General features: G+C 46.5%; 4 protein-coding genes across 5 annotated transcripts; 2 read left to right on the plus strand and 2 right to left on the minus strand.

The window, feature by feature from the left end:
• Positions 1-2,097: 2,097 nt before the first annotated feature.
• Positions 2,098-27,933, plus strand: PMFBP1 (polyamine modulated factor 1 binding protein 1). Its single transcript, XM_036897568.2, has 17 exons — positions 2,098-2,340; positions 5,367-5,588; positions 7,395-7,565; positions 8,379-8,489; positions 10,859-10,985; positions 11,066-11,223; positions 12,646-12,886; positions 15,185-15,374; positions 15,812-15,965; positions 16,555-16,722; positions 16,968-17,105; positions 21,003-21,167; positions 21,694-21,861; positions 22,143-22,310; positions 23,206-23,309; positions 23,907-23,981; positions 26,135-27,933. The coding sequence occupies exons 1-17, from the start codon at positions 2,134-2,136 to the stop codon at positions 26,460-26,462; spliced, it is 2,895 nt and encodes a 964-aa protein (XP_036753463.2). The 5' UTR covers positions 2,098-2,133; the 3' UTR covers positions 26,463-27,933.
• Positions 27,934-30,727: 2,794 nt separating this feature from the next.
• DHX38 (DEAH-box helicase 38) lies at positions 30,728-47,556 on the minus strand. Its single transcript, XM_036897678.2, has 27 exons — positions 47,254-47,556; positions 44,851-45,192; positions 44,315-44,499; positions 43,533-43,634; positions 42,834-42,981; positions 42,560-42,678; positions 42,329-42,405; positions 41,678-41,833; positions 40,974-41,135; positions 40,675-40,782; positions 40,196-40,308; positions 38,618-38,755; positions 38,059-38,245; positions 37,742-37,927; positions 37,259-37,399; positions 36,808-36,918; positions 36,598-36,714; positions 36,306-36,413; positions 35,780-35,892; positions 34,819-35,027; positions 34,586-34,740; positions 33,993-34,148; positions 33,762-33,896; positions 33,452-33,577; positions 32,870-32,965; positions 32,478-32,599; positions 30,728-31,176 (listed from the first exon to the last, which is right to left on the minus strand). The coding sequence occupies exons 2-27, from the start codon at positions 45,171-45,173 to the stop codon at positions 31,092-31,094; spliced, it is 3,678 nt and encodes a 1,225-aa protein (XP_036753573.1). The 5' UTR covers positions 45,174-45,192; positions 47,254-47,556; the 3' UTR covers positions 30,728-31,091.
• A 210-nt stretch (positions 47,557-47,766) lies between these two features.
• On the plus strand, positions 47,767-54,991 carry TXNL4B (thioredoxin like 4B). 2 transcript variants are annotated; one of them, XM_036897653.2, is made up of 5 exons: positions 47,767-47,944; positions 49,600-49,787; positions 50,298-50,463; positions 51,611-51,762; positions 53,429-54,991. In XM_036897653.2, the coding sequence occupies exons 3-5, from the start codon at positions 50,332-50,334 to the stop codon at positions 53,592-53,594; spliced, it is 450 nt and encodes a 149-aa protein (XP_036753548.2). In that variant the 5' UTR covers positions 47,767-47,944; positions 49,600-49,787; positions 50,298-50,331; the 3' UTR covers positions 53,595-54,991. The 2 variants fall into 2 exon arrangements, with proteins under 2 accessions (XP_036753548.2, XP_036753549.2); XM_036897654.2 differs by lacking the exon at positions 49,600-49,787.
• A 1,617-nt stretch (positions 54,992-56,608) lies between these two features.
• Positions 56,609-61,185, minus strand: LOC118918667 (haptoglobin). The gene is made up of 5 exons (XM_036897652.2): positions 61,033-61,185; positions 59,615-59,697; positions 59,240-59,341; positions 58,470-58,544; positions 56,609-57,523 (listed from the first exon to the last, which is right to left on the minus strand). The coding sequence occupies exons 1-5, from the start codon at positions 61,035-61,037 to the stop codon at positions 56,745-56,747; spliced, it is 1,044 nt and encodes a 347-aa protein (XP_036753547.2). The 5' UTR covers positions 61,038-61,185; the 3' UTR covers positions 56,609-56,744.
• Positions 61,186-69,953: the final 8,768 nt, after the last annotated feature.

Below are 69,953 nucleotides of genomic sequence, written 5' to 3' on the forward strand. Positions count from 1 at the left end.
ACAAAATACTTGTATTCATACTATTAAGCATTAAAAAAGAACAATGCTGATTCTTGCCATAACCTGGATGAACCTCAAAAACATTATGCTAAGAGAAGAAAGCCAGACACAATAGATGACACGTACAATTCCATTTATATGAAATGTCTGGGAAGGGCAAGTCCCTAGGGCCAGAAAGCAGCTTAGTGGCTGCCTGGGGCTGGGGTGGGAACGGGCATGACAAATGGGCACGAGAGAATATTTTGAGGTGATGGAAATGTTCTAAAACTAGATTGTAATAATGGTTGCACAACTCTATAAATTTGCTACAAATCATTAAACTGTATGCTTACAATGGTTGAAGTTTATGAAATCTAAAGTATACCTCAATAAAACTAAAAAAAGAGTTAATTTTTAAATGTTTGAAAGTACTCTGTTAATAAGGCCAAAGCCACAAACTCAAATTCTTGGGAACTCATTTTATATTTTATTTCCTTCTTTCCCTTAATACCTAGCCATGTATGAATCTCTAATTTAGGCCCTCTAGGGACAGACACAGCCTCTGCCCACCAGGAGTTTATAATCTAAGTAGGAGATAAGATGCACAGCAATCGTGACCATGCAAAGCAGAATGTGAAATGCCATATTAAGAACATGCCAGCAATCTGTGGTGTTGGTGCAAAAAACAGCTTTCCTGGGAAAACAGAAAGGAAAGCAGGATTTGGGCAGGGTTTTAAAGAATGAGGTAGGGGGATAATAAGCAGAGAGGGAGTTACAGAATGCCCACAGGCCATCCTCTTCATCCACCTCTCTTTCAGGGGTCATCAGGGATGTCCGGTATGAACACATAGAAGCATCAGTGCAAAGACCTCAGTTGTACTAGAATCAACAACACTGGTCTGAGCAGCAGAATACCTAATGCAAAGTGGTGTTCAACATAATTTTATTGAATGAATGACTGAAAACTTCCCAGACATTTCATATAAATGGAATTGTACGTGTCATCTATTGGTCTGGCTTTCTTCTCTTAGCATAATGTTTTTGAGGTTCATCCAGGTTATGGCAAGAACCAGCATTGTTCTTTTTTAATGCTTAATAGTATGAATATACACATTTTGTTTATCATTCAGCAGTTGATGGATATTTGCATTGTTTTGATTTTTGGCTAGTAATGAATAATGCTGCTATGAACATTAACATAGTAGCCATTGTGTGGGCATGATAGTTTCATTCAATGAATTTGTTCAGGAAAATTATGGTGTACCTATTGTTAAGCCCTGTACTAGGTAATGGGAATACAGAAGTAGATAAAACAGACAGAATCCCTGCCCTCATGGAGTTTGCATCCAAGGGTGAGGGGGGAGGGGAACAAATTAAATAGATAAATTATGTAGTGTATTAAAAGGAAAAAGTGCTAGGGAGGATGTTCTAGCAGCATTTCAGGTTGACTGTGGATTGGCAGAAAGAAGTCTCTCTCTCACACCCACACGCACACACACACGAACATGCACACACCCTCAGCTTCCGCAAGATCACCTTTTCTTTTGAGAAGCGGTGCTGAAACACGCTCTCTGCCTGCAGTTTCCCAGCACTCCTGAAAGCTGTTTCCACAAGCGCCTACCCAAGACTTTGCCCTTTCTTCTGGGCATTTTTAATAACCAAGTGTAGTCCAAGAACCATAACCAAAAGCCTCTCACCTTCCAGGTGAAGTGTGTTAATCCTTGTACGTGAAGGTAAACCAGCAGATCGTCTCATTTATCTTTATACTATTCACTAGGTCCTTTGTGTGTATGTTTTCCTTCTGACCTAAATAATAGGAATGATAAAACTAATAGTAGGAAAGAATTGTTGTTGTTTCCCTTCTTTTAAATCCTTCTTACAGAGTGAGATACAACGGGATATTTCCTTGTGAATACAGTGAAATGTTTCCTAAGTGTCCTGTAGGTGAAAAGATAAAAGAATGTGGATAATAAATAAATAAATAAATAAATATGTGTATATATATGAAAGTAATAAATAAATGGATGTGAATGGTCGAACAAATGAAAAAAATCAAAGGACGAAGGCACGCTTGGTGACCATCTAAAACCTTTCCTGTATATCCCACCTCAAATGCAGAACAAGAAAGAAGTGTCAGCATTCGAAGAGTCGCCGATGGAGCTTGAGCCCAGTAGACAGTGTCACCTGAGACAACTCCAACAGCTCAAGAAAAAATTGCTGGCCCTTCAGCAAGAGCTGGAGCTCCACACGGAGGAGCTGCAGACGTCTTACCGCTCTCTCCTGCAGTATCAGTCCGTCCTAGAGAAGCAGGCTTCCGGCCTGGACCTTCTCCACTGTCACTGCAAACTGAAACAAGATGAGGTATAGACAGAAAAACTATGGACATGTCCCATATGCCTATGTACCTACAGAAATCAGGCCAACCCTACCAGAAAGCAAACTTAAACCTATAGGGAGGAGAGTTTTGCAACATCTTGAGTGGGTTTTTATCAACTTTCCTGCTTTAATTCTTGATCTTTTTGAAGCTGAGTAGAGGGAACTAAGCAGAATGGCCTAATTGAGTGAGAACTCCAGTATTAATGTGGGGTATGTGGTACATGTGTGAAGTGGGGTGGGGGTGTAGGTCCATCATCTCATTACAATTGCAATTTAAATGCAAAAGACTCTAAGTCTCTGAGGGTTATACAAAAGCTCTAAGGGCCATTAAAAGAACCATTTTTAGAAAAATCAGGTTTTGATAATATATAAATTTCTGGCACTTGCACAGTTGATAAGATAACCAGACATTTAGTCTGAGCCAGTCATTGAAAACACAGGATTGGTCACCTTTTTTGGACTGGAGTTGTTTAGATCCTGTAGATTTAGTTTTAACTATATTCTGGACATTCATTTCTATGCCTATCCCAGGGTCGTATTTTTTAAACCAAAGAGTAGCATCTTTGTGGAATCCCAAGTAAACTCCAAGACCAAAGCTGTAGAACTTAAACCCGTTGAGCAGTGGAGGTCCTGGCAGCAGTGAAACTGTGGTTTCTAACTGATGGAACAGGCAGACTTCCCTGGCATGTTCTTCCTTTGTCTTTAAAGATAAAACTCCAAGGATTGTCTTGGAAGGGGGTGGTGTTTAAAGACTAACTCCAGGGCGTTTATGAGGGGCCTTAAAGAACGTAGAATTTTTCTTAAGGGAATATTATGGTCAATGAGAATTTGCTGAAAAGGATTGAAAGGGAAAGGAATAAAGAAAGGTTATTGTACAAAATATAATCTGGAACAAAGCCTGTGAGCATAAACCATGATTTAATAAACTAATGCAGGGCTACATTAAAACTGGCTGGTTCATTATGACTTAAACAAGTGTCCAGCCTAAATGAGTTGGCGTTCTGTTCAGCTGAATATAATAGAAAACCTCGAAGTAATAGTGGCTTAAATAAGATAGTTTATTTCTATGATATATGAAAGGTCAGAGATAGGTGGCCTTGGACTGTTATGGTAAATGTATGTGTCATCAGGTACCTGGGATCCTACCTTTGATTCTGCCCTCATCAGCTCAAGGCTTCCTTTTCTAGGTGACCTAAGGTGGTTGCCAGAGCTCCAACCATCACATTCTTGTTCCAAATAGTCACGATGGGGGCAGGGAGCAGGTGGGGAAAGAAGGGCACACTCCTCCCTCTTAAGGACACTTTCCAGAAGTCCACACACTTTCACTTACATATCATTAGCCAGAGTTAGTCACATGGCCACAGGTAGTTCCTAAGAAGCCTAAGAAAAGTAGTGTCTTAGTGAAGTGCACACTGTCCCAAATAAAGTCAAGGTTCTCTTATTAAGGAAGAAGAGGAAAATTGATGTGGGTTTTAGCAAGAAGCAGTCACTGACACACATTCCAAACAGGAAAGCATTGGAAAAATCACTTTGGGCCTTCTACCAAGCTACCCCTATACTTTGTTTTACAGAAGCATAGAACTTTGGTCTGAGGTTGGGTTTCCTAACAGCAGGCCCTAAGACAAGAGATGATAAGTAGTTAATTCAGAAGGTGATCCTAGGAAGCGTGGTGAGAGAGTGAGGAAGTGAATCCAAGAAGGGCAGGAAGCCCACAGAGAAAATCACTATTAATATCACTACTGTGGGCACTGGGGTTCAGTCCCTCCGGAGAACTCTGGGAGACAGCGTAGAACATGCTCCGTGATCCGGCCAACCACCCCAGTCACTGGCGAGGGCTGCACCTGAAGGCATTAACTCCCAGGACTTGTAACCTGTCTTACTCTTCTGCTTGAGTGGGCTCCTGGGGCCCGTGCATCCCTCAGGCAGAGTTAAAGATGCCTGTGGTTGGGATGGGTTTAGCCTGCAAAGGAATGGTGAGGGCCAAGGGGATATGAGTGGGCTGCTGACAGCTTCTGTTATAAACAATTGAATATGAAATATCCCTTTCCTCTTCTGCTTACCTACTAAATACCTCAAACTAAAGGAGCCTTTCTTAGAAGAATCTCAAATGCCAGGCAGCAAGTATAATTAGCTTGAACCAATACAAGGTGTTCTATCCGAATTCTACACTGAACTGTTCAAACCAAAATGAATCCTTCCTCAACCACCCTCCCACTAACTCCGTCAATACATGTAATTCAAGCCATACGATTTAGTACACGCAACAATATATAGTTGTTTGCTAATTTTAAATCGTATCTTCCCAAAAAGGTAGAAGTTTGTAAACTCTTTGAGGGAGACCCCATGCGTTCTAGGTATACATATCCCCTCAGCACCCAAGGCATTGCTCACGAGCGTTCAATTAATATCTGTCAGTCGGTTGACTAATTGGTTAGGAAAAAAAGGAATGTAAAAGGCTCATGCAACTCCTAAAGGAACTGTGGTCATGCTCCCCCACTCTCTCCAGGGAACTTTGCTAACATGTACCTGTGGCCACGAGGGGCTCTACCTTTTCTAAATTAGACCTCTAGAGGATACCTAGAGAAGAAAGAATACTGGCATTGCAAGCCTTTTAAAAAATGGAGCTATACGAACAAATTCATTCCTATTAATCAACTAACAAGTCTTTGTCGAGTTCCTCATACATGCTGGACAGACCCCTTCCGCACTCACTTGAATAATGTGTTGGGAATCTTCCCCAGCCTTTTCCTATACAGTTACATATATAAACAGGTAATGGTCTGTGCCTTTAAGAAGTTTACCATTGGAAGAGGACAATCTTCTTTTTTTTATTTCTAATCATTAATATTCTGATATATATTGTCTCTTTTTAGATCTGTGTTGGGTCTATTCTGTGCATCTGGGTTTCTAGTTAAGATACAAGACTCTTCGGCCGGGGGGTCCTAAAGCCACATCCTTTCCTCATCAGATGCTTCCACGGGTTCAATGCGGTTTCATTCCCCCATCAACAGGTGATTCTCTATGAGGAGGAAATGGGAAATCACAATGAGAACGCAGGGGAGAAGCTCCGTTTGGCACAGGAGCAACTTGCCTTGGCGGGGGACAAGATCATCTCCCTAGAAAGGAGCTTAAACCTCTACAGAGGCAAATACCAGACTTCTCTGAGCAACACTGAGTTACTGGAGTGCCAGGTGAAGATGCTGGAGGGGGAGCTCAACGTGATCATCAGTCAGGTAGGACTTGAACCCGGCCACTCAGGCCCGGAGCACCAGCAGGTGGGCCCCCAGGTGGGAGTCGCTGTGCTGTAAACAAGAGCCCACAGTGCTCCAGGTGGTCCCCGTGACAGTCACAGCCCCCTCCAGCCCAGCCCAGCCCTGCAGCCACATGTCATTCCTTCCCTGGGATTTTGGAGCCTCAGCTTTGAGCTTCCAGCCTTCGCATCTCCATTAATATAGCTCCTTAGGAATTTTGAGGTCCTTAATATAAAGAGCCAGCATTTCAAATAAGGCAGAAAGTGAATTACCAGGTGAGCTCTCAAATTTTCTGCGTTCTCATGGGGTTTGGCAGGTGGCTCTTTTAGGTCATGAGACTCATGCAAACCATAACTTCAGGATCAAACAGAAGGAAGACATGAAACATAGCAAAAAAGAGCCAAAATGCCTGAATTTGTTTTTCGTTTAATTGCTTTTTTAAATTACATTGGTAATACAACGATGCAGGCTCTCTAGACAGAATTATGGGGATTGAATATGGAAGTCCACCTTCAGCCTCCTCCATCCCAACCTCCTCCCCTTATGCCCTCACTTGAATAATGTATTGCAAATCTTCCCCAACCTTTTCCTATACAGTTACATATATAAATGGTTAGCGTTTTCCTTTTAGAAAAATGATCCATTTTATAAATGTCATTCTACACCTTGCTTTTTAAATCTTGACAGTTCCTTTTAGTTACTACCTTGTACTCTGCAGTATGGCTGAACCGTCTACTGACCTGTTTGTCTATTACAAACAAGCTGTAATGAACATTCTTACTTTTATGGAGTGTTTTCCTGAAGTGGGATTGCTGGGTCAAAGGGTGTGTTTATCTTTAATGTTTAAAGATACTTCTAAACAGAATATCAAAAACTTCTACCAGTCTACACTTTTATCAATAATAATAACTTCTATGAACTCAAGCTACACATATACCAGAATGGGTACTCAAAGATTAAAGTGCAAAAATATTTATTTCAGCTTCATCTTAGAACAACAACCTTGGAAACAGCCTATATTCCCATCAGTAGGAGACTGGATAAACACACTTAAAAGAACAAAATATAAGCACATGTAACATGGGCAAATTTCTAAGACATCTTGTTGAGTGAAGAAAATTAATTTTTATGTCTTAAAAAGACAACATAATATTACCTTCCTTCTATGGATTAATTTATATATATGTAAGTGTGTAGATAAAGTTCTAGAAGGATATGTACTAATTGCCATTCCTGCAAGTATGGGCTTGGAGGTGGAGGTCAAAGAGAAATTTGACTTGCCTATAACATTACAATGGTTTAGAAAGATAATACATATATATACATGTATTACTTGTGTGATTTGAATAAGAGAAGAGTTAGATAAATCTACAAAAAAATATGAAAAACATCCTAAATTGTCCAGTGAAAATGCAATGTACAGAAAAATGTGTAGAAGACTTTTATTTGCATAGGTATATACATATGTATATATGCATATACAAATATGCATAAAATATCCCTGGAAGGATACCAAAAAACTGGTAGCACATACTGTCACAGAGGAGGGGACTGCAGTCATGGGACATCAAAATGAAGATGCATCAGTATATTCTCTTGTGAGCTGTTTGAACTTTCTATCACGTGTTTGCAGTTGTCAATTTTTTTCTTTTGTTCAAGAAGCTATGATTTACATAAATGAACATAAACTTTTAGAAAACAGGTCTAGAGATTTTCCATGCTCATGGCATTCTGAAGTTAACTCAACAATTATGAACAAAATCAACCCATTATTTTTAAATATCCCAGGAGCCCAAGAACAAGGGAGATCACTCAAAGGTGCATATATACACTTCTCCCTGCATGACTCAAGAGCACCAGGTGACCCTGAAACGACTGACTGAAGTCTGGCAAAAGGTCTCTGAGCAGGATGATCTAATCCAGGAACTTCGAAACAAGCTAGCCTGCAGTAACGCTTTGGTAAGTATCTTCTTCTAGGACATTTTCCTGAGAGACGGAAAATAAAGCCAGAGGGAAAGAAAGGAGGGAAAAACTAAGAGTCGCCTATAGATATCCATATTGTGGAACAATATGCAGCCAAGAAAAGGATCAAGCAAATCTGTAACGGCTGTATGGAAGGATGTTTGTGGCGTATTCTCGAGAAAAGGTTGCAGAATCTTATATATAGTTTGTTTTTGCTTTTTAAAGTCTTTGATCATACCATAGAAGTATATGCTATAAATTGCAAACAGTGCCTCCCACCCCTTAGTAAAATGAGGGGGCGGGGAATAAGTGGAGAGGAGATTCCACTTTTCATTTTTGATGCTTGGATTTTATTTGAATTATTTTCAACAACCAAGAACAAATATGTCATATTTTTTTCATTTTCAAAAAAAAGTACACACACATTAACCACTTCATAAAAAACTTGCTTCTTTAATTCTTGAACTTTGAATCCCATCCTCTGACAGAGTAGGTACATCTTTCCATCACAGCCCCCAAAGAACCTTCTTCTGACTCATAAACTGGATCGCACAGAGACAGAGGGAGGGAGGGAGTCCAAAATGAGGACACTGACTGACTCCAGACAAACCACCGTCTGTGCCTTCCTGAACCGTGACATGAGATTGAGAATATAATTTCTTCTCGGTACTAACCCCACAGGAAGTGTGCGGTGAAGTATATAATACTGCAACAGGCTTAGGCTGAGAAAGGAGTGCCCCACAGAAATAGTGCTCGGTATGAGCACATTACGCTGATCCGCCAGCATAACTGGGCTGGGCTCGTTTGCAGGTTCTGGAGCGGGAAGAGGCTTTGATAAAATTACAAGCCGACTTCACTTCCTACACAGTGACCCACAGACATCCTCCTACCTCCTCAGAAGATTGTGAAGACATCAAAAAGGTGTGAGAACTCTTGCTTATTAGTGCCTGGTGGGGACTGGCCAAGTTGGGTTTGATTCTGGGTTTTCTTGCTTATTTTTTATTTTTATACTTTCCTATATATTTTATTCCAGTTGGCCCTGTCACAAGGATAATATATAATGTATGCTGAGCCCCACTGAGTGTGTCTGATGACATTTGGTTTTGGCATTGAATTTTGGAATTGGACCTGCCTCTAATCCACTTCCGACAGTTGGCTTACTAGATTCAAAAGGAATCCTCCTGCTTAGGCTTTCTAGTTTCTAGTTGGAGTTGAGAAGTAACAAATGCATGAAGATTATTAGTTCAAATTCACTCCCTTTTTTGAAAACTCAATGTTTTCAAAATGCAAAGCCATCTCAAAAGTTGATTCAATAGTGAATGAGCATTTAAACCATGGAAACAAATAAGCAGGATTTGACCTACTAGGTTAGGTCCCCTCCTAAGTGAGTCATGCCTGAACTTGAAGTCCAAGGCAAAGCCAGCCAGATGAGGCCCCACTGAGGGCAGGCCACCAATTCTGAAGTAGCAAAGGCAGGAGGCAGAGAGAGTAGCAACACATACAAGCTCTCCAGTGCGCCCTCTAGTTGGGGAGCAGAGACTCTTTAGGAACTTTAGAGACTAAAGAACAGACGCTCGCCAGGAATTTCTGATGCCAGAAAGTTTGAATGAATGAAGGATCAATATTGAACTGTGGTGTTCCTCCTTGGACATCTGTATAGGATACATAAAATGGCAGGGAAAGGTGTGTTCTGTGTTTTGGGGAAGTCTATGTCATTTAAAGGCCAGTTCCTGTCATTCACATCCTGACCTACAGCAGGGTCTCATGACACTCCATTTTTTGTGGGGTGGTGAGGCACCTGAAAAACGTCCTTATTTCTCCCTTACTCTTAATTTCTTTTATAGTGGTTAAAAAAACACATAAAATTAAATTTACCATCTTAACCACTTTGAAGTGTATTGTTCGGTCATGTTCAGTATATTCACATTGTTGTGCAACATCTTCATCTTGCAAAACTGAAACTTTATATCCATAGAACACTAATTCCTCTTTTTTTTTTAAATGACACAGACTTCCCCCAAAAAACAGAACACACCTTTCCCTGCCATTTTATGTATCCTACATGATGCCTTTATTGTGACCTGGATAGTCTATTGGGAATGGAACTACCCCCATCACAGTCCATGCCAGCAGTCCTCTGCCCCCTCAGCTGGCCTGACATAGAGGGGCCTTTGAGTCCCTGCAGGGCCCACTCCTGGGTCACAGGGTGAATGCCTGCCTATCTCCAGCTGTCCCACTGTCCTCACGCCACCGCCCCCTTCCCTGGCAGCTCTCAGGGCGCATGACTGTCTCTCCCCAGCATCCCTGGAAGCCCTGACGACTAACTGCTCCTCCTTGGCCACATGCCCCTGCCTTCTCTCAGCCGTGGCCCGTTCTCTCCTTCAGGGGAGAGGCCAAAGCTGTGGCCCAGGGACCACAAGCCCACACGATGTGGTCACCCACTGCCTTTCTCAGCTCTTCTCCTCCTCCTCTCTCCACCCCTCGCTGCCCTCTCGCCATACGGCTCTCTCCCAGAGCCTGGTCACTGGCGAGACCCCCGTCTGCAGATACCCACAGCATGGCTCACTCCCACACCTCCAGCGGGTGGCTGCTTAGAGGCACCTTCCCAGGGAGGCCACCACTCCATCCTATTCAAAACTGCAACATCCACCCCCACCCCCACCCCCTGTGCCTCCATCCCCTTTGTGCTGTGCTGTTCTTCCATAGCACTTACCAAGTCTGAACCTTTCCTCTAAGTCACCACTTATTATGCTCTTGGTCTATCTCGTCCCACTAGCAGGTCAGCTCCAACACAAGGGGGCAAGGATTTGTATCTCTGCTTTTTGATCCACTGTCCCCAGCACCTAGGACCATGCCTGGCACACAGTAGGTCCTCCATCCATGACCAGGGACTATTTCAGGGAGAAACGGAGTGGCTCCTTTTGTGCTCATTCTGTGTGAGCGTGATAAGGCTGACATATCCTTTTTTTAAATTATTCTCTTCTAAATAATTTTAATTGAGATATAATTGACATACCATAAATTTCACCATTTAAAGTGTACAATTCAGTGGTTTTAATGCATGCACAAAGCTGAGCAACCATGACCACTGATTTCAGAACATTTTCATCACTCCAAAAAGAGCACCTGGATGTGTGGGCAGTCACACCCCCTCCTCCCTCTCCCAGCCCTTGGCAACCACCCCTCTACTTTCTGTCTCAGGGATCTGCCAATCCTGGGCATTGGGCGTCTGGAAAAGCATTTTCCCCCCACCGTCCTCATTCCGCCCCGCTCTCCTTCCGTCTGCCCAGATACTGAAGCACTTGCAGGAGCAGAAAGACAGCCAGTGCCTGCACGTGGAGGAGTACCAGCACCTGGTGAAGGACTTGCGCCTGGAGCTGGAAGCTGTGTCCGAACAGAAGAAGAGCATCATGAAGGGTAGACCGCAGGCTGGGGTGCAGCGGAGCGGAGGGGCGGCAGGAAGCCTGAGCTCTTCACTCTGTCTCATTCTGCTGCAGACGTGATGAAGCTGGAGCTGGACCTGCACGGGCTGCGGGAGGAGACATCTGCCTACGTGGAGAGGAAGGATAAGGAGGCGGCCATCCTGCAGCAGCGGCTGCAGGAGCTGCAGATGGAGTTCACAGAGACCCAGAAGCTTGGTTTGAAGAAAGACAAGGTAGGGTGAGCTCCCTGGCTGGAACTGCCAACAGGGCGGGCGTGAGGCCAGAGCGTGGCGGGAGGGGCTTCTGCCGTTCTGCACTATGATTGCTTGGGGAGCAGCAACATAGATGCAATGAGACTACGCGTTCTTCAGGCCCAGAGGCGATTCTGAGCACTTCCTTGGTATTTCTCTTAGTGCATAATAAATAAACTGTCATCGACCAGGGACCTTCATAGAGATGCTGACTGCAGAAGAAAGAGGTTCTTCCCCAACCCCACAAGATAGTTCAGGACACACACACACACCTTACATTGTTCTCTGATGCTCTTGTTTACGCTTGAGAGTGGAAGGAAATGTTATGAAATAATGTGAATTTCAATTTTTTTTTTATTACAAACATCTTAGGAATATGTAAATCAGGCAGTTTGAAAATATTAACGGAGCTGTGCTCTAGAGGATTTGTAGTTGCCAACATAAATCAAGGTCCTAGAAAAGCCTAGAAATAGAACCAAGGATAGAAAGATTGTGAAAGCAGGGCAAGCTTGTGTAGTCTGTACTGTCCAAGTCTCAGCTTTTATCAGAGATTGATCGACTGGCTGATCACATTCAAACCTCCCATTTCAAGGGCCAGAAGTGACCCACCAGTCAAAATGGAAGTATTTGGAGAGATGGTGACAAGAAGCAAGGAGTCTATATAAACAATTTCAAGTCGTTCATGTATTCACTCAACAGATCTTTTTGAGCTCCTATGAAATGCCAAGCACCATTCTTGGCATTAAGAATATAATAACATGCAATATACTCTACTTTCATGGAGCTTACGTTCTAGTGGTGGAGACAGACAATAAACAAATAGCAAAACTAATGTATAATATAATGTCAAGAACTGATAAATTCCTAAAACAACTTGGTGGCTGTTTTACACAGGTTGGTCAGGGAAGGCCCCTTTGATAAAGAGACTTCTGGACAGAGATTTGAATGGAGTGAGCGAACTACCCAGGCAGAGGTCTTGAGGAGGAATATTCCAGGCAGAGGGAGTAGCAAGTGCAAGAGCCCTCAGGTGTGACTCTGCTTAGAGCGCTCCAGGAGGCCAGCTGGAGCAGAGGGCAGAGGGTGGGAGTGGCAAGAGGTGAGGTGAGACCAGATCACAGGCATCGCAGGAGGTCTTGTGAGGACTTTGGCCTTTTTCTAAGTGAGACAGAGCCAGTGAAGACTTTCAAGCAGATGCATAACAAGATCTGAATCGCACATTTGCAGGCCCCCCCTCTGACTGCTGCCTTGAGAATAGCCTGAGGGGAGGCAGGGAGAAAAAGTAGGAGGCTATTGCAATATCCCGGCAAGAGGATGGGCTGGAAGAGGCCTCAAGACAACCTCTGACTCGACTCCACCTGGCAACTGCTCAGGCCTTTACCAGCATTAATGCTTTGTTCTCCTCAGCGCCTCCAAGAGAAGGCTGAAATGCTGCATGAGCTAGAGAAGGAACTGGCACAGGTTCAGGACACCCTCATGAAAAAAGAGGTAGAGCTGGATAAGCAGCAACGCGTGGCAACGGAACTGGAACTCACCATTCAGGAGGCGAAGCAGAATGACTGCAGGGCAGAGTGTGGAGCCATGCGAACTGAGCTCCAGCTGCTGCAGGACTGTCTCCGAGATGCCAGACAGCAGCAGAGACTGGCTGGTGAGCCCCTAGCAAGCGCTGTGCCCACCACACTTCTGACCCATGGGACAAGAGCAGCCCCCTTCTTTCTCCAAAGGGCCACTTCCCTCCCCTTTCTCCAACTTCTCGCTCCAAACCATCTCAGGATCCCACGCTGCAGAGCAGTTAGGACTGCCCTTCACTCCTCCCCAGCCTCACCTTCTCTCTGCAGGCTCCACCACATGGCAGGAGCTCAGCTGGGAAAGTGAACCGTGAACTCCCATGCCCACTGCTTTCTCAGATGAAGACCCTTCCCTCGCCGTGGCGAGGACAGGGCTCCACACTCTGCTGTTTGGCACCACATTCCTCTCCATCTTCTCTAGGACCTTCATCACAGCATTCACCTCTTCCTTCCCTGGTTTTTAACACTCTCTCTCTGTTTTGATTTTTTTTTTTCCCTTTGCCTCCAAATACAAATCTCTTCTGTGCAGCTGGCCCCTCTGCTGAAATGGCTTTCTCAGAGGTCACAAGGACTTCTTGCCCTTGGATGTGGGGTTTCTTTGAAGGGGTAATAAAAATGTTCTGGAATTAGATATTGGTGATGGTTGCACACCTTTGTGAGTATGCCAGAAGCCACTGAACTGTACACTTTCAAAGGGTAAATTTTATGTTATGTGGGTGATACATCAATTTGGGAAAATTCCTTCCTTCCTGACTGTCTTGCCTGAGGCTTTCAGCCCCTGGCAAGTTCACCATGGATTTGGTGAGACCTAGAAATGACCATGGAACATTCTTAGGGTAAAAAAGGGTTTATACCCATTTTATTCTCATAGCAGTAGGCCAAGCCCTAGAATCACGCCTGCATCCAGCAGTTTGCAGGTCTATCACCCACCTCTGTCTCTGCCTCCAGCCAAAGCCATGGGCAGAGCCCTTCATATAGTGACTCAGTCAATAATAGCTCATTGCCTAGGGTGTGGAAGCAGTAGCCTAGCAGCAGGCCAGTTACATCATCAAGTAGTTTAGGGTCAGGTGGGGATCCTGGCCACAGGAACTTCCATTACCCACACTGACCCTCCTTTAACCCTCTGTGTGTCTCTCTGCCTTTGGCCTCTCACACCTCAACTGTTGTTTCTTAGCTTTGGAGACAAAAGAGGTCCCTTGTTCTTCCACAGATCTCACCCATGTTGCCTCTTTGCCCTCCTGCCCTGACAGTGGCTGTCCATCCCCAAACCTTTGCCCTCCCCCTTCTCCCCTCCCTCCACACTCATTCTTCAGTGAGTGATTTGCTTCCTTGTAGCTGCATTTCTCTGCAGATGACCCCACACCTAGAGGCTGGCCTGACTCTTCTCACCTGTGGCATAATCTTTAGAGACTAGCTCCATCTGGGCGCCTCTCCTTCCCCTTGCATTCAACATTCCCAAAGCTGAGCCTCTTCCCTTCCCTATCTAAAAAAAAAAAATCCCCCTCTCTTCCTCCAAAGTGCATCATTATTTAGATAGTGACACCATCTTTCTTCCAGTTTCCCAGGCAGAAAAAATGGACAGGAGCAAGACTGAAAGTAGAAGCAATGCACTCTGGGGCCGTATTTGGCCTAAAGAAGCTCCAGGAAGCAACTTATTTGGGTGTTTTTCCCTTCACACCCAGGAGAGGCAAGGCAATGAAAAGATGCTGCAGGAAGTCTTCCTCCGTTCCGATCCATTCCAGCTTTCCTAAAGCACTCTTTCTTTTATGTCAGGCACCTACTCAGGAACCCACTAAATTAAGTCTAAACATTTCTCTCGGGCTTTCAGAGTCCTGCAGAGCCTCTTCTCATCCATGCACCCACTCATGATCTCCGGGAGCTTCTCCCCATGCTCCTTTCCAAGGACACCGGTCTCTTCCCGTCCTCTTCCCACACACCGTGTCCCTCCATAAGCCCTTCTCCAGCTGTTCTTACCCACACTGACCTTCCTTGCTGAGTTCAGTCAGCCCAGGTTTAACATTCCCATGTTCTCTAGGCAGGTGGGCTGGCGATGTTCCCTGTGCTAGACTCTGAACTCCGTGAGGGTCAGGATTTGTCTCTAATGATGGGATGAGTCACACAAGAGATACTGAGCAATTTCTACCAATTTGCTTAATTTTAGTCAAGAAGAAATCCATGGCTGGGGCAGGAAAGCAGTTGAAGACAGATCATTTAACAGAGCTCCTAATGAAATGGAGAGAAATGAGGATAGATTGGACATGGAAATAGGTCACAAAAGGAAGGAACTGACTTTTTAACTGGTCTTGCTTGAGAGTCTGATCCTCACACATAATCCCTCCTCACGTGGACATGCCCCTGGCTTGTCCTGTCTTTTGCAGCTCATCAACTAGCTCAATATAAAGAAGAGGCCATCCTGGCCCAGAGGAACCTGGAGAATTCCCAGAGGAAACTGCAAAGCTGCCTCTTCCTGGAGAAGCAGAAGACAGACACCATCCAGGAGCTACAGAGAGACCTTCGGAAGCTGCAGAAGGATTCCCTGATGGCCAAAGAGGAACTCGCACCCAGCAGGTACCAGAGCTTCCTCTACAGACATAGGCTCTGCCCCCGGGGAGCCCAGGACAGCAAGCCCCAGGTGGCCGGCTCCCTCCGCCAACACCCACGGAAGTCCACTGCGGGGAAGTTGGGGCTCCTATGGCCAGGATCCTCACTGAACTTAAACCACCTGATGATGTAACTGGCCTGTCGCCAGGCTACTGCTTCCACACCTTTAGGCAAATAAGCTATTATTGCGCTATATAGAGAGCTCGGCCCAGTGCCCTGGGCGGAGGCAGAGACGCTAGTGCTCCACCTACCACCGGGAGAACAAGCCGGGTAATAAACCCTTTCACCCCTAAGAACGTTTTATTGTCATTTACTTTGGTCACACTGAATCCATAGTGAACTTGCTGGGGGCTGAAACCCACTGGCAAGACATCCACTCTCCTGTGGTTCCCCTTTTGCTTTAGGAAACGGATAGAGGAACTGACATCAGAACTCTCTGAGGCCCTCAGGAAGCTTGAAAATTCTGACAAAGAAAAGAGGCAGCTTCAGAAGACAGTGGCTGAGCAGGATATAAAACTGAATGACCTGCTAGATCATTTAAAACTCATTCAGCACCAGGTAAAGAGGGCAAAGGCACCAGCTCAAGCATTTGCTCTACGTAAGATTAAACATATCAGGCTTTATTTGGGAAGACAACACCACCGATCCATTGCAGACTAATTGTCCAGAATTTGGGTTAGAATGCTAAGCCAACAGTCAGCTCCAGCTCCCCCAGTAAACATTTCCAAGGGCTATGCTTAAAAGCGAAAGACTGTGTCGTTTTTTCCTAGGATTCAAAAGCTATCCTTGTCAGTCAATTTAAAGTCTTTGATCACTGAGCTATTCCTTTTGTGCTTTTCTAAGATTTTTTAAAACTTTACTCAAAGAGGTTTTTATGTGGAAAGATTTGGTGAGCAGCGGGAGAGAAGCTTGCCGCTTTGGGAACTGGATCTATGAATAAAATAAGTTGGGTTCTCTAACTGAACAAAGGAAAAAATGTTGCTGAACATCAGAAGAAATTTTTTCATAATCTATGCTAAGCAAAAACAGAGTTGCCCCCTATTTGTTTCAGCAATTCCCTGTGTAAAATTATCTGGATGATTCCCCCAACACTCACAAAAAATATACAGTCTGAGCCTGCCTTTCAGGCCAGTTTTTATTTTCTCAGAACAGGGAGCAAGCCTGCACCAAAAGCCATCTGGAAGATGAACTTAAGGACGTAACAAGGTTACTGGAGGAGAAACGGGAGCAGGTGAAAAAGTGCAAAGAACAGGAGAAGTTGCTGGAGGAAAAGCTTGAAGTGCTCCGGCAGGAAGGAAAAAGGAAAGAAAAGCTGGTGAGAAGGAGAGTATGGGAAGGGTCAGGGGCGTGAGCCCAGAGCCGGGCATGAGCCCAGCGGGGAGGCCGTGGGTGCGCAGCTCAGGGGTAGAGGGAGGCAGGGCAAAAAAGGGACGAGAAGAAGAGAGAAAAGCCTGAGGTGACCCAGTGGGCTAGACAGGGGGGTTAGGGGGCAGGGGCAGGCTTCTGCAGGTGCCAGAGGTCATGCCTCTTCTCTGGGCTTTGTTCTTTAATGGAGGGCAGTCAAAGGAGAATTTGAGAAATCTGGAAGAGGAAAACAAGAAGCTGAAAGTACAGTTAAAGCAATATTCTACACAACTGGATTCCTCTCTCACCAGACAAAACACCTCCCAGCAAGTCATTCAAGAACTAAATAATAAGGTGAGTAGACAGAAACCCCAAGGGGGTGAGAATCTTAAGCCCTGTGGCCCCTGACCTGAAGTTGGCACCTGTTTCAGAACTGCAGCCAACTGCCCAGCCCACGTTTATCCTCTGGCGACTGCAGCTCCACTTCTCTCCTCCAAGTGGGGTAACCCATTGCTCAGCCAAAGAAATGTTTCTTCACATGTGGAAGGTCATATTTAATACCTGGTGGAGTTTCCAAAATATCTGGGTTTTGGTATCAAGTCTTCCAGTGTTGCATTTTAGATCACATTGAGTGAGTGCATTATCTGGGGCAATTTGCTAAAGAATACTTCTGAAAGTCATCCTAAAGCACCAAAAGGGGATGGGAAGGGAGACTGGTATTTTTTATTACACAAAGATGACAAAAAGGAGTAAATGGCATCTAGCATAAGTTCACTGTGCTTAAATTCAATCATTTATTGACTATCTACTTATGTCCTTTACATGCTTCACTCCCAACAAAAAGTACATTGCTAGGATCCTCAGTTTACAGAGCTAAGGCTCAAAGTGACTAATGGGTAAGTGATGAGATGGACCAGTGTTTGAATCTGGATCATCTGACTCTAACACCTAGCCTCTTTCCTCTTCATCATGAATGGTAATACTCTCCCCAGCGGAATACATTCCATCTATCTGGGCAAGAAACAAATACAGTGTCTCAATAGGTGGTCTCTTGGGTTACAAGTGAGACAGTAAATAGTCTGGATTCCTTCATAATTTAAAAAGAAACAAAAGCTAACCTTAAAATATTATGACTCATCTAAGAACAGCACTGCCCAATAGAACTTTCTGCAATGATGGAAAAGTTCTATATTAGAGCTATCTAATATTATATCCACTAGCCCCATGCAGCTGTTGAGCACTTGGAACATGGTTTAGTATGACTAAGGAGTTGAACTTTTAATTTTAATATTAACTAATTTTAGCCTGATTTAAATGTAAATAGCTTCATGTGTTTAGTGGCTACCATATTAGCCTCAAAACGGACATTTCTGGAGTTTTGTCCTCCAGAGATATAAATCTCCCTTTTGGTATGATTCAGAGTTAAGGTCTGAGTCACTCAGATCCCTAAGGAACCTCTCTGAATATAAAGGATACTACCTAAGTATTTAATATAGGCCCTGTTATTGCATTTGCAAAAAAAAAAAAAAAAAAAAAAAGATAGCCATATAACTATAGAAGTAAAAGCACTAATTTCAGAATTCCTTTGATGGGACTCAGGAAGCTAGATGGTTCTGTGTTTGTGTAAAGCATGTTCAACCTTTTAAAAGCATACCCCACATATAGTAGACTTGTTGAATCAATTGAAACAGCCATTAGAAAGAAGCTTAGTTTTGCATCCTAAAATGGATTTCCTTTTATCAATACTCCACAGCTCAATTTTGAAAGTTCCCACCTGTAGTCAAGGCAATATATATTGAGATCCTTTCTATTTCTTTGATTCTAGGACATTTTTCCACTATATTTTATAATTAATAACTTAATAATAAGAAAGCTGATTTATTTTTATTTATTTACACTATATTTGGATATCTTATTGAACTCACAAACAATAATAGTTTTTCAGATACTTCTCATGGATTGTCTAGGTAGATGGTTATATTGTTACTAAGAAATAATTTTCTAAACCTTTGTAATATTTATTATTTCATTTTTCTTGCCTTATTGCATTGGACAGTACCTACAGTATAGCATACAACAGTAGCATTCTTTTCTTGCTTTTAGCATTAATGGAATCCATCTGTTTCAGTATGATGTTCCCTATAATGGGGTAAATAAAATTAATTAATTGATCCTCATTTTGACTCACCTTTGCATTCCTAGTATGAGGACTGACTGTATTCTTTTAATAAAATACTTGGAATGTGCTAAGAAGTGAGATGTGGCCTGTATGACTGAAGGATAGTAATGAAGGAGGATATTGGTATAGGATGAGAGTAGAAAAATAGGTAAGGGAAGACATTGTGGCCTCCTTTAAGAAATTTGGTTTTTATTCTAAGATCAATGGAAAGACATTGATGAGATTTCCTCAAAGGGGCAGGAAGGTAATTTGTTCTTATTTAAGTTTTTCAAAATATAACTTTGAATAATATGTGAAGTGAATTGGGAAGAGGGGTAGGTTTGGAAGTGAGGAAACCAGTTAGGAGGCTATTATTATCCAAGCTAGAGTAATGTAAGTGGAGAGAGAAGCTAGCAAAGACAGGATGTGTTTTGGCAGTAGAACTGACCAGACTAACTGATAGAATGAATATGAGAGAAAGCAATGAATCAAGGATGACTTAGTGGAACTCACCTATAAAGCCATCTATGCCTAATGCCTTTGGCAAGAGAAAGAGTAGATCTTTATGAGACCTTTTATTAAAACTACTCAGATTCTTTAATTTACATATGAATATATAGATAAATAGGTTTTTTGTATCTTTCTCCAATCTAAACCACTCATGTTAGAGAAATTTAAAATAAAGCTTCCATTTCAGCTTCTAGCATCACTGTGATTTTTTTTCACCACTCTTCTTTTTAGTATTTCACCTCTAAGATAACATTTCTCAGGCCACCAATTATCAAGAGTTTATAGTCAATTGTAATTTCTCCAGTGACTCCCCTGGTTGACTGGGCAGACTCAGTTGGCTCCTTGTTTTTCAGAAGTCCCCAGAAAAGATGCACTTCTATTTCTAGAAGGCAAAACTATTCTGGCTTTAGGAACAGTTTCACTCCCACAGCATGTAAACATAGGGTCAGAAGTACAATCTAACACTTCTCATCTCACTAATTTCTAGGGTCAAAGATACTAAAAATTCCATCTGAAAAAGTAATAAACTTCAAGCACTGGGCAAAAGAAAACCCAAAAGATTGTGTTTCTGTGTGTATATCCACATGGAGGATGCAGGTATACTAAATACCAAAGAGAAGAAGTCAGGCCTATGAATTTCTAAGGTCTCCCTCATGCTTCCAGACTTAGAGGTAGATCTCTGTCCTATACTTAGAGTATATAATAAGATGGCTAATTACTTAGCATGTTCATGATCATAACTCACAGCTATACAGTGATTATACCTGAAGCCCTTTTTACATACATAATCTCATTTGATCTTCACAAAAACTCTGTAAAACAGTTGAAAGTATCTCAATTTGCAGAAGAGGAAACTGAGGCTCACAGAGATTAAGTAAATGACTGAACAGTCATTACTTTATCTAGATCCTCTAACTCCAGATCTTAATTCCTTTTAACTACATGATGTGTACGCACTAAGTTTAAGACACAGGCTTCAGTTTTCAAACACACTTCTGTCAGAACTATGTGTCCAATGCATTCCTAATTCCAAACAATGCCCAGTGCTATATTTCATTGTCAGAAAAAAAGAATTTAATATTTACTGAGCACCTATTACGTGCCATGCCCTGTGCCACAGATGGTGGGGACCCAGCGATGAAGAAAGCACACACAGTCCCACTTTCATGGTGCAGCAAGTCTAGTGAATAAGGGCAAGAACTAAGTAAGGTATAATACCCACGATGGAAATGTTGTATCGTGTCTCCTAACCTAGACTTGGATTCCAGATCTTTATCAAACACTGCAGAGCCTGTGAAAGGACTGTTGGTGTACTTGATACAACACGGCCCAGTACTTCCAGTACTCCTTTTAGTTGGGGTACATGCTAACTAGAAAGGGGACTGTGGGGAGAGGGATGCAGTAGAGCCTGGAAAGGCAGGCTTCCTTCCTTTTACAACAGTGAGCTAAGGACGTGGGCATTATCACAGACTGCTCTGCGACAATACAGACAGAAGAGGGCCCAGCTCTTGTCCATGTCCTGCAGACTTAGGGAATGCCTCTATAGCCATGAACTTTGACAGGGATGTTCCTCCTCCCTAAAGATATCCCAGCAGAAGGAGACTTTAGTGAGTCTGCAGGTCCAGCTGGACAAGAGTCTGCAGAAAGAGAAGGAATGTCTCCAGACCATGGTCAGTAAAGAAGCCTATGAGGAGCTGTCCCGGAAGTCAGCTGCCTGCCGAGATGACCTGACCCAAGCCCTGGAGAAGGTGAGCTATGCCTTCTCATTTGCTTCCGGCAAAGATGTCCAAGTAGCGTGAGGGGTGCAGGAGCTGATCCCCTGCATGACCGGCTGTCACCAGAGCCATGTGCAAACCCCTTGATGGGCTGGGATGTCCTTCCAGAGACGGGTCTGCTTCCTCTTCGTGAGGCTTGCTTGGGGGGAGGTACAGAGATGAAGGCCAAATCTAAGTCGTTCTGCCCGTGCATGACCCAGGAGCAAGGTTTTCCCAAAACCTGGACTGTCAGGGAAATACATGCCCCGTCCCTGTGCTGATCATGCCTGACTGATCAGTTCATAAGATTGGAAAGAGAGGAGATGGGGAGGGGAAAGAGGATGCAGAAGGCAACCTCTGTCACTTCCCACCCGGCTCAGGGACGCTAGGCAAGGTGAGCAGGTGTCTGTGCCGCTCCTGGTGGAGGACAGGGGGACTGGAACACTTCTCCATTCAGGACTCAGCTGAAGGGCCCAAAGGGCTCTGACGGCCACTCTCATGCCCTTTGTCTTTATGGAAGCTCGATCATTCGACCTCGGAGACAAAGAGCCTGCACCGAAGCTTGACACAGGCCCAAGAGAGGAAAGGTCAGCTGGAAGGTGAAATCGTGGTTTATGAGGAGAGGATGAAGTGGCTCAACGTGGAATTGAAAAAACTGCAGGGCTTCCATGAGCAGAGTGAGCTAGAGGTGGGCAGCAGCCAGGGGCTCAGGCTGCCTTTCTGTTCCGGCTCCCCAGGGTCTCCTCTTGCTCCCAGAACTCTGTAGCGCCGGGCCAACCCCTTGGCTACACGGCGCCCTTCACTCCCGGCTCGGGGAGCGTCGGGCCCGGGCGGCGGTGATCAGAGCGGGGGCGCCCTCTGCCGGCTACTAGAAACCCAACACCCCCGAAGAGCCTCCTGAAGCCGAGGCCGCGTCCCCGGCCGCGCGGGCCCCCGCGGGCTCTCCCGCCTCACTCTGCGCCCCGACAGGTGCGCGCCTTCGACCGGAAGCTGGAGTTGATGAGCGGCCAGGTGCTGCAGTGGCAGAAGCAGCACCAGGGCGACCTCCGGATGCTGGCGGCCAAGGAGGAGCAGCTCAGGGCCTTTCAGGAGGAGATGGCCGCCCTGAAGGACAGCCTCCTCGCGGACGAGCGGGAGGTGGGCGCTCTCCGCTGCCCGTCCCTTCCGGGGCCCCGCCAGCGATCCCACGACCCCCGATGCCGGGCAGGCCCGGACCCCGGAGCACTCCAAATGAAGGAACAGAGAACAGAGGGAACGCCCCTGGTTAGAGCCCGGGGCCCGGCCCTGCGGCGCATCCCCGACCGTCCAGGTGCCGGGCAGGCCCTCATGAGGGGCCGGGGTCCCGGAACAAGGAAAGGACACCTGCCCTGTTCAGTACGAAGCAGCAGCTGGTGCTCTGGGGCCACGGTGGCTATCGCCACCCATCTTCCTGTGGCTTTGCTGATGGAGATACTGAGCAAGGCAAAGGCCCGTTGCTGAGAAGAAAGTGCCAGCTCCCACCCAGTCAGACACACCAGCTGCCCCTTAGATACTCCGCCAGGCACCCCCCTTCAGAACCCATCTGACTTACCCTGCAGTGAAATCGGTTAAGGGCCCTTTTCCATGCCCCTTGCCTAGCTGCCTGAGCAGTGAAGTTCATGGCAGAAGGCTGCAGGATACCGTGGGGTGGCCACAGGGCCTTTGCTCAAATTAGAAAAAAGACATCCCTTCCTCAAGATAATTTTTCTTCCACCTGTTAAAAAATTGGCTTAACACATTGCTTTTTTAGAACAAAACATTCTAATGCCTTTGCCCAAAGGTCATTATAAGGTTTTGAGTCTAAATGGTGTCTATTCAGAGATGTCACCTGTGTGTGTGTGCCACCAGCACTGCTAGAGATAGCGGTCCCGCTGTGACAGTTCCAGCTCTTGTCTGGGGTTAGGCAGCAGTGTCGATGTTTCTTGACATTGGAAAAGAGGCCTGATTGGGAAGAAGGGAGGTGACTGACCTGTTCTCCCGCCCCTTACCATCTCATTTTCTTCTTGTCCCAAAGCCCCGTTGCATGCCCCAGCATTCTGTACCCAAAGACACCTGTAAGCTGCCCAGAGACAATCATCAGATTATGTCCGACATGGAGCAATGGGCAAAAGAGCAGAAGTAAGTGAGGAAGAAAAAAGGAAGGTGGTGTCCCAAGGCCTGGGCTGAGCTGGTAACAGCACATGTGCCAAAGGGTAGTGTCTCTGTTTCTCTCTCTCTCTCTCTCTCACACACACACACACACACACACACTCACACACACACACACACACACACACACACACACACACACACACACACACACTGCCCTCCTGGGAAGTGGATCGTCTCCCCATACTCAAGGTTTGGGAATAAGATGAAGGGGCCTCGACTCTTCGGGCAGGGTCAGAAAGCCCTGCTGACTTAGAAATGGAATAGCTTCCAGACAGAGGGGATGCTTCACTGTGGGTCACATTTCCTCTTCCCAGCCTGGAATCCAGCTTCACTGCCTGGATCCCTGGAAGTCACCTAGGATCACAGTGATTTTGCATAGTAGTTGAGTATGGACTTAAGTACCTCCTAACCGCCAGGGGCTAGGAAGGCTCTAGCGCTGGGGACTGGGTGATGCGTGGGGGTCTGGGGCCCAGTGAAGCCAGGGCACCAACGTCCTGTTCAGCCAGCTCGTGCTCTTGCTCATGGGAATCTGGGAACTCTTTTCTCTTGTGGGTTTTCTTACAGGATCGCCAATGAGAAACTAGGAAACAAGCTCCATGAACAGGTCAAATATATCGCCAAGCTGTCTGGTGAAAAGGAGTAAGTCATCCCACACCACCTTGGCTGCTGCTTGGGCCCCAGGAGAGGCCTGGGACTTTGGAAAGCCCCTGCGTCCTGAATCTGCATCTATGTGACCTTGGGCAGAACACTTTACCTCTTTGGGCCTTAGTTCCCTCACCAACAATACAAAAGGGGGCTAATTGCCTCTGTGGCCCTTCCCACTGTCACCTTCTGTGAAGCTGAGGTCCCAACTGCTGAAAAGGAAACAGGCCCTGAAAGGCAGCGTGACTCCGTGAGGGCAGGGCTGTAGCTGCTGTAACAAAGAGCACTCCCAATGAGGGCGCATAGAGCAGAGGGAGCACCCCTAGGAGGGGCGCAGTCCGGCGTGGGGGGTCCCTCCGTCCCACAGGGTCACGTGGGGACCTAGGTTCCCTGTGCTTTTGCCCCACCCTCAAAGCTGTGTTGGCAGAGAATGCGGTGTGGGGGAGTGCTGGAAGGTGGGCAACAGAGGTGAAGGCACAGAACTAAAACAGCCTTCTGAGAGGGGTAGGAACGGGGTACCACGAGCTCTAGGGCAGCGCTTCCCAAGCCTGTGTCAGAGAGCCCTTAGGAAACGACCACACTTGCTTGGCCCACTGAGCAGGCCTGGGATGGGATTACTTGTGATGGTTGGCCAAGCAGGGGCTGCCCCAACCCCTGCCCCAAGGGCTGAGGGCATCGGTATCTCGACGCACCTTGAACCCATTTGTGCAGCCGCAGTTGGAAAGTTCTATTCTAGCTTTGACCTTAGGAGGGCGGCCGAGCTGAAGGAGCAACAAGATCGCTGGAATCAGGAGGCCAGGGAACAGAGAGGTCAGGACTTGGATCTGAAGAGCAGGATGCTGAAGGCATCAGGGATGCTGATGGGCGCAGGCCGGAGAGGGTGGCAGGGGGCAGGGAAGGAGGGCGCGGCAGGGACCCCATCCCCAGGCCAGGGGCTGTGGTGTCTGGCCGTGGCATGAGAGGCTGCAGGGGGAGGGGTGCCTTCAATGCTGGCCAGGCTTATAGAAACCAAGAGGGCAAACATTTGCCAAAAGAAGTTGGAGGCGAATTCTGTATTTGATTTCCTCTGTAAAGACCATGAAATTTTTTACTAGGACAAAAATATTTTCTGAAAGGGATCAACTGAAAGAGAATTTGTCAGAATCTAAAGGTAACAGAGAATTTGAGGCTTTTTCTTATATTGTGCCAAGTTCCAGAAAGTTCTGTCTCCCAAAGAACTTATTCTTCAGTTTGTTTGAACCTATTTGAAGGAAAACTATCTTTGAATAGTGATATTTATTGTTAACTAATATTTATTGTTCACACATGGGAGGCACTGTTCTAAGAGCTTTACGTGTATTAACTTACTTAACCTTCATGAGACCCCCTGGGTTCAGTGCCATTATGATCCCCAGTTCTGTATGAATAAAAAGGAACTCAGAGGCTGAGCAAGTTGCCCGCGGTCTCACAACTAGTAAACGGCACACACAGAACTCCGACTCGGGGAAGTCTGGCTCCAGAGCCGCAGTCACCCACTGCCCTCAACGTCGGTTCAGGGAAATACAAGCATCGGTATTAATAGCTGCCATTTATTGAGCCACAGAAGACATGTTACCTGCTCTTTCCTTCACCCACATAGCAGCCACCATCTCCTCATCCATAAAATGGGGATGTTGCTTATCCAAGCTCTCAGCAGAGCCAGGATCCCCTTTTGGTAAAGGGAAGCAGAAAAACGTGAGCCTTGGTATGGGACCTGGGTGAGGGCATTTCTGAGGTGTGGCCATGAGAAACCAAGCTCCTAGGATCAGAGTTGTTCGTTACAGCCTCTGGCTCTTCAAATCGAATTTCTAACAGTGGTCAAGATATATCTTTATGTGAATCCCAGAAGGCAGATCAAATTGTCCCCATAGCATAAGAAAATAGGCCCTGAGAGGACAAAACACAGTGGCTCAGGTGTACTGGCTCTAGGTCCGCGCCAACCCCAGGCCTGGGCTTCATTCCGGGGACACACATAGGGCCCCGTTTCCATGGAGCATGTGAGCACCAGCTCTGGAGGGACTGGATGTCCAGGGCCCTCCTTCCTGTGGCACCCCTTTATCTGTCCTTCCTGGTGGGGAGCAAGGAGCTGGAGCAGCCTGGGTACCCACCTGTCCTTCCCTCTCCTTCCACAGCCACCTCCTCAGTGTAGTGGTCCATCTGCAGCAGGAAAATAAGCAGCTGAAGAATGAGATAGAGGAGAAGCTGAGAGCCGGAAACCCAAAGTCGCACACCAAAGCCCCGGGCCCGGGCGGAACAGGGTCCGCACACAAGGGGAAACCGTGCACCACCTCAGGCTGGAGGGGGACATCTCTGGACGTGGGCCAGAGGTCTTGGGAGGTCACCAAGTTTGTCGGTATGCCCCACTGCTCAGGTATGTCTGCCATTTGTCTTTTTGCTGCTTCCTATAATGTCATCTTAGTCCTAGGGGTCAAAAAAATCATAATAATGACAGCCCAATAATACTTTCCAAGAGATCACTGGATTGGAAAACCAAATAGGGTTAAAAAAAGCAGATCTTTCGCTTAGTTCCTCTGGACCAGAGATCAGTGTTTGCTCATCTGTAGAGGGAGGAGACAAATGAATTAGGCTCGTTCTGATCTGAGAACCCTTGACAACACCCAGGTACCTCAAAACGCAGACCTATCCCTACCCAATACCCAGGTCCTTTGGGACATGTGGGACAAGGGGGACACAGGCAGGACAGGCATCTTCCTTCCATGACATGTCCTGGAAACCCCACAAGCGCCCCGTCCCCTGCCCAGCCTGAGGCCACAGCTCCCTGTTCTGCCACCTACAGACTCTATGTTACTCCTGAGGGAAGAATTCACCCCACCACAGAGCTGCCTGGCCGGGAGGCCAGTCCTTGAGGAAGTGGCCTCCTTAATTCCCCCACAAATCAAGCCTGTGATTTCCTGTTCCTTCAGCTTCCTCGTATTGATAGAATCAGCGCCCTGCCCTGAGCACCATTTCCACCACATTTTTCAGAGGACAGTGAGTTCCCATCCCTCTCTTGACTTGGATTAACTTTTACGGGCATACATCAAGGTCTCAGCCTATTTTGCAAGATGCTAACATTTCATTGAGTTTTGTCCACTTCCTGCAGTGGAGTGAGGCTTGGAACCATACTACCATCTCCGGGCCCAAACCCTAAAATAAAGACATGAGCAGAGCAATCCTGGTGAGCTCTTGGTGACTTGCAGACATCTCTGCCCCTCACGCCCCCAGCAGCACATTCATTCCTGTTTTCTCTGGATTCTGAAAGACAAGGGGCTCTTCCACACGTACAGGGAAGCCATCATCCCCAAAGCAAGCTTCTAGATTAGTTTTTAAACCAACAAGAGATCATTAGCTCCTTTTTCATCCTTTCTGCCTCTAAAATTTAAGAAGGAAAACATCTAAAAACCTCAAAAAGAAAGTAATCCTGAGACCCAAAAGAAAGGAAGATAAATAAGTGATACATTTCCCAAATGCGGAAGGAGAAAGAGCCATCTGCTTTCTCCTTGGTCCCCATATTACATTGCCCCTTTTAACAATTTTATTTTTCTCCCCAGCTAGCTCGATACAAGTACAATTCCATTATAACAAATTCCAAGGACAACTAAACTATTTACTTCTGGTAGGATTTTGTTAAACTGAGTAATGTCTAGAATTTATATTCCTAATCTGTAGGAAATTGAAATAGCTACTAAGGTAAAATAAGAGAAAGAAATGAAAGGGCTTGCATTTGGAAAGGGAGTTGGAGGACCAGAAAAGTGAAAGAAACCCACTAGTTGGTAATGATTCTTAAATATTCTTGCTTCCCTCCCCAGCCAACAAAAGGTAAGAAAATTCCCTGCTAATAGCAACATGTCACATAAGATGTCCCTGCCAGGGCTTGGGAAGGGGAAATTCCAGGTGTGCCATGTGAGTCAGAGTGAAGGGCATTTCTAGTAGTTTCTGTTGTGATGGTTGTGTACGTTCTTTTGACTATGTTCTCCCATTTGGTTTCGAGTAAGGATATTATTTTCTAGAGAAAACAAAGAGTAAAGAATCTGTACTAATGAAACAGCTTCCTAGTTCTAGCCTGTGGGCTCATTTATTCTAGCAAAAGTTCAACGTCATTAAAATCCCCAGCACAATCCACTCAGAAGGCATTTTGTCTCTATAATTTACAAAAAGGTTTAAGATTTTTAGCCAAAGTGACAACAGTGGGATTCTTGGAATGTTGTACACTTTCAAGCTTGTCTTCCACTTCCCATTGGGTGATTACAGCGGAGCAAAGCAGGCATTGAGTTACAGGAGCAAAGGGGCAGCAGAGCCAGAAAAACAATGTCACCCAGCCAGCTGGCCTTTGAGCCCAGCTAGGCAGGTGACCTGACCGAGGAGAGGGGCTGGGCTCCGAGAAATGTAGTTTCTCTGAAGATAAGAGAACCGGCAGGGAAGCTGAGTTGGTGCCTGCTTAGAACTCTTTAAGAAACAACCAAAGGAGTTCCTTAAGAAGTAGTTTGAACAACTGAATAGTCTCTGGATGATACTATAATGGTGGATACATGTCATTATACATTTGTCCAAACCCATCCAATGTACAATATCAAGAGTGAACCCTGATGTAAACTATAGGCTCTGTAGGACAATGATGTTGTCAATGTAGGTTCATCAATTTAAACAAATGAAACCACTTTGGTGGGAGATGTTGATGGTGGGAGACGTTGATGGTGGGGGAGGCTGGGTGTCGGGAGGAAGGGAGTATGTGGGAGATCTCTGTATCTCCTGCTCAATTTCGCTGTGCGCCTAAAACTGCTCTTAAAAAAATTACAAAAAAGTAAAAGGAAATGCTCATGAAGCTAGGACTTAACCAAGGGGATTATAAAAAAAAAAGTAAGTGCTTTGGCCACCCAGTGGGAAGGTGTCACTGAGATTCTGGTGGCTGGGCCCACAGAACCCTTTGTGGCAGACCCTCTTCTACCCACCCAGAGTATAATTCTTCTCCCCCTGAACTAAAGGAACCCAGAGCAAACAGCAGCCACCTCAGCCCACCTCCTTACTAAAGGGGAGGGAGAGCAACGTGCAACCACCACGTTGCCACTTAGGCACTTGTCTTTTGAGCTTTCTCTGTGTGGCCCAACTGAGGGGGAAGCTTCCTGCCATAGACAGGGCCTGGCAAGCCAGCTCTGGGGCCCCTAGAATGAGCCTGCTGTTTCTAAGGTGTCTAAAGTACCCTATTACTGTCAACGAGGCATTCAAGGATAAATGCAAATGACTGAGAGCTAAGCAGGGGACCCCTGTAAAGACACCCAGTTCAACAGCCTCAGTGTTCCCTCACACCGTGAAGCCTGATAGCCATTTCAAGGCCATTGTCACAGAAATGATTTTGTTCCTCTAGAAAAAGAATCTGTTATCATCTGAGGAAGAGATGGTGAGAATCAGCATATTAAAGCTGAAAGAAACTTTTAAGGTGGATCTGAATGGAAAGGGTCCATAATTGAAGAGAAAACACTGGAGACACAGGTCCAAACAGACTCCTAGGAAGTCCCAATACCAGAACAGATTCAGGGGGAGTCCCTGGGGGGTGGGGACCTCCTCACTCATCCTGGGACACCTGTGTGTGCCAGGTGTCCTTCACCAGGTGTCACTTGCTTTTAAATTAGAAGGTTGGGCTGGACTTGTGGTTTTCATCTCCTCCTGGCCTCATTTTCTGATCTAAAGGACTTGCAGGTAAGTTTGTGACCAAGGTCACGGCCTGTTAGTAATAAAGTCGTTAACTAGAACCTTAGTCTTTTTCCTGTTCTGTTGCATCCTGACCCCAAGTCTGCAGAGATCACACACCCAGCTTACTTCTCTCTCCAGAGCAGGCAGACACCTTCTCCAGGCCCTTCGACCTGGGGCCAAGATTAGAAGCCTTCCCAGGCAAGCAACCAGAAGCCCTATCATCTTCCTCCACAGCTGTGAAGTCAGTTTCCATCTGCATTCCCAATAAAGGTGGTTAGAGGTAAAAAGAATTGAAGTAGTGGTGGTAACCGGTTCTGGCTCACAAAGCCTGGCTTCCCAACTCACCCAGAACATTGACCTAAGTTTTAACTTACATTGAGCTATAACATGGGAATTCCAATTCCAGGAACAGAGAGAAAGAGAGCGGAGCCAACAGCCAGCAGCATGAGCCAGGCACCCAGGGGGTCGCGCTGAGCTCTGGGCTAGTATCACCCTGCTTCAGTCCCAAGCCCATCGGTGACTGCGCCCCAGCACAGAACCTTGCAACCTGCACACCTGGCAGAAGCCAACCCTAGGGAATCACGCAACAAGGAACATAGGTGACACAAAGAACCAGATATCCCAAAAGCCAGCTCAGTGGACTTAGGCTACTTAACAGAAAAGACTCGTGATTCCAGCGTTAGGTCATCTTTTACCTGAAAATCAATCAATAAGCAACATTTCACTCCATTTTTGTTAATACACAGCGACCCCCTGCCCACCTCCCTCCAACTTCTGGGCTGCTGGCTGGCCTTGCCCTGCCTATCAGCTTCAGGAACAGCTGGGCACCTCAGGGCTTGGTCCACCCACTGCCCCAGGCCATTGTCCTTCCCTGTCGGCTATGTCCCACCCTGCCAACCTGGAGGTGCTGCCTTAAGGCAAGCTAAGGTTCTAGGAGGATCCACCTAAGGAAAATCCATCAGGTCAGGGTCCTGCCCGTCTTCTCTTTAGTATGTGGTTTAGGGTGGTGAGGGAAACGGGAACAGTCAGAAATGCAATGACATTTTACAAACAATAAATTTATTTCCAAATCCTGAATTATAACCAAATTACAATTCCCTCTAGGTCTATTTTGCCGCTTTACACATGAACTTTAAAAAACATAGTCATGGCCAAGTCTTTTATACAGCAAGTGTCCAGGGACAGTTTTCCTGGCGGCGACGGGTCCAGCCACTTCCCGAGCGGCTCCTCGGCTGCTCTGCCCCGCGCCTGCGCTGAGGCGCTCCTACTTCCTCCACTGCAGAGCTGGGCCTCAGCAGCACTTCCCCCAGGGGCCCAGACGCACACAGGCGACAGGTCTGTCAGGACGCCCGGGGTGTGACTCCAGAGCTGGCTTCCATCCTTTGCAAGGACAGCCTCAGCTCATAGCCCAAAGCGGGCTGGGGTGCGGCGAGGGGTCGTGGGTTCCCCTTGCTCTTTCCGACCTGGGGTGTAGATCTTTGTAGACCTGGAGGCACAGAAAGAGGGGTCGGGAATCACACCGCTATTCACTCCAACCAGAACACACTGTAGGACCTGGGGTTTCTGCCTGGTGTGTCAGCAGGCTTTGGGACAGGAAGGGTCTTCTTCCCCCAGCACGCTTCTACTCCCCAGGTCCCCATTCATGATGGGGAGCAGAATAAGACTCCGCCTCACTCTGATATCCACTAAGGACTGCTGTGAGAGAAGATTTTTTAACCACTCCTTTTATACCCCATAGGTGAGCTACGGAGGTAGCCTTCCGTCCACCTCGGCAGGCCACCACTCCAGCTGTGCAATGAAGAATCTAGCTAGCCTTTGTCCCCGGTTCCTGGGGGGCAATCTCTAAACCCTTGGGATTTTCTGAGGGATGGGAGTGTCTGTCATTCACGGTGGGCCCCTGGACCACACCTGAGAGCCTGCACTAATGAGATGACTCAGGATTAGGGCTGGCTCTGCCAGAAAGACTGACCATGGGGTCAGAGGGCTGTGCGTGGAACCAGCCTGGTGCCAGCCCAGCCTCTGGGGAGAGAAAGGGGTCTGGACATTGAGTTAATCACGTGGGTTTTGATTCAGTCATTCGTGGCTATGTAATGAAATCCCAATAAAACTCTGGACACTGAAGCTCAGGTGAGCCTCCCTGCTTGGCAATGGTCTGATACCCTCTCACACGTCAGTGTGCTAAGAGGGTAATGTGGCCGTGCGAACAATGGAAACTTCGCCTTTTGGACCCTCCCAGAACTCTCTAGGCATCTCTCCCTTTGGCTGTTTCTGATTGTATCCTTTGGCTACAATAAACTGTCTTTTTAAATATCGTACTTCCCTGAGTTCTATGAGTGGTTCTGACAAATTATCAAATGTGAGGGAGTCCATGGGGTTCCCCAAATTTGTAAGAGAAGTGAGAGTGTCTGAACTTGCGGCCAGTGTCTGAAGTGAGGGCAGACCCGTGCAGGACTATGCCCCCACCCCGAGAGGTTCCACCCAATTCTGGAGCAGCAGACACAGGCGCTCCGCCCTCCTCAGTGAAGCTGGAACCACCGCAGACCCTCAGTACAACAGAACAAATGATGACTGGGGGTCAGGGATGCACCACAGCCCCTTGCAGATGGGTCTGGAACCCCTCCCATGTCCCCACATGACCACAGTCAGCTTGTGTCACCAATTCACGACACATTCAACGTCTTTTCCATCACGATCCTGCCTTGGGGCCTGGCTGGCTTCTCAGGCTGGTCCCTGGGGCCTCCCAGGGGCCGGCTCCATCCTGGCCAGAGTCCCAAGGCTGACGCTCACCTGACACTGCCCAGGGGGCTGCGCTTTTCCTGCTCCTGCCGCCGGGCTCGCAGCTGTTCCTCAGCCAGCGCCATCTCCTCCTCCATGGCGGAAGCCTCCTCTTTGGCCCGCCGGCGGTTCTCCTAGAGAAGGGTGAGAGAGGTGCTGAGGACCGCTGGGGACAGGCAGGTGAGGCAGCCTCTACACCCACCTTCCCGCTGCAAGCCAGGCGCTGTGCAGATGGCGACGGCGCGCAGAGGCCACTGCCCCAGCACCGAAGCCATCTTTCCTCCTGAGGCTGAGGCTACTTTTCCCACTGACTCAGGACAGACACTGCATGACTCAGTCCTAACTCTGTCACCAATGGATCCCCCAGGCAAGCAGAACCTCCACGGAAAGTGAAAGATCCTTACCTGCCGAGATTTTCCTGCCTGTTTGACGCTGTAGAACATGGGGCCCAGCTCTGCTAGCCACTCTCCATCCACAGCAGTCACACACTGCATGTACTCCTGCAGGCAGAAGGGCCAGTGTCGTGTTCACAGCCGGCCAACGCTGTCCCTCCCAGCACCACTCCACAGTTAGGTGTGTGCAAAGGGCCCTCCCCCCAGCCCTGTGAGGCAGAAAAAAGGCAGGGAAGACCGGACAATGGAATTTTATTCCTTTCTCACATCCAGATTCCTCCAAGCTGGAAAAAATGCCCCTCAGTATCCCTCGAAAAACCCTTCTAATGACACCAAGAGGAATCGCTCATCCCAAGCCACATGTAGGAAAGAATCCTACTGGCACAGCCGAGGCCCCTGTAACCTAGAGGGTAGAGGTTACTCTGTGCAAGCTTCCCAAGACCCCAGATGAAAACCGTCAGCTCCCCACAAAGCAATACAGGTGCCTCAAGTCTCCCGGGTGCAAAGTTCTTCCCAGAGGGCAGGGAAGGGTTACAAAGGCCTGGCCCAGGCAAGTGGGACTGCCTCATAACAGCTGTCTTGGAAAAGACTCACCTTGGTCGTCATGACCAACTCATGATACACTATGTAGTCCGGAGTGTAGCCCATTCCAAAGAGGGAGCTGGTGGGGTGCAAGTGGCAGGGCATCCCTGTCCGGATATTCACATACTCCCCGATTCCCTAGGGGGAGACACGACAGGTGGCCACGTCAGGAGGATGCTGCTCATTTGGGCAGCACCCCATCCCTTACAGCACTGTCTGCCCACATTTGCAGAACTGTGCAGCAGGAAAGGAAGAACTTTGTGCTGGTATAAGTATCAGGCCTGGGAGAGGCCACAGGGCCACCAGGCTCCTCTGGGCTCACCTTGAGCTTGGCTGCCTGGTGGAAATAGGCAGCACAGATACACTTCCTGACGACGTCCCAGTCAGTGCCACACGAGGCCAGACTCATCCGCTGCTGCACCATGATGTCCTTGAGCTGAGCCCGCACCTCCCGGACCTGGAGCAGGGCAGGGTGGGCAGGCAAGGCTGGAGCCCTCCTTTCCCACCTCCCACCCCACCCCAGCAGCCTGCTTATATGGACCACGGCCCCCACCTTCCGCATGGCCTTGGCGTGGATGAAGTGATCATTACACCAGATGGTGGAGTAATTATTGTTCTTCCACTGCAGGTAGACATTGAGGTACGTCAGATGATCGCTCTCGGGAACAGCGAACTTCTCCCGGATTTGATCGCTCTCCTCTTCCCGGCCCTGAGAGGACAGAAGGGCTTTACTCTAAGGAGGCAGGGAGTCCAGCTCTGCGGAGAAGATGCAGAGGTACTCACCCTGTCACCCACCAACACATGTAACAAATATGTCAATATGCTGCCCTAACAATGTAGGGAAAATAGTTCATGACAAAATATGTATTCTAAAAGGTGAGGGTTCAGGCACAACCATACTAGAAGATGAAATATGCTTTTGTAAATTTTCCAAAGTACAACCTGAGAGCCATTGATCTAGCCCATCCTTTCCCCTACCCAAGCTGCTTAACAGAAAAGAGCAAAACGATTCTTTGGACACTCTGACTCCTGCCCCTCCATCCAATTTTAACACCAGAAAGAGAAACTACTCCCCTCTCTAATCCTTCCTCAAGCCCACAAACAGCCCAAGGCTACTGAGCAGAGAGCTGGACACCATCCCCCCACCTTCGGTCTGTAGAAGATGGCCGGGACCGAGAGCATGGAGACAATGAGCAGGATTTCGGAGCTGCAGCCCATGTCACAGGACACAATGAGCATCTTGGACAGGGCTGGGTCCAGTGGGAACTCCACCATCAGCCGCCCCGTGGAGGTCAGACCACCTAGGAGAGAGGAGCAGATATTCAACAGACACAGCGGAGCCAAGAAGGAGAGACCCTAGTGGCCAGAGGCCGCAGCACCTGTGTTGTCCAGGGCGCTGAGGATCCAGAGCTGGTACATGGAGTTGAGCATGTTGTCCTCGGGAGGCGGGTCCATGAAGTGGAACTGCAGCAGGTCCTGCACACCGAGGGACTTGAGCAGCAGCACCACATTGGCCAGGTTGGTCCTCTGGATCTCGGGCACCGTGGTGGTCAGGAGCTCATTCTTGTAGGCACTCTGGGTGTACAGCCTGCCAGAGAGAAGACCAGGGGAGTGCCGCGGCCCCTACCGCCTCACTGCCCAGCCGCGCCCCTCCGACATGCTGGCCGCCTGCGCCGTCCCTGCGGGGGGACCGGGGCTATCTCCCAGAACAGCCAGTACAGGTGAAGCCACCAGCAGGGAGGAGAATTTCTCATTTCTTCCCCCGACCTCCAAATTTCCCTTTGAATCATGAACTTCCACCTATTCAAAATGCAGTCCTGCCAATCCATTCTTCTGCTGAAATTCCCTATACATCTGTCTCACTTCTGGAACCAATGACCCTGGGACTAGAATTATGGCTGGATATTATTTTCTTTATATTTGTGTGTATTTTCTGAATTTCTATAGTGAGTATGTTATTTTTTAATTCAGGACAAACAAAAAGAGAACAACTGAAAAAGTTAAAAAGAACCAATGAGGTAATGTGTCCCGTACTGTCCTCTGCAGGGAGGCACGCTGTAATCATTGGTCTTCCACTGCAGGGAGCTTCAGCCTAGGTCTGCCTAAAACCCAAGGCTGCCCAGACCTCAGAGCTGCCTGGAAAGGCTTCTTCTTCCACCAGCAGCTATGAGAAGAGGACCACTGAGTGGCAGCCCCGACATCGGTCCCCCGCCTCAGGGCTCAGCTCCAGGGCCGGCCCCCCTCTGCTGGATCACAGTCCGATCCCCCCGCCCCAGCCCAGGCTCCACACTCGGCAATCCCAGCGCTGCCCCAGGAAGCAGGCTAGCACAGGGCTCCTACCTGAAACACTGACCTGGGCCCGTCCTGCCGGCTCGCCCCGACCGCTGGTTGGCATTGGCCTGGCTGATGGGATAGATCTGCAGGGCATCCATGCCAATTCTGGGATTGAAGACCTAGAAAGAGGGCAACAAAAAGCTGATTAAGGACACAGTGAGGGATGAAATGGCGGCAGCCTTGAGACAAAGACAGACAAACCCTGGTTGCTACAGTATCACAAGCAAACTATTTAGTGATGCAGGCAGCCATCCTTTTAAAGCCAGGGAACTCAAGAAATTTCCCCACAAATACCAGCTCTGTGATCTCTACTGAGTTATTAAATCACGGACCTCACAGAGTTTTTGTCACAAGGATTAACTGAATCAAGTACATGGCAAAATCAGCACTCAAATGTTAGCCTCTTAAATACCACCCAGACCTCCGTGTGCATCCCTCATGGGCTGAGGACGCCAGGCCTGCCTTCCCACTGCCGAAGCCGAGTTCGCTTTGGGGGAAGGCCCAGGGCCCCAGCGACTGTGTCTTCTCTTACCTTCAATTTACAGTAGCCAGAATCGATGACAAACATGATACCATCGACAGTCAGAGATGTCTCAGCAATGTTTGTGGCAACGATACACTTCCGAACGCCATCTGGAGCCTAGAGTCAGGCAGGACGTGCAGGGAAGGCGGGCTGTAGGGCCTCAGGCAAGAAAGACTCCACAGTGGGAAGTGCACCCCACCCCTGCCAGAGAGTAACTGCTCTCTCTCTCCTGCCCTCCTTCGCAGGAATCTGAGGAGACCCAAAGGTTGGGGACCCAGAACAGACATTCTTGCTGTCACACCTTCTGGAAGATTTTGGCCTGAAGGTCAGAGGGCAGCTGGGAGTAAATGGGCAGCACGGCCAAGGCAGGTGCATTCTCCAGCTCCTCCAGATGTTCCACAATCTGGTCTGAGGTCACCTGAGGGCACAGACAGGAGCCGTGAGACACCAGAGACCCAAACTCTCATGTGCAGGATACACCCAGTCATCACACCGTGACCAACACACGCACCTCAATGTCCTCTTGGCCCGGCATGAAAATAAGGATGTCCCCAGGGGCTCCTGACAGGTGCACCTGTAAGGACTGCTTCACGGCGGCCTCCACATAGTCCTCCTGTGGGGTCTGCAACACCAGCCAGGGACAGGGACACCCTCAGAGGCAAGTGCAGAGCACCCCTCTGGGAACCAGCAGCCACTCACTAGTCAGGGGCTCAAGCCAGCAGTCGTTCAGGGCTGCTGCACCTGTGGATGGCCTGGCTGCCTTCCCTGAGCACCACACTTCCACTCCCAAAGAAATAATAAAACAAAACCTCCCCAGAGCACAGTTCTCTGTCTCTGAGTCCTGGAGCTGCAGGCTACCCCAGCCTCCCCACAGCAGCCACAAAACTTTTCCTAACTCAGTACCCTACCCCATGCCCTCCAACAGAGGTCAGGGTCAGGTCAAAAAAAGGAGACCTCAGTACCTTGCTGAAGAGGATGTCAACAGGGAAAGTACGACCAGGGATATAGAAGATGGGAACATTCCCAAAAAAGGCAGCAAATTTCTCTGCATCCATAGTGGCCGAAGTGACAATGAGCTTCAGGTCTGAACGCCGAGCCACCACCTAAGGAGGGAGGTTGGTCAGAGGCTCCCCCACGGGCTGGGATCCCTGAGCTTCCACCCTCCAGTCACTCCAACATTGCTCCCAAATGAAACAGAAACCAAAGCCGACAAACTGGCACATTCAATTCACCACAGTCCTGAAGGTAGAACCCACGGAGCCACAGCCAAGAAAGGCGTGAGTCACTCAGTGGCGCGAGGACAGGGTAAGCTACACCGCCAGGTCTGAGGCCGGCAAGCTCCGGCCTGTCAGAGACCCCGGCCCGCCTGGAGCACCTGGGTCACCAACTACTGGCGGCACTGGTCAGAGCGATGGGCACAGAGGGACTGGCCCCACAGCCCTCACCTCCCGGAGCAGCCCAAAGAGCACGTCGGTGTTGAGGGAGCGCTCGTGGGCCTCGTCCATGATGATGGCGCTGTAGTGATCCAGATCCGCTTCCCGGAGGGACTCGCGCAGCAGGATCCCATCAGTCATGTACTTGATCAAGGTGTTTTCTGAAGTACAGTCTTCAAAGCGAATGGCATAGCCCACCTGGAGGAGGGGAGAGATGGCTCAGGAGACCTCTAGCACAGCCCACACCGGGTCCAGGCCTTAGCAGTTCGGCTCAAATGGACGGAAGCTTCCAGGTAATAACTACAGGCTCAGCCCTCATGGCCACTCACCTCCTCACCAAGACTTCCCCCCATCTCTTCACTGACTCTCTTGGCCACCGACATGGCGGCCACACGCCGGGGCTGGGTGCACCCAATCATCCCATAGTCCGTGTAACCGTCTTCATGCAAGTACTGGGTCAGCTGTGTGGTCTTACCGCTCCCTGTCTCCCCGACAACAATCACGATGCTGTTATCTCTACAAGGGAGAGGAGGCAAAGGGAGAGTCGGCCAGAGTGAGGCCACCTCCGAATGTCCAACCCCCACATCTGGCTGTCTAAGAAGCACGCCTGCTTAGCGAGGACGGTTTCCCCGGGACGACAGCTCCCAGACCGAGACACCACAGGGAACGTCCAGGAGACAGTGAGGTTCAAACAAGTGAACGGCAACAAAATGATGCCATCTTGTTTGCTTTATGCAAAGTCGCCCAGGGAACCCAGGTCAGAGACAAAAATTCTTTCCCTTTTCCATCAGATGTAAAGCCCAAAAGGAAAAGAGCTATTGAGTAAACACAGGAGACGAAGGAAACCCCTGATCCAATGCTGGAGCTCCAGGCCGAGCGGCGGATTACCTGATAATAGTGAGCAGTTCCTGCTGCACAGCAAAGATGGGCAGGTACTGCCTCTGCTCCAGAATCGACTTCTTTTTTGCGAATTCACTGCTGGCTTCGCTTTTTTTCTTCATGTGATCTGCAAACTTCTGCTCTGTCCTGAGAACACACGGCAGCCTAAGCACCCCACACGATCTCCCACATTTTCCTTCCTGACTGGGTCACTGCCCTTCCTCCTTCACCCAAGACCACCACCACTTCAACAAGGTGCGGCAAAGCTTTGGGACACTAGAGCAGCCAAGTATTCTGGGCTGTTTCTTTTCTCCTCAGGCCTAAGGGACCAGAACAACTGTCTGAGAATCCATCACCCATACATAGCCAACACCCCCGGGGTCAAACAGAGCTGAATATGACTCAGAGGAGTTACAGATCAGCAAGTGGGCAAATCCTCTCCCCCACAAAGGGTTTGACCAGAAGAGTAGCTAAGCCAGAGGTCATCACCTTGTCCGGAATACTGTTGGGCAATTTTGGCACAACCTTTAAAGGGCTACAAGCGGGAGTCACAGTCGCAGAGTCAGGGCCAAGGTCAGACCTCCTCCCTCCTCTAGGCAGGAAGGCATAGTCTGTAAAGCTTTATTTTCAAAGAACTGTGAGACCAATCCCTTTAATATTTACCTACAACTTCTACTGAAAGCACTCAAATAACTGACGCGTGTATACATCCCAAGACTCAAAAGCACTGTGTAATTTTCCCAAGACCACATAGCAAAAGAGAGCAGCTCAGCACTCCTGGGGCCGGGCAGTCCCCACCCAGCCCTCCCCCAGGAGACTCGTGGTTAGATCCACCCGTGCTCTGTCAGGCTTCCTATTTCTAATTGCACAGTCATTCTTAGCTAGCTAATAATTAGTGCCTAAGAGAATAAATTCACTAGGGACCAACAAGGGCTGATCAATACCACCAACTTCTAATTCGGCCATTGCTCACAGGGGTTCAGAGAATTAGTAACTCAGTGACAGTTCAGTAGGACATCAGAGTCCAGCCACCTACCCTATGTGGGAATCCCAATGAGCAGTTACCCAACATCTGCTTAAATACCTCTATGAACGGGGAAGTCACTACCTGATAAGATAACACTATTTTTGAACCTCTGTGAAAAACTGGATGAACTGAAATCTAAAGAAGGCACATCCCGCCTTCCTGCACTGAACTCCTGAGAAGCACTTTAGCAGAGTGGCTACCAGAGTGGGCTCCAAAGCTAGATTGTTGGGTCTTATCCTGATGCCATTTACTAGCTGGGGGACCTCACCCCTAACCTCCCTGGGCCTCATTCTCCTCCCTCAGTGAGCAAGTATCTGTGAGGTGTTCAACACTCTCTGGCACAAAGGAAACCCCTACAGTAGCAGGGGCGACAGTAGGAAACATCTAGAAAAAGTTGAAGATGGTTTAGGAGGGAGACCAGGAAGAAGGGACCAGAAGACACCAGAAGACTCAAAGTGCCATCAGTGCTCTTCGCAAGCCATGAACTCTGACGGTTCCTCTGCGAGTGCCCTTGAGGGCCCCAGCCTTCGGAGACGGCCCACTGTCGGCGAGACTCCTACCGGTAGTCCACTTTCCCGTCCTCTGTCAGAGCCTTATCTGGCTCCTCCTCTTTTTTCACACCCATTATATCTCCCAGCTTGGTTCCAGCCAGCTCCCAGTGCTTGTGTTGAGCCTGAAAAGGACATGGAAAGCAAGTCAGCTCCACCTTGCTCACAAATGTGTCGCTGGGAACCCGAGCTGCCTGACAAGAGGCTTCACCTAGCGGGTGGTAACCCCGGCAGGCAGCAGTGGCACCAAGCCGCACGCACCAAGCCGCACACCCCAGGCCTCAACCTCAAGCTCCCACGTCACGCCCTGTGCTTGTGTCTACAAAGGCGCTGGTGGAGGGAAGCAACGCCCTCCTCCACGGGCTGATTCTTGTTCTGTGAGTGTCCTCTACCTTCTATAGGAACCCTACCTGAGATCCAATCAGATTTTAAAAAGGAGAAAACCAAGGAAGCACACAGAGCCCCCCGGCCCCAGGAGACCAGAAGCCCACCTTCCTGCGCTCCTTCTGCTCGCGGTGCCTCCGCACCGTCTGGCTGCCCTTGCGAGCTATGACGGCCAGGTCCGAAGTGGCGTCCTTGACTGGAATTACAGGCTCTGGCTGCGGCGGGTTGGGGAACAGAGAAACTCCCATCATCCCTGGCCTCCACGAGAAGGCCCACTGCATGGCCGCCCTAGTCAGTGAAAGGGGTCGCCGCCCTGCCGTGGTGGGGACTTGTTCCCTCGCCTCCCCCTTCTTTCTTTATGAGGTCTTTCTGAGCTCTCTTCTCTCAGGCCACAGAGGAATCTCACCTGCTTAGTGAAGACGATGCGCCCATCCAGAAAGGGGGGCACCAGGTTGTGCACCATCAGATGCACCTTAGCTGCACTGTCCTCTTCGAAGTCCTCGTCCACCTCCAGCCGCTGGACGACCCCACTGGTGAGCATGCGGTTGGCCTCCCAGCGCTCATTATCCTGTGAGGACACAACAGGGGCCACGCTCAGACTGCACCCACAGGCCATCCTGAAAGGCCACCAGGGAAGACCACACATCAAGTCTAGAGAGAAGGGTCATGGGGCTACAGAGGTGGCACTGGCCTCTCCACCCTGCAGCTCCTTAGACAGAAGAGCTGCTGATCCCAATCACCTGCTTTTTCCAAGAAGCAGCACTCTCTAAGTCAGAACCTCTGTGTGGACATACAGATGGTGACTGTCCCCAAGCCCCACTCAGAGGCAAAGAACACACAGACCCCTGAGCCAGGCCCCACCCTACCAGTTCCCATCAACAGCACCCGGAAAGGAAGGGCTTCAAAAGAGGGAAGTCAGGAGTTGGGGTTTTCTCCTAAGCTAGTGGAAGGTTCCACACCCACTCCTCCACCTCCAGAGGCATCGCTACATCTGGTACCTCAGCAACGGGGAGACAAGCTGTGCCGTCCTCACAGGCACGTGACCCGCTGCTTCTCCCGCATGCCCCCAGCTCCAGCTGAACCTGCCCCAACCACTGCAGGCAGCCTCACCTCGTTGATCTGTCTCCGCTGGGCCGAAATGCGCTTCTGCTTCTGTTTGTGAAGATGCTGCTCCCGCCGCCTCACGTAGTCCTCAGAGGAGCAGGCCAGGGGGTTATGGAACTCATCATATCCCTCATCCATCATGTACCAATCCCGGTCAGCTTGCTGCAGCACGTGAGACGAGGCAGTGAGAACAAGGGGCAGATGGTTTATGCACAAGACATGGTCCAAGGGGAGGAGATGTTTGGTAAGGCGTCACTGGCGCGGTGGAGCAACCCTCGCGAGAGGTGCAGGAGCGATCACCCGCTCCAAGATGAGCCTTCTGGAGAGCTGCAGGGCCAGCTGTATACACTAAGCCTTTAAATGGCTGATTATGACAGCACTTCCCAGATGTACCGCGTGGTGGCACCAACACAACTGACCTTAGGTCTGACCTGCACTAGGTGGGACGTTTCCCCTGCAGCCTGGGCCTCTGGAAAGAGATTCCAGGGCTTTGAGACATAACAAGGCTCAGCTTCCCTGAAACTGTCCAGTGTCAACTGCCCGCATCAAAGTCCAGTTCCACCACAGCATCACTCATGTCCTTGTACTCTGACACCTCCTGTCGCCCACCCACCTATAGAGGCCTCATTTGGTCCCTCCAAGGTGTCAGGTTTTTACCCTCTGGTCATCCTCCCACTGCTGCCGTTCCTCTTCTGTGTCAAATGAAATTCCTTCTTCGCCCTCCTCACGGCGTCCTGCAGGGGAACATGTAGCAGGTGAGTCCACACAACCCCAGCTTCTCTCCAGTGGCCACCAACAGACTGCAAAGCCACACAGCTCCAGAGCTCTGTGCAGCCTCACTGGAATGAGCAGCCCTGCTTCACTGCCTCCTACCTCCACCGGCCTTACCTCGGCCCCTGGACAGACGGGGCGTGGAGCCCAGGTGTCTTCTGTCATCAGCCCACTCATTGTACTTGTAGGATGGGGTTGGCAGAGGTGTGTCATCTGAGTACCTGCTCCTCACAGACCTGGAAAACAGCAGAGTCAGTATCACCAGCAGTCACTAAGCTGAGCCATGTTCCCAGCCATCATCTGCCCTCCCAGCCCAGACTGCTCTGCCCTCATCAGGCCCGCCCTCTGCCACCCACCCAGAGAAACTGGGCTGTTCCACCCAGAACATCACCTATCCCTATCGCGGCTGGACAGCCGATGGCTCCGCTCAGAATCCCGATAGGAAGGTGTTGGGGAGGGCGATTCCCACTGAGAGCGCCTTGAGGAGCCGTAGCCACTGTCCTCTTCCTCCCACGTTGACCTTGAAGGGGTGGCTGCATCTGAGGCCACAAAAGACACATCCACAGGATGTATCCAATTTAACCAGCACATGATTCTACAACTACTAGCGAAAAGTCAATTCCCAAAATTTCTTTCTTTTACCATTTATAAACTTGTTTTAATGGATAAGATGGTTCTGACAGTTTTTAAAGATACCTGAATTTTAAGGGTTCAGTTCTATAACATTTTAAGGAATATCCTTAAATATCATTTACGCACATTTCATCTGTGCATAACATTTTAACGAATACCCAATTTATCTCTGCAAATGTACCCCTCTGGAATACAAATAATTCTTTTTAATAAATCCTTTTTCTGTTCCCCAGGTCCCTATACTTTCTTGCCATTTGGAAAACTGGACATTCAGCAAAGCAGCCCAGCACCTTAAATCCACTGCAACAAAGAGGTCCAGGGCCTTCCCACATCACTCAGAACCAAGTATTCCAAGAAATTCATGGTGGAATCAGGAATTCTGACTTGGCCCACAACAATCCCACTGAGGATGGGGGTCGCTCAACCTGCCTTTTGTACTTGACCCCTCACAACCTACCTTTAGGTTGGTGTCGCGGGCTCTCTGGTTCATTTCTTCTGCTGCGCTCCGATCCTCCATCTCGCTCCGATCTGCTGCTATGCCTGCTTCTATCCCGTTCATCTGTCAAGAGTCACACACAGAGCTTAGAAAACATGTGCCCCGCCCTAACTTTCACCCGTCTTCACCCTAGAGAAAGGACAGGCCTTCCCACTCACTCACAGGTGCAACCTGCACTGCTCTAATGCGATCCATGGGCTCCTGAAACTCACATATCCCAATTCTTTCAAGGGAAAAATAGTTACTGTCTAGAAAGTTTCAAACTCACAGTAACAGTTATTTTCCTGCAAAAATTCAAAAAAGAATAGTTACAAGTCTATATACTGAATAGCTGTTTAATAGTTACAAGTCTATAAGCTATAAAACTTAAAAACAATACTGAGCAAAGCCAGCATTGATATCCAGTGTTCTGTGTCTAGCCTTGCTCCCTAGCACTGTCCTTTCTCTATCAGCAACACTATTGTAAACTCTGGTTTCTTATACATACTACCCATTATCACCTTTGTCACCCATTTTCATAATAAAAAGAGGACCACACACTCAAGCCAAGCAGCTATGTTGCAAGTAACAGCTCCTAAACTGCCTGCTATTCCTAGTCCCAAGAGGGTCAAAACCAACCAGGCTGACATTATGCAAATAGGGCTCCCGATTACCAGGTGTCATAGAAACTCCTGCAAAAGGAAGAGGCCAACATGTAAATTCAAGTGTTTAACGGGCCACAGGAACTACGCTGGGCAGCTCACCTCTCTCTCTCTTGCGGTCACAGTCTCGGTCCCGCGATCTCTCCTTCCGATCCTTTTCTTCTTTGGATGAGGCATAGACGCCATGTTCTCGTCGCTCCCGCTCTCTCTGCCTACTGCGTTCCCGAAATTCTTCACTCACACCACCAGGGTGGGATGGAGTCTCTACCCGAGCAGGTCGATAATGTCTGAAGCAGGGAGGGTGACTGGTAAAGGGCCCCTCCACAGGAGAAAAACTTGCCCCCAAACCTCTGGCTAGCTGACCTGTCCTTTCCCACTTTATCTCCCTAGAATAGCAGGCTTACATCCAGCAACAACCCGAAGCATAGCTAGGCTCCATCATGTACTCTTCAGTCAGCTGTGAACATTCCCCACAAATCTGAAGAAAATACCAATTCCTATCTACCCTCAACATTATAGAATCATAATAAAATTATAAAGCTCTACATGCCCATCAAAAAAACAGATATAAACACAGGATGTTATTTTCTGGCCTCCACTTTCATTCCCTTTGGGCCAATCCATCCTAACACCATTACCTGTCTTGCCGGCTACTTCGGCCCGCCTGGTCACTGCCCTCCTCCTCAGCATCCCTCTGGTCATCCTTGCTCTCTTCCCAGTCCTTGTAGGAAGAGACTCTGGACTTCTTCTTGTCCTCCCCCTCATCCTTCTCCTCTCTCTCCCTCCGTTTCAGGGAGGCCAACAAGTCCAGTCCCAGCAATGAAGGGCGGGGAGCAGGGGCCTTGAAGACATGCTGTTCACTAGCTGCACTTTTAGTCTTGCAAATCAGACCGCCGACCTGAGAGTCCAGATCAGTGCCTTCCAGTCGATGGATTGAGGCATCCTCTCTGGTGTCTGCCATGACAGGTTCTGGGATTTCTCTAGAAGGAAGGCAAACCAGTTGGTATTGGAAATAAGAGGACAAAAGGCTCGGCTTTGCTATATCCCAGGATAATCGTAGTTACAGGTAATTCAGGGGGTTAACCTCCCCATCAAAAACAGAACTTCTTTAGCTACCTCTTGCCAAGACCTTGCTGCCATGTCACTGACAATCTCAAAAATCCTCCAATTCCAATCCCAACACACATCAGAAATAGCCACACATGCACATACCCAAACACCAGGGTCCAAGAAGATACCACCCAGACTTTATTAAGGAACACTTACTAGAGCATGATGGCATCTATAAAAGTTTAGGGGAAACGCCCCTAGATTTTAGGTCAGAAACCTCAATTAAAATCCAGGCTCTTGACATTTGCTACCTGTATGATTATAAGCAAATAAATTAATCTTTGAATAAGCGTAATTTCTATAATTGTATAGTACTTTTTGCGTTATCTAATCCAGGGAATTACTCTGAGAATCAAACAATAAAGTTCAAACAATAAAGTGTATGCAAAAGCGCTCTGTAACCATAAAGGAGTACATAAATGTAATTGTTATATTATTTTATTTGTTGTGCTCCTCTGTAGTGATTGGGTCGCTTGCCATTTTTTTTCATTGAGTTCTTCTACCTCTCCCTCCCTTTAATCTCCAGATACAGGTAAACTCCCTTTAAACTAGAGATGTTGGTGTATAAGGCTACCATTCATCTGATCCATACATTAGTGACTTATTTCGGAACAGTTGTGTTTTTTAGAAAAGAATTACCTCACAGCAGTCAAAAACTGTTTAAAATAATCCATGTTCATCAAAAATATTAATGAGAAGCACTAGGTTACATGGTGTTTCTGAAAAGTATTTAGTTGACTGTAAGATTTCCTGGCTCTCAACTTGTAACAAACTCCTCTTAACCTTCCATCCACTTAAAACCATCCACCTAAAAACATACACGAATGGATAACTCCTCTCATTCCAACAAATCAATGTAGCAAAGGAACTGTCGGGGAGTAGGGTACCACCAGAATCCTGAGTGTTTTGCCTGGCTCTAATTAACAAGCACAGCTCCATAGAGGATTATTGCCCAAACAGACTAGACATATAGTAATGGACACAGAAACAAGAGGTGCATTGTGAAAAAAAATGCCATCAACAGAAGAAAAAAAGGTAAGCTGCATATTGGTGACATCAGTATGCATATAAGGAAATCCAAATAGGAAGGTAGATATATACAGGTTCTGCTCAGCAGTGGTCTGAACTAGAAAATATACTCCTATAATGCCATTCTATGCAGTTAAGAGAACCTTGTCTGTCTTGTCGATGCTGTACCCAGTGCTTAGCACAATGAACCTTTGATGAACAAATAAATGAATGTAAACTGACAAAAGAACAGGAAGCAAAACATTCCTAAGACAGCAAGGGAAGCTAGTAACAGCATAAGAGGGAGTCTGACAGATGGGGCTTAGAACTAGCTGCTGAGAAGGAATAGAGAGTTAAGGCGCTGGATTCTGGGGAAGGATGAATGGCGAAGAAGCCGCATGCGGTACGAAAAAACAGTGAAGAATGAAACTGGATTGATTCATTCAACAATTATTCGTTGAGTTGCCTTCTGTGAGCCCATCACTGTTCTTGGCAATAGATGAGAGCAGAGAACGAAACAGACAAAACTCCTCGCCCTCTTGGACTTGACACTCTAACAGAAGAGGCAGTGGTATAAATACCACCGTGACAAACACGAGGAAGGCACCAGCCCTACACAGGGAGCCCTGGGCACCAGTCTCCGAGCGGGCTACGGCGGAGGCCCGAGGAAGCGTGAGGACGACCCCCGGCAGCCCCCTGGACCTGAGTGGGGCCGCGCCGGGCGGCAGGATCTGAGCAGGGCGAGGAGCAAGGCCTGGGCCGGCCGGCCGGGCGCAGCATCCCCGGGGCGAGTAAGGCACGTCGGGTGACAGGGCCCGGACTTCACACACCCGGGCCCGGACCCGAGCGAGCGACCGAGAACCGCCGCCTGGAGCCGCCGTGACTGGCGATGGGCGAGTGGGGAGGGAAGAGGAGACACTCACCTCACCACGGCCGACTCTCGGGGACCCCCGTCCCAGATTCTGAGGCTTGGGCGCCAGCACTCCTCGCTGAGACGGCCTCACAGAGTCGGGAGCCACACTTCGAGAGCCGCCATGATTGTCCCATAATACCTTGCACGGCCCCCGCTAGCCGCCCAAGGAGGCCACCCAGAGCAGCCCGGAAACGGCGGCTCCCGGCACGAACGTGCGACAGAACGCCCCGGGCCCGCCAGCCTAGAGCGTCTCCTCCGAGGCTCGGCCCAAAGGCGCTTCCGCGTCTCCTTGAGACCAATCACGCTTAGCCTAAGAGGCGAGAGCCCGCCTCCAATCTGAGATGGAGGAGGGAGCGAGAATGGGGGCGACCGTCTTTCCCAAGGGCGGAAGTGACTCTAGCTTCCGGTTAAAGCCGGGAAAAGTGGGCGGTAACCAGAAGAACCCCTTCTGTTTATTGGACTATTGAGCGGGCGGCGCCCGCGCGCTCATCTACCGCGCTTGTGCATTTTTTTTCCGTTTCCGTCTTCTTAAGGGAACCTTGAGAGTTGCTATGCAACAGCAGGGAGTTGCTTGGGGTTAGGGCTTCTGTGGCCGATGGGACGGAAGAAAGGAGGCGCCAGTGTCTCTACTCTTTGGAGAGAAGGTTGGGGTTGCTGACGGTCCTCAAGTGGAAGAGAGGGAGGTGACTTGTACAAATAAAGTAAGTATCGTCTTCCCCAGCAGTTTTGGGCCAGGAGTGCCCAACCACAGGCATTATATAAAAACTATATATCGAGTGTTTTGGAAAAATAAGGACGCACGGCACCGACGTAAATATAATCACCTGGCCGCTCGCAGAGAACCAGTGGGGGAGTTTGGGGATATTTATTTCCAGTTATTTTTCCATGTAAATATGTACAGATGCATTATATGGGTTTTGTACAAAAGTGGAATTACACTTTATATACTGTTTCATAACATCTTTATCATGAGAACTTTTCATTTGTGAAACGGGCACATGTAACACGATATGTAGTGGCTGTGTAACAGTACTTTGCAGAACTGTACTTTTATTTCACCAATCCCCTATTGATGGCCATTTAGGTTGTTTCTAGGTTTTCACCATTATAAATATGAATAATTTTTGTACATAAATCTTTGTGCGTATGCCTGATTATTAACTAAGAATTAATTCTCAGTTATGGAACTGCTGCTCAAGGAGTACTTCAATTTCCTTTCTAGGAAAGTTTTGCTTTTCTGCATTCCAGAGGGGACTATGAATGCCTGCCCTTTCATTCACAGTCTTGCCATTGTTGTTTGATCTTTTCCAATTTAATGCTATTTATTTATATATTTTAATTTGCTTTTCCTTGCTTACTAGTAAAGCTTAACTTCCCAAATATATTTACTGTCCATTTGTACCTCTTCCTTGGTGAAGTCTCTGTTGGTATCCTTTGCTTTGGACATTTTCTCAGGTGTGATCTCAATTTCTCTCTCCTCCTTCCAATATTTATCCATTTCCCTTGCCCCCTCCCTGTGACAATTTTGCCTTCTGCTCTCTTCCTCCTGTTTTTCAATAACATACAGGAGTTGCTATTCGCTTGAATTCTAGTGGTAGGACTGATCCATCTCCTCTTCGGCTTTCCTTTCCATCAGGAATTTGTTCTTCTGCTCACATTTGATAAAGTCTCTTGTTGCAACCAGATTTCCTGTTTAAAGTATGACCTCTTCCTGGAACAATTTCATTTCCTATATGAAGTCTTATTAATTCATATCTTAAAATGTAACATCACAAGAAAGGGAGGGAGGGAGTAATCCTCCCTTTTCGTAACATTAACCAACTTTGGAACTGAATTCAAAATACCAAGTATCTCAATGGAGTCTCCCATGAATGGACTCAAAAATAAAGCTTTTGATCGAAGAGTTTCTCAATCAATAGGAGCTTATTGTAATAAAAGTAATACTGGACTGAAAATTTGATGGCCTTGTTCTTGTAGCTAAAACTGTAACTATAAGCAAACCAATTTGAAAATGAGGGGGTTAGACTAGGATTTGCTCCTTTCACATCAGTATTTTATGATTTGTGTGTGTGTGTGTGTGTGTGTGGTTTTCATACACACTCTTAATTGATGTTTGCCATGTGATGAGGTGCATTTAGTAAGGTACCAAGAAACCAGGACTCATGATAATACAAATGTTCACCAATAAAAGACTGTTTAAAAGATGTGGTAAATGCGTGAAATTGTATGCTGTTGTGACAAAGGATGTGGGAGTTTTCTATACAGAGATATGGTAAGATCTCTATGTTAGCCAGAGTGCAAATTGTAGAAGAGTGGTAAGATATGTGTGCTGGGCATCTGTCATTTGCCCCTCCAGATCCACTCTTCCTCTGCTGAAGTGCTCTGGGACCAGGAGGCTTGCCTGCCTCTGCTTCTTATTGGAGTCGGCCAGTGGGAACATTAGCAGGAGATCAGAGGGAGGGAGGAGAATGGTGGCATCCCTTAGCTGCAGGCTGACCTATGCAGCAGCCTTCTCCACTCAGCCATCTCAGCCACAGGATTCTGGTAACTACTCCCTCCCATGACTCCTTGAGGCCTAGGGGTGGGAACAGTGTCACTCTGTCACTAGCCCCAGAGTACAGCGCTACACCCTGTTGTTTCTCTACACCTTGCCTTAATGAAAGTGTCTTCAAATAACCAAATTTGAGGATGTCATCTCTTTCCTCATAGAACCCCAACTTACAGAACAAGCTAGGCTATCTTTTGGGTAAGAGTTAGTAGGAATGTATATTTGTATTTTTTTGTGAGTGCATAACAAAACTAGAAGATACATGAGAAACTAATGAGAGTTCCCTGGTGTGGGGAGAAATAGGGCAGTGGGAGCTGGGCTAGATGAGGGGAGACAGAGAGAAGGAGATTTTTCATAGTATGCCTTTATTGTTTCTTTTTAAACTGTGTTCTTACTTGCCACCAGTTTCTGTATTTGGTGGGTTGCTTTTACTTTTCTGATACTACATTGTATGAATCCCTTTTGAAAGAAAAATATTTATTACCTACTCCAAAAATTAATTTCAGGACTGACAGTTGAGAATTAACATTTGGATTCAAGATGAGCTTCCTCTTGCCCAAGCTGACTAGCAAAAAAGAAGTGGACCAGGCAATAAAAAGTACTGCAGAGAAGGTGTTGGTTCTCAGGTTTGGGAGAGATGAGGATCCTGTCTGTCTGCAGCTAGATGATATTGTAAGTGAATTTTTTAGGTAAATACTTTCCTAAAAATCTACGCCTTCTCACTTCAACATCTGCAAAGTGCATGCAAAGGAGCAGGCAGGGCCCAGAGATATAGCTGTTCATTCATTAACACATTTTCACTTAGAGTTGATCATGTGCCTGCCATGAGCTGAACCCCCAAAACTGTGATTATGCTGAACCCCTTCCAGATGTCCTTCCCCACAGCAGCTGTGGAAGCTCAGTTTCACCACCAAGGCAATAGAAGACCAGAAACATTATTAACAAGCATCTGTGAACATTATCTTATTTGGTGCTCACAGCAGTGAGATAATTACTGTTCCCAAAATGGGAGATGAGGTGAATGCCAGGGAGGTCTGGTGACTTCCCAGATACAAAACCACTAAATTGAAGAGCTGAGATTTGAGTTTGTTTTCTCTGCCTGCAAATACACTTGTCTAGTATGCTGCCTGATGAGAATCTCTGATTACACTACACATCTTCACATTGATGAGTAGGGAAGGGAGTATGGGACACAGGAGACTTAATCTGTCACCATTTATTAGAAAGAGAGACTCCTACCCAATGTCTAAGACCTCTTCTCACCATTTCTGCTGCTGCGCAGTGTGGATCCAGTGCAAGAATCCTCATTGTGATTAAAAATGGGTCTGTAATATATGGTAACCTTGGGCCAAGGGGCCAGAGGATTGCAACCCTCAGCTGTAGTGGGAGGGAAGATCACAGAGATCAAGAGTGTAGACTCTGAAGCCAAGCTGAGGTCAAATCCCAGCCTCACTGCTTAGTAGCTGTGGCCAGGGACAGATTCCCTCCCTGTGGCTTGGTCTCCTCACCTATGAAATGGGCACTGCAATGTGCACACCTCCTAGGGATGCACGCAGTAAATGAGTAGTAAGTGTAGAGCACTTGGACAGTCAGTGCCAATTCAGGGTTTGCTACTCTGGTTAGAATTTTGACTTATGGGGATTTTGGAAGGGAAGATGGGGTAATCTCAGTATCTGTAGTTCATATTTCTGAGTGATTTAGTTTTTTCTTTTAAGTGAGCATGGATTTTACAAATCCATTCTTAGCCCAGTAAAAAGTTGCAGAGAAGAAACAGAAGCTACTCTCTTATTTTAACCTGCATCTCTCTCCTCATTTACAGCTTTCTAAGACCTCTTCTGACTTGAGTAAAATGGCCTCTATATACTTGGTAGATGTGGACCAAACTCCAGTTTATACACACTATTTTGACATCAGTTATATTCCATCCACTGTGTTTTTCTTCAATGGGCAGCATATGAAAGTGGATTATGGGTAAGTTAGATTGACATGAAGTCATTATAGCCTTAAAAGTTTCTTTGATCTAAGCAGTTTCAGCTCACCTATTGTCATGCGATAGTGGCTTTGTGAGTCCTGTATCGGTACTGTTTTCTCAATTGATGCACTCAATTCTTTTTTATTGAAATATCATTGATCCACAATCTTATATTGGTTTCAAGTGTACAGCACTGTGTTTCACCAGTTACCCGTATTATTAAATCCTCACCTCAGCTAGGATGCACTCTGATTTTTTTTTATGAAAGACTTTGGTGCAAAATGAGACAATTTCCAGTACAATTGTCAAATTTTAACTGCCTACGTAAGTATGAAAGAATAGTACAGTTTGTGAAGCTTAACCACCCTTTCGTGTAGAAAATACAGAACCTTTTTAAGAGTTTCCCAGGAATTTCATTTAAAACAAAAATATGTCATTGTTCTTAAACTTCTGGGACTGGTCAGCTGCATTTATAAAGCTGTTCCTTCCAGCAAGCTGAGACATGCTTCTCTCTTAGCCAAGTTTCCTGTCTTCTGCCACACAGAGAATTTTGAAATCATTCTTCAAAGATGTCTGTCTCAAGAATATGTAACATGATATCTTTAATGCCTTCCACTCCAGCCAGCCAGCATCCCAATACTTAATATTTATTTTGAATGTACCCATAATTCTTACCATTTTTTACTGTGGCTGAGGTGTTCACTTATCTAGATTGGGTACCTGTTTTGTATTATCTCTTTGCAAGCATGTTACATATTATCTATTTTAAAGCTATTTATTCTCCTAGAACACAGTTGACATAAGCATTAACTTGGTGCAGTCTTTTTAGAGGGTGGTTTTTTACACTACTTACCACCTTAAAAGTGTGTAAAAAATTTTAACCCTGCAGTTTATCTGAAGTGGAAATACTCATGCCAGTGGGCAACACTGGCTGCATGGGTGTTCTTCCCACCATTGTTTAGAAAGCACAGTCCTTAGAAAGAACGTAGGTGTCCACAGAGTAATGCTGGATACGTATCAGTTTCATATGATTGTAGATGTGTGTTTAATGACTTTGAAAGAAAAATGTTACATGTTGAAAAAAAGCACACTGCCAAATAATTTGCGTGATGTGATTCCCATGACTGAAAGAAGAACTGTGCATGCATACACACGCAATCAGAAGGATATACACCAAAATGTGGCCTTTGGCCTCACTAGTAATTTTTTTTCTGAAGTATTTTTAGAGTAAACATACTTGATGTTCGAAATAGTATTTTAAAAAGAGTATCCAACACTCAGAAGTAAAACTGATGAGAACTCAGAGATGATGACTAGTTAACAGGTTTTACAAGTGCCTAGCCAAAAAGAGTAACAACAACAAAGCTGCGCGCACCCCGACGCCCGGGGAATTCTGGTTGATGGTGAGTTGAGAGGTGATTAAGAGTTTTTGAAGGTGAAGCTTTTCACATGATCGGGCCCCCCAACACTACCCCAGGGACCCCCAGCACTGGGTTTAGTTATGTTTCAAATGGACTCTGTAATCACAGATGGACAGTCACTGTCAGGTTTGTGTCTTAAGTCTCCCTGACTGGAAGAAAGGAACGGGGCTGCTATTCCTTTTGTCTATCCTGAAGTAATTACTCAAAGTTCTGAGTGAGACTGTTTGTCTTCTGTGCCGTCTAGGTCTCCAGATCACACTAAGTTTGTGGGAAGTTTCAAAACCAAACAAGACTTCATAGATTTGATTGAAGTAATTTATCGAGGAGCAATGAGGGGAAAACTTATTGTCCAAAGTCCTATTGATCCCAAGAATGTTCCCAAATATGACCTTCTCTATCAAGACATTTAGTAGTCACTCTGATCAGACTTGGAGAGACAGGCCCATCTTGAAGCAGTACCTGAGTCCAGCTCTGCTGCTCTGGAGTCCTTGAGGAACGCCGTCAGCATCCCGGTAGAGAAGAGCTGTGACTGTTCCAGAAAATACCTCCCCAAGTGGCAGACCACGCAGGCCCTGTGGTGCTCGGGGTGCCTAAGTGTGACTCCCCGAGAACCCAGAGCAGTCAAGTCAACTGCTCCATTTCCCCAGTGTGTTGTTTTATATTTCTCTTTATATTGTGCTTTTTCTTTATTCCTTAAAATAATATAGAATTCTTCTTCATATTGGCTAGTACAATTTGATTTAACTATGTTTATTTGACACACAACAGTTCCCGTAAGAGCAAAAAGACTTTCTACCCTGAATGTACGTGCACACCCCCTTCACCTTCACCCTTGCCCATTATCCAGTCCTTGTTATCCCAGTTTCTCTTAGAATACATAATTCTCTACTGATAGTGGACAAGTTTGTTTTATTTTGGAGCCTTACTAGCTAGATTTGTAGAACAGTGTCCTGGTTTGCTCAATTTACTAGCTTTTATGTTATTAAATTGCCTAAGAAGTGAGAACTTGAGCCTTTACTGTCTAGCACCCAATTTGAGCAAAATAGTTAACATACCTTAGTAAACAGGAACAGCTCTCTTCCAGAAGTCAGAGCTGCACCTCTATTTGAGGCAGAAAATTGTACTTCAAGGACTCAACTGGAAAGAGATGTCAGAACTATCAGAAAGAAATATCATCTTTCTGGTATTTGCCTGTTTTAATAACGTTAGGAAGAACTGCTGCTCTTCCAGTGTCTGTTGGCACAACCTGCCACCACTAGGCAAGTCACTGCCTCTCTCTCAAAACCTCATGGACACTACTGGGACTGACTTTCTAGAGTGAGAGAACAGACGCAGGGCCCGAGGGCCGTGTACCAGGCAGCATTCAACCTCCTGGGCAGCTGTCGGCCTCCTGGCCCACAGAGGCCCCGTCTCCACAGTCACTGCTAGTGTGTCCCCCTGGCCAGGTGCTTCTCCTCCAAGCCTTGTCTGCAGGGAGAGGTGACCACCCGACCTGGTTCCAACGAAAGTGGCATAGAAGGAAGGCTGCTGCATGCTTTTCAGTCCTGCACTGATGGAAGGAGAGAGCCACTCTAGGAATAAGACAAAGCAAGGCCCTTCACCACCACCTCCATCTTCTCCTCTCCCCCACTTCCACGCACGGAACTGCAGCAGCCACCGTAGGACCTCCCCACAGCCGGCGCTGGATGAGAAGTGAATGTGCTGAGAACAATAAAGAGCCTGGGCCCCAGGGATGGTTTTGAGCTGCTGAGTGAACTCTAGGCCCGCCTCCCCCAGACTTAAGAATAAAACACCTTCACTCCTGTCACTGCGAGTTGGCTTTTTTGTCACTCACAGTGTAAATCACATAGTATTTGATATGTGATAAATGCTCAGATGCCAGCAAAACCTCAGAACTTGTGTGCATAAAATTCTCATATCCTCTTTCCTCCTGAGGGTTTCTCCAAAGCCCTGATTTGTGTTTTTGTTCCTAACTTAGTTGCTTTCCATTCCACAAGTACTGACTGGGTCCATGCTGTGTGTCCTGTCCTGTACTAGCTGCTTCATAAATTTGAATGGCTCCCAGGTGGGAAAAAGGATGCCATGCCTGAGCCTCAAAGGAGAATGGCAGGTCCTCCGAAGGCAAGGGCATTGAGGAGAGGGCCCCAGAGGGAGGAGGGCCCAGCGGCTGGAGATGGCAGGGAGTGTTCAGAGCGATACAGAGCAGTGTCACCAAAACCAGGGGGGAGGCCGGGAGGCAGGAGGTGCTGCTGGGGAGGAAGCAGAGATGAGTGAATCCAGACAGTGCCAAAGATGTTCTCTTACTATTTTCCTCCTGAATGGTGACCAGAAGCCACATAATACAATCAGGTTATTCTTCAAGAAAACAAGGTACTACTAGACAAAAACGGTGTAACTGTATACTTTTTTATGTGTTTGTATTGTTTTCGGTTTCTGGCTATTAGCTCTTTCACAGGATCTAGAATATCTATGCCCTTCATTGGTCTACTAGCTCTAAGCTGTTGAAAATTGTTAATGGACCTGGAGTGTGATGAGGACCTTAAGGTCACGGCTGTGTGACCTTAAGCAAATCGCTCATAGTGAGGAAGAGCTCCGTTAGAACTCTCCTTCAGCTAGAAGAGCTTCCTGCTTACAGAGGTCCTGGGACCTTTCTTCAGGGAGACACCCTTAATAGCAAGACCCTTCTCTTTGTGAAATTTAAGTCTCAGCTCTCACTTGACTCCTGGAAAGGGTGAGTTTCCTCCAAGTGAGAAAAGCTGCCCCTACTGAGGAAGAGACTCCAAACTCTTTACCAAGTTCTAGAATGTTATTGTTGGTAGGGACTTTAAGATAGTTTACGGTGGTCTGGTTAAAGCCCCTCATGGAGGAGACTGAGAACTGATGGGCAGGAAGCTTAACGCACTTGGCGTTTTTATGACTGAGCCGTGATGTGGACCCAGCAAGTCCAGAGACTCTGCCTTTATGTCCTCTTGTTTTCTGAAGTACTGGCGTGTTGGAGCACAAATAATCTAAGTAAGGTCTGCGGCAGAACACTTGTTTTCCTCCCGCCTTAGCTGGCGGCTTCCTCACCAGGCCTGCGCCCTTTCTCCCGAGCACTTTGAAGAAGCACAAGGATGCGGTCGGTGAACAGAGCTCAGCGTCTGTGTTCAGACACACCTAGACTCAACAGGCTGCTTCACCATTTCATAGCTGTGTGACCTTAAGCAAATGGCTTCACTTCTCCGTCAAACAAGGGTAACAGTGCGCTTCCTGAGGCTTGTCACCTAGTAGGCACTCAGTGTGACCCCCACAGGGGGACAGTTTGTATCCCAGTGGCTTGGGGTGTTTCTGCCACACTCCCAGTAGACTACACCACTTGGCTGCTGCTGTACCGTAAATGAGAGAATAACAAACGGCCCACGGCTAAAAATAGCACAGAAAGGAGTCAAGAGAGAGTTTTTATTGATTGGCTCTGCAATGTGGGGCCGGACCCCATGAGCTTCACACCATGTTTTATCCCCTCCAGTTCCATCCAGTTCTCCCTCTTCCAGAGTGAAATCTTGCTCCCAGCCAGCCGTGCATTAATTTTCAGCTACGGTTTTCTGAACCCAGTCCAGGATGGAGGGCACCTTCACGTATACACTGTACTCAGCCACAGTGCAGCTCTTATCAAAGCTCAGGACCCCAGCTGCGTACCAGATGTCCTCATCCGTGTCGTGAACAGCAAAGGCGCTGCCCGCGTCGCCATAGCAGGTGTCCTCCTGATACTTGGACAAGCCGGCGCAGAAGGTGTGCTCATTCAGCACGGGCTGCACCCCGACAGGGCTCTTCGGCGTCTTCTTTTCAGGCACTGTGCTGCCTTCATAGTGAATTACACATTTGTCTTGGTCAGCCACGGGCAGCATGACATACTTCAGATGCTCAGTAAAATTAAAGTTGGCATTTCGCCCCCAGCCAGACACATAACCCACACGCCCCACTTCCGCATAATCTTTTGAAGGCAGGCAAATGGGCATTACTTTCTCATCAATGGGCACCTTCTGCTTGAGTTTGACAAGCCCGATGTCCACCTTGGAGTGGTCGGGGTGAAGCACGACCTTCTCGATCTCCACCAGCTGGTGTTTCCCCACATAGAGTCTTAAAGTAGGGGCAATGTCTTTGGCTTTTGCCTCATCTGTATGGCCCAGGAAGAGATTTTTAGCGGTGGTCAAAAGCCACTGTTCATTGATCAGTGTGGCCCCTGAGGTGAGGTTATGGTGGGAGACCATCTTGGCCTGCCAGGGAAAGCTGCCTTTGGCATCCAGAGAGCCGCCCATGATGCGCTGCACCTGATCCACTGGGTTCTTGGGCTTTCCGCACACTGTCGGAGAAAGCAGGACAATCATGAGCAGAGGTGCGAGTCTCCCGAGCTGGGAAAGGGGCGGGAGCACCGAGTGTTGCTGTCCGGAGTGTCATTCATTTCTTCGGAGCAAGGAACATTTACATGCTCCGCCCTTACCACCTGCTCCTCTCCCATCCAATATTTATAATTTAAAATTACATTTTATTTTTCATATCACCAAGACAGAGTTCCATTTCCTGCTTCTCTAACTCAGAAAAGATTTTCAAACCCTGGTTGATTAATTGTAATCATATTTGCTGTATATTTAAACAATTTATCCCAACAAAGGAATGCCCACAATCCTCTGAATTCACTGTGAGGGGGAGGAGCTCTGACTCATTCGCTCCGAGTAAAGAGAGCAGAGATGTGTAGCAGCACCGGCTGGAACTCCGATTTTACAGATACTGCAGTTAGATCGAGGTGCGGCGGCAACTCCACCCCACTAGGAGCGGAAGAGAGTAAGCAAAAGCCTCATTTCAAGAGGGAAAAGGAGACAGCAGCAGCTCCTGCTGGTAACAAGAAACGAGAGGCCACACTCCGGCGCATGAAGGTTTCCTTATGCCCTCTCTTGACTTGTCCTTCCTGGAGCCTGCTTTACCCCGGCCCTGGGCTCTCCAGGCAGACACCTGTACACTTAGGGTCTCCTGGTCCTCCGGGGGCAGTGCGGACAGTGATTCAGTCAATGCCCTGCAGGCCCCATGAACAAGATCCCTAGTGAACTTCACTGTAGCGTCACCACCTAACTGCTCGCTTCTCCACCTGCCCTTTGTGGTTCTCCCCAGTCCCTTATCTCGGCTCTTGTAGGCTCAGAGGAAACCGCACAGGAAGGATCCTCTAGGACATGTCAGTTAAGACGCCTGCCCCTGTACGAGCCCTCAGCACCCACCCGCCCTTGGTCTGCTTTCCAGGGCCCCTGGCTTCCTACCTGCTTTGCACTCAGGAAGTTTCTCTCCAGTGACATCATTTACCCACTGCTTCTCATTGTTTAAGCTGTACACTCCTGAAACAAAATGAAAGAAATGAGCCAAAAGAGAAATTAAATCCAGACCTAGCATGGAGAGAGAAGGTATTAAAGGAGAAGAACTGAAGAAGGAGAAGGAGGGGCAGGAAGAGGCGGGAAAGGGGAGGGAGGAACACCATGCTAGAAGCCAAGCGCTGGGGGCGCCAGTGAAGCTCAGCAGGGCAGACCCGTGGCCGTGGTGATCCTGGGGATGGTGGCAGCGTGGTCCAGGGCAGGAATCCAGGTTCAAACCCTGACTCTCCCCCTTACAAGCTACCTGATCTGGGGCAAGTTAACTCAACCACTCTGTGCCTCACTTTCCTCATCAGAAAATGAGAATAATAACACCTCTTCAGTGGGGTGTTGAGAAGACTAAGTGAGCATGTAAAGCCCTTAGAACAGTGCCAGGTGTGCAGTCCTCACGAGGCAAGGGCCACTATCCTCATCACCCTGCATCTCCTGTAGGTGTAGTCCTACTCTGAGATGGGCAGGCTTCATGGCAACATCTGTCCTTGGCAGAGGAGGAGACTTGAGGCTGAGAAAAGTAAATCTGCCCAAAGGCCACAGCTACTTGTGACAAAACCCATCAGGATCTAAGTCTCCTGGCCCCAAGGACATGAGAACTTTCTGGCCAGCACCACCCCCACCCACTCCAGGGACTGGGCCGGGTGTGGAGACACTTGCCCAGGCCTTACCGTCTCCTTTGGTGTGCAGTTCGTAGTAGGTCTTACACCCATAGCGAACCAAGTGCTGCAGGCGGCCGTTTGCGATCTCAGGGGGCTTTGGGCAGCTGTCGTCTGCAAAGGGCAGGAAACAGGAAGAGGAGGTTAATACTGGGAAACTGCTCTCAGAGACCCACGAGAAGTCAGATGAGAAGCTGCTCTGCACATCAACCACCCTCCACCCCAAATGGAAGCAAGAGGGAGGCAATCCTTCTTCCTGGCTGGTTCCCCGGTGCTCTTCAGGGCACCAGAAGACCAGAAATTAGGATGAGAGGGAGGAACTGGGTCTTCCAAAGAGGGGGTGCAGCGGTGCTGGGATGTACAGCTCCTGCCCAAACCCAGACCTACCTGCAGTGTCTGTGGCCTCATTGCCGACCTCCACTGCGAAAAGCTGCCCGCAGAGCAGGAGGGCGAGAGCAGCTCCAAGGGCTCTGCAGAGAGAAGACAGGAAGGAGCATGACTGCCCTCCCCGCTTCACACACACACACACACACACACACACACAGGAAGGAGCACGACTGCCCTCCTTGCTACACACACACACACACACACACACACAGGAAGGAGCACGACTGCCCTCCCCGCTTCACACACACACACACACACACACACACACAGGAAGGAGCACGACTGCCCTCCCCGCTTCACACACACACACACACAGGAAGGAGCACAACTGCCCTCCTTGCTACACACACACACACACACACACACACACACACACACACTAGGCAGTCAGAAAAGAAAATACAAGGAATTGCTAGGGCCAAGCAATGGCTCCCCACCACATACACACTTCAACAGCTTCCAGTATGCCCTGGGGCAGCCTTCAGAGCGACCACCAAGACAGAGCCACGTGGGTATGTGGGCCTCGATTTCTGGCAGCATTCAGGAAACACTAAACTGTTACTAATTCATGAGCTCTCCAGCAAAGAGAAACCCCGCAGGCACCCTTATGGGACTGAGCTGTGAGGGTACTACTAATGACATGTGGGTGACTTGAAGTAGGAAAGTGAGAATTTATTATGCTATTCTCTCTACTTCTTGAAATTTTCCATAATAAGAGGTTTTTAAAATATATAATCTAAAATACTTACATGGTTATTTCTATTACTTTATGACATTTTGCCTTCAGAAAATGGTATATCAAACCCCAAAGAGCCAGAAAGCTACCTGGGGGACACTGGCATCAATGCACAGGCCACAGTCAACCAGTTAATCATCTCACTGACATGTATCAGCTATTCAGAGATTATATTAAGTTTCTGAGATTATGTTAAGATATGTTACATTTCTACTGTTGTTATTTCAACATTTCGAAAAAATTTTTGTGGATACAGTCTAAGTGCTGTCACTCAAATGCATCACTGCTGATCTGCCTAATTAGACATTTTTTTAAAAGAAAACAATTTGCTAATAAGCATAATTCCGAATGCCAGGAAGTCTACCATGGAAGCTGCTGGCATCCCCTGCGATGACAAAAATGTCATACCCCCAAGGAAAAAGGTAAACTGCAGAGTGAGGCGCATCTCATGGGAAAGGCAGCACAGTCTGAAAGTATTTTTCACAAATGCAGAAAAGCAGAGGACTTAACACACCAAAGCCCTGAATTCACTAGAATTTAGCCCTGGTGCTCTGTGTTACAGTTTTGCAGCTCTCCTGTAGGCTTCTCCTATAGCTGGGCTGCCGTGTAGATGAAAGACGTATGCAAGGAAAGATGACACACCCAAGAGCAAAGGGGCAGAGGGGCAGAGCTGGGGACTCACCTCATCTCAGGTCTGTCCTGCCACCGGAAGAGCAGTGCCGTGGGGGGCACCTGCCGATCCTTTTATGCCTCCAACTTCTCAGCCCGCCCCACCTCGATTTTGTAATGCCTGTGTCTACACAGCTTTGGCCTTGCTAAGGTCACTGGCATTTTCCGGGAACACAGCCACACACACCCCTGTTGAGAGCCGAGCTCTTGCTTCATGCTTGAGTGTCCCCTGGTATTCTTTTCCAAGCCCAAAGCAACCTGCCCACCGCATGACCCCACGTAGCTGCCAACGTGTTTCCCGAAATCAGCCACTGTGCCGGACAGGGGGAGGAACCACCAATCTGTGTCTCTTTGTTTTGGAGGGTTTCAGCGCCGAACAAGAAAAAACTGCTCCCCTTTGGGTTATTTCCAACCCCTTATATACTTGCTGCAACCCGGCTGACACGGGGCTCTAAAGAAAGCATTTCCTTTTCACAATCATTTTCCTCACCCTGTGTTGACATCTCCCTATTACTTAAAAGTTCTTCAACCTGAAATCAGTAAAGTATATTTATTGTGTCCTATCTCATTGCTCTTTGCAAGAAATCACACACCATGGTTAAAGCTGTGGTGTAGACTGATGCAAACCACACTCAATGGCAGTGGTTCTCATGGCTGTATAGTCCAATGAATCCAAATAGGCACATGGGAAAAATGGATATGCTTCAGTCAAATATCTACACCTATGTATCCCAAGTACTATTCAATTGAAATTTAACAGCAACTCAATAAAATCTTGCTTTGTTCATTTAAAAACTGTCAGTCGTTCTTAAATTAGAGGGTACAAAAGAATCACTGAGATATTTGCAGTGGCACTGATGTAATAGCAAGATAACTGGAAACAGCACAAATTTCCATCAATAGGGGAATGGCTAAATAATGTGTGGTATATTTGAATAATGGAATACAGATCTTCCTCAGCTTACAATGGGGTTACATCCCAATAAACCATTGTAAATTGAAAATATAAGTCAAAATTTTATACACCTAGCCTAACTGAACATCATAGCAGCCTAGCCCACCTTAAACATACTCAAACACTTACAGTAGCCTACAGCTGGGCAAAGTCATCTAACAAAGCCTATTTTATAATAAAGTGTTGAATACCTCATGTAATTTATTGAATATGGAAAGTGAAAAACAGAATGGTTGTACGGGTACAGATGGTTGTAAGCCTATCGGTCATTGGCCCTTGTGATCACGTGGCTGACAGGAGCTGTGACTCGCTGCCGCCGCCCAGCACCATAAGAAAGGATCGCACCCATACCGCTAGCCTGGGAAGAGATCCAAATTCAAAATTTGAAGTATGGTTTCTACTGAATCAGTATTGCTTTCACATTATCACAAAATAAAAATACCCTAAGTTGGGGGTGGGTTGAGAGAGAGAAGTGAAGGGGATTAAGAGGTACAAGATAAATTATAAATAAGACACTGGAATGTAATATGCAGCATAGGAAATACTGTCAAAAATATTATAATTTGTGTGGAGACATAGTAACTACAGGTATCATGGTGAGCGTTTCATAATGTCATAAATGTTGAGGCATGTTCACTAAAACTAATATAATATTGTTTGTCAACTATACTTCAAAAAAATCAGAAGAAAAATCATGTCAAGTCATTGTAAGTTAGAGACTGTATAATACAGACATGAGAATAAATGTACTGTGAAAGAACATGGGTAATCTTACACTTTTGGAAGAAAACTGCAGCATTCAGGAGATTACATTAAGAATGATTCTTCCTTTGGCTGTTTACATGGATGGCCTGGGTCGCAGAAGGTTCACTGCAGGAGGAGGGTAGGCTTCACCTGCCACGGTTTTCCCCGATTACTACACCTGGAGGAGGTTTTTTCAGCTCAAGACTTGATGAAGACCACAGAAAGTTTTTCTGAGAATTACATGCCGCCCCCCCAAGGAATGGGAACTGCGCGCATTCCACTCCAAATGGACGAATAACTAGAAACAACAATGTATGAATGATTTATACCCGCAGTTCTGATTTTAGTTTCTATAAAGGAAATGGTAAGGACTGCAATGCTATATTCAGTCCCTGGGCTCATTTTCAATTCTGACCCTACCACTTATCAGCTAGCGTGCCTCAGTTTCCCCATTGAGACAATGGGGCAAAATTATATCCAGGTCATTGCATTGTTGTGAGGATTAGTACACAGTAAGTGTTCAGACAGTGCCCAGCACCCAGTATTGCCTATTTATTATTGAGATCCAATCTAGATTCTGGCTTTTGCATCATTCAAGTTTTCTTTATACTCACCTTTGCTGTTTAAGGAAGGTGCCACTTCATTCCACTTTTATCACTCTTTGCAACAACCCTTCTTTATTGCCCATGCACTTGCTCAAGGGTCTGATGCAGTACCAAGATTATTAAATGAATGAACGAACAAACAAACAAATAAATAGCATGATTCTTCTTTTTTAGAGCTCAAAAACCAAGCAAACTGAGCAATGGATTCTGGAATATGACACCAAAATAAAAAGCAACAAAAGAAAAAAGATAAAGTGGACTTCATCAAAATTAAAAACTTTTGTGCATCAAAAGACAGTATCAAGAAAGTGAAGGGACAATCTATGAATGAGAGAAAATATTTGCAAATCATATTTGATGAAGATTAAAATCCAGAATAAACAATTCCTACAACAACAAAGACAAACAATACAATTAAAACATGTGGAAATGATGAACAGACATTTTTCAAAAGAAGATAAACAGGTGGTCGATAAGCACATGAAAAGATGCTCAACAACATGACTGGCAGATGTCATTAGGGAAATGCAGATGGGATCCGGGAGACACCACCTCACACCTACTAGGATGGCTACAATTTAAATACGTGTGTGTGCACATGTGTGTGTGTGTGTGTGTGTGTTGGCAAGGATGTGGAGAAACTGGAACTCCTGTACATTGCTGGGGAGAATGCAACATGGGCTGGTCTCTGTGGAAAATAGCATGATGATTTCTCAAAAAGCTAAGCACAGAATTGCCATATGATCCAGCAATTCCACCACTAGGAATATTCCCCAAATAACTTAAAACAGGTACACAAATAGATACTTGTACACCAGTGTTCACTGCAGCATTATTCCCAGTAGCCGAAAGGTTGACAGACTGTGAGTGAGTGTCCTTCAAAAGCCGAGTGGATAAACAGAATGTGCTGTGTCCACACAATGGAGTATTACCCACGTACAGAAAGTGCTGACACAGGCTACCACATGAATAAGCTTTGAAAACATGCTAAGTGAAAGAAACCAGATGCAAAAGGACAAATATTCTATGATTCCACTTGTATAAAAATATCTAGAAAAGGCAAACTCAGAGACAGAAAACAGATTAGAGGTTACCAGCGACCGTGGGGAGGAAGGAATGGGGAGTTACTGAGTACAGAGTTCCTGTTGGTAGTGACGAAAAGGTTTTTCACATGGTGATGATGGTTACACAGCATTGCAAATATAATTAATGCCACTGGCTTGTACACTTTAGAATTGCTAAAATCAGAAATGTTATGTTTTATATTTATTATCACAATAAAATTTCAAGAAAAAAAGTAAATAAACTTTTTCTTCGGGCCAAAAATTGTAAAAGCAAGCAAAACTCAACACTGGGAAGTGACTGGTGGTTACCATGGAGGAGGCGTTGGGGTGGGTAGGTGGGGAGAGTGAGGGGAATAAAGAAGCACAAAAATTCTTGGTCATAATATAAGTTGGTCAAGGGGATTGTAGTACAGCACAGAGAATATAGCCGATGATTCTGTAACATCTTCCTGTGTTGGCAAATGGTAACTGCACCAGAGGGGGGTGAGGATTTAATAATGGGTAACTGTTGAACCACTGTGTTGTACACCTGAAACCAATATAAGAGTCTATATCAATGATACTTCAACTTAATTAAAAAGCAAGCAAAAGGGGATTATGGGGTATCATGATGAATGCACATGGTGTGAGGGGTCACAGGGAAGACAGTGTAGCACAGAGAAGACAAGTAGGAACTCTGTGGCATCTTACTACACTGATGGACAGTGACTGCAATGGGGTATGGGGGGGGACACGATAATGTGGGTGAATGTAGTAACCACATTGTTTTTCTTGTGAAACTTGTGAAACTTTCGTAAGAGTGTATGTTGATACCTTAATAAAAAAATGTAAAAAAAAAAAAAAAGCAAGCAAAATGAAGCCATATATTGTACAGGCATAAATACCAAAGAAACAAAAACTATACTTTCTTAAATTTTAATGGAAAGAAAAACAAAACACAAAATGTTACCTCTTACAGGGAGGCAGAAGGAAAGCACAAGACAGAAGCACATGGGTAAATATAAACATAAACACATTACTGTTAATGATTCAGCTTTTGGGCTGGATGATAGGTTCACAAACGCACATTTCTTTATTGAGGTTTAGTTTTAAGTTTATACCTATTTATATAGATACATATATATAAAACATATATATATATATATACACACACATATATATGTTTATATCACATATAATATTTATAGGTATCAAATAGCATTTAAATATATGAAGGAGGGAGAATCACCTGACACAGTTATTAAGAAGCAAAGCTCAGGCTCCTCCATCCAGAAATTTGATTCAATAGTTCTAAACTGGGTCTGAGAATCTGCACTGTAAACGGCCATCATTTCTCCCACCCCTGTACACACGCTGCAGTACGCGCAGAGCTCTATGGGCCCCTGGAATGGAGGGCGAGGCTTTCTCTCTGGGCTGCAGCCACCCCTCCTAAGGTACCTAAAATGAGACATTTCTCACAACCACTGCAGAATAAATGCTTACCCACGAAGTACACGAAAACTCGCCTTTCTCCTATGAACAAAACCTGAACTGTGTTACACCCGACTCTCGCGTCGAGCAGCAAGGGAGCGCTCACAGCCCGCCAGCCTTGGGCACCCTTTATTAACTTGACAATGAAGAGTATCCAGCCCACAGGCCTTCTCTCTTCACTGGGAATCAGGATGAGACAAGATGAGCAGGCGGCCAGTGAGAAGCCTCAGTGTAGCCAGCCACGCGAAATAAATGCATTTTTAAGGAGAACAGAAGGCAGAAAAGCTTTAAGGATTTAAGGTAGGACAACAGTTGGCAGAGGAGCTGGAAGGGCAGGGTTTTGATTTTGGAAGGAAAACGTTCTTTTTCAAAGTTTATTCTGCCATTATGAAAGTCTTGAAATTTTACAAACTACAGAAAAAATAAAAATAATAAAAAAGTCCTCCTATCATTCTACCACCCCAAGACAAGTAGTAACCACTATTAACACTTTCTGTGTTATTTCCTTCCAGGCTTTTCTCTGTACACATTTTTTACATGGTTTTGACAATTCTTCACAGAAAATTTTTGTGATCTGCCTTTTTCACCCAATGTTACAGGCATCTTCCGTGTTGCAGCAAACTCTTTAAAACAAGTTTAATGGGATATCATCTTCCTAACTTAGAGATGTATCGTATATACTTCAAATATTCCCTCATTGTTGGGAATTTAAGACAATTCTAATTTATCTGTCATAAATATCTTCCATAAACTCAGAAAAGTGAGGTAGGAGGCCAGGCTCATTTTATTCCATATAGATGTACAACTGACCCAGCATCATTTACCAAAAACGTCCGATCTTAAGTGTTCAGCTCAATGATTCTTTTTTTTTTCATTTTTCATTTATTTTATTTTATTTTATTTTTGGTATCATTAATGTACAATTACTTAAACAACATTATGGTTACTAGACTCCCCCTCTTATCAAGTCCCCCCACATACCCCATTACAGTCACTGTCCATCAGCATAGTAAGATGCTGTAGAGTCACTACTTGTCTTCTCTGCATACACTGCCTTTCCCATCTCCCCCACCACCACCGCTACATTATGTGTGTAATTGTAATGCCCCCTTTTCCCCCTTCTCCCTCCCTTCCACCCACCCTCCCCAGTCCCTTTCCCTTTGGTAACTGTTAGTCCATTCTTGGGTTCTGTGAGTCTGCTGCTGTTTTGTTCCTTCAGTTTTTCCTTTGTTCTTATACTCCACAGATGAGTGAAATCATTTGGTATTTGTCTTTCTCTGCCTTGCTTATTTCACTGAGCATAATACCCTCTAGCTCCATCCATGTTGTTGCAAATGGTAGGATTTGTTTTCTTCTTATGACTGAATAATATTCCATTGTGTATATGCACCGTATCTTCTTTATCCATTCATCTACTGATGGACTCATAACAACTGTGTAATCAACACTCAGGTCAAGATATAGAATATTTCCAGCACCTCCAGGAGACTATTTTTGGTTCCTTCCAGTCAACACCTCATAACCCAAAAATATCAACTATTCTGACGTCCATGATTGCATAGTTTTGCCTGTTCTTGAACTTTGTATAAACAGAATCAAAGAGTAGTCATTCTTTGCTTCTGGCTGCTTTTGCCCATTGTTATGTCTGTGAGAATCATTTGTGTTGTCATATTAGTTTCCTTCTCTTTTACTGCTGAGAAGTATTCTACTGTGTGGGTAAACCACAGTTAATTTATCTATTCTCTTGCTTGTAGATATCCAAATGGATTCCAGTTTGGGGCTTTTATAAAGAAAGCTGCCATGAACATTCTTGCACATGTCTTTTGGTGGATACATGTACTTATTTCTCTCGGATAAACACCTTGCTATGTCACGGGGCAGGCTTATGTTTAGCTTTAACAGATACTGCCAAACAGTTCTCCAGTATACACTCCCACCAGCAATACAGCAAAGTTGCACTTGCTCCATATCCTTGCCAATACACCTTAATTTTAGCCATTCTGGTGTATATGCAGTAAAATATAATAATGGCGTTAATTTGCATTTCCTAGATATAGAATGATATGTAGAGCACATTTTATACTCTTGTTGGTCCACTTAGATATCCTCTATGTAATGTCTTTTCCTTGTTGACTTGTAGTTGTTTTATTTTTTTAAGATATTCTGAACACTAGTCTTTTGTTTGATAAATGTAAACATTTATGGCTGTCTCTTTATTCTCTCAATCATGTATTTTGATGAACAGAAATACAGAAGTTCTTAATTTTAATAAGTTCTACTTTATCAGTTTTTTATTTTATGGTTAGTACTTTTGGTGTCCTGATTAAAATATCTTTGCCTAATGGGTCATGACAACATTCTCTTAAATTTTGTTCTAGAAGTTTATTCTTTTACTTTTCACATTTACATCTGTGATCCATGTGGAATTAATGTTTGTGTATGATGTGACTTAAAAGTTCATCTTTCTTCATATAAATATGCAATTGATAGAGTATCAATTGCTAAAATGATCATCCTTTGCCCCTAAATTACAGTGATATCTTTGTTACAAATTAGGTGACCACACATTGGGTCTCCTTCTGTATTCTTTCTTCTGTCCCCTAGTCTATTTGTCTAATCCTGGGTCAATCTCATTATGTCTTAACAAGGAACTTTATAGTAAATCTTGCTATATGGAATTATAAGTGTTCCAGCTCTATTCAAGATTGTTTTGACTGACCATTCTAGGTTCTTTGCATTTCATATAAATTTTAGAATCAGCTTTCAATTTTCACAAAATGTCCTGCTGATATTTTGATTGGGATTATATTAAATATCTAGACCAATTTGGAGGGAATTGACATCTTAACAATATTAAGTCTTCCAATCCATAACATGGTATATCTCTTCATTTATTTAGGTTGTCTTTAATTTCAGTGCCCTACACGTTTTAGTATAGATCTCTTACACTTCTTTCATTATATTTATTCCTAATATTTGGTTTTTATGCCACTGTAAATTCTAATTTCATTTAATTTGCTAATTACTATAACTGATTTTTGTATATTGGCCTTATATCCAGCAACCTTGGTATATCCACTAATTAAATTAACAGTTTTCATATTCTAAATTTTTTAGATACACAATAGTGTCTCTTTTCCCTCTTCTTTTCTAATCTTCATACTTTACATTTCTTTTTCCCACCTTATTGCACTAACTAGGAGTTTCATCACAATGTTAAATAGCAGTGGGGAGTGGGCATCCTTGTCACTCCCAGACTCAGGGAGGAAGCATTCAACATGGCACTCTTGATATATTAGCTGTAGGCTTTTCCTGTTTTGTTTTGTTGTTTGTTTTTGTAGATATTCTTTATCTGATCAAGAAAGTTCCTTTCTATTTCTAGTTTGTTGAGACTTTTTAACAAGGTGTTCAATGCTTTTTCTTTATCCATTAGGATCATCTACTTATTCTATTAATGCGGGGAATTAAATTGATCCATTTTTTAAAGTTAAACCAACCTTGCACTTCTGGAGTAAACTTCAATTTCTCATGATTTTTATACTGCTAGGTTTGATTTTTTTATTATTTTGGGGGATTTTTCAATTTGAGTTCATGAGAAATACTGGCTATAATTTCCCTTTCCTGTAATGTCCTTACCAAGATTTCATATTAAGTTTATGTTGATCTTTTAATTCATAACAAGGAGTGTTCCCTATTTCTCCATTGCATGACAGAGTTTATATAAAATTGATATTATTTCTTCCTTAATTCACCAATGAAGCCACATAGGCCTATAGTTTTCTTGTGGAAAGATTTTAAATTTCAGAAAGGGGTGTCCAAGATAATATAGGAAGATCCTGAACTCACTTCCTCCCATGCATGCACCAAATCTGCAGCTGCATATGGATCATTTCCCTCTGAAAACTAGATGAACTGCTGCCTACAACAAAGGATAAAAGGAACACACTGAGATGGGTAGGAGAGGCAGAGACACAGTCTCGCAAAAAAACCCATCCCAGTTCAGTGACACACAGAAAGGAGGGATCTCAGCAGACAGGTGCGTCTCCCAGAGAAGCAAGGAGTTGATACCCAACATCAGCACCTCAGCCCTGCAGCC

This window comes from Manis pentadactyla, chromosome 15 (genome assembly GCF_030020395.1).
Source record: "Manis pentadactyla isolate mManPen7 chromosome 15, mManPen7.hap1, whole genome shotgun sequence".
NCBI classification, from domain to species: domain Eukaryota; kingdom Metazoa; phylum Chordata; class Mammalia; order Pholidota; family Manidae; genus Manis; species Manis pentadactyla.

Bases quoted from the DNA above. Each gene is read 5' to 3' on its own strand.
- TXNL4B (XM_036897653.2), top strand. From the start codon at position 50,332: ATGAGCTTCCTCTTGCCCAAGCTGACTAGCAAAAAAGAAGTGGACCAG. The intron at 50,464-51,610 runs GTAAGTGAATTT...CCTCATTTACAG, and splicing joins GTCTGCAGCTAGATGATATT to CTTTCTAAGACCTCTTCTGA. The intron at 51,763-53,428 runs GTAAGTTAGATT...TGTGCCGTCTAG, and splicing joins CATATGAAAGTGGATTATGG to GTCTCCAGATCACACTAAGT.
- PMFBP1 (XM_036897568.2), top strand. From the start codon at position 2,134: ATGGAGCTTGAGCCCAGTAGACAGTGTCACCTGAGACAACTCCAACAG. The intron at 15,375-15,811 runs GTACCAGAGCTT...CTTTTGCTTTAG, and splicing joins GAGGAACTCGCACCCAGCAG to GAAACGGATAGAGGAACTGA. The intron at 21,168-21,693 runs GTGAGCTATGCC...TCTTTATGGAAG, and splicing joins TGACCCAAGCCCTGGAGAAG to CTCGATCATTCGACCTCGGA.
- DHX38 (XM_036897678.2), bottom strand. From the start codon at position 45,173: ATGGCAGACACCAGAGAGGATGCCTCAATCCATCGACTGGAAGGCACT. The intron at 41,136-41,677 runs GTGAGGCTGCCT...GTGTCCTCACAG, and splicing joins AGCGGAGACAGATCAACGAG to GATAATGAGCGCTGGGAGGC. The intron at 38,756-40,195 runs GTAGGAGTCTCG...GTGTGTTCTCAG, and splicing joins GACGGGAAAGTGGACTACCG to GACAGAGCAGAAGTTTGCAG.
- LOC118918667 (XM_036897652.2), bottom strand. The intron at 59,342-59,614 runs GTAGGTCTGGGT...TGCCCTTTGCAG, and splicing joins TGAGGCCACAGACACTGCAG to ACGACAGCTGCCCAAAGCCC. The intron at 57,524-58,469 runs GTAGGAAGCCAG...TTTCTCCGACAG, and splicing joins ACTTCCTGAGTGCAAAGCAG to TGTGCGGAAAGCCCAAGAAC.